A 72,089-nucleotide genomic window follows, 5' to 3' on the forward strand; every position below is an offset into this window, starting at 1 on the left:
ATTCTCATAAGTTTATTTCATCTGTGGCCTTATATCACATTGCAGCTCTTTGTACCTTGATAAATACAAACTATTAGATTCATAAAATTCATGTGTTTTGACATAATTAAAAAATTGTTAGTTTACTAACATGACATACATGAGGATAAGAAACAGTAAAACCAAAGGAATTATCTAGGTAAGAAATGTTGAATAACATGATGAAAACATAATGCAATCTCTTTTCTATGATTAAACAATACATTTACTATAATTTTGAGGCTCCAGTGCCATAAACTGTCTGTGATATCTGATATATGTATTAAATAAGGAAGAAATTTGATCTAAAGAAATCATTTTTATATTTTGCATGGTCTGCAAACCTCAAAATAAAAGCTGAGAAAGGATTTAAGCAATAAGCTCAGATATTGAAGTATTTGGTTTTTTTGTTTTCTGTTTTTGGGATTTAAAAATATCTATGTATAAAAAAGGCAAGAAACCTTTAGCCATAATAGTCTTTCTTTCTCATAAACAATTAAATACCTAGGGAGCATTTTATTATTGGACATTGTCTTCTTTTGAAACCTTCCAAACACTTCAAGAACAAAAATGCCGATATGTTTCTAACTTAAATATTTTGATAATATATAGACTTTGAAACCTATCTACATAGCTACAAGCTTTTCCTAAAATTTTTTTTCTGAGTAAAATATTTAATTGAATCCTTTTATTTTCTAGATATAACTCAATATAGCTTAATATAGCCTGCCTTCCAGTTAATGTGTTTACACAGAGATCGTTTCTCTTACTCATGCCTGGCTAAGTGTTTGTTTCTGTTTTTGTTTTTACAAGAATCAGTCCTAGATACTAGCTGGTTACTATTATATGTGGAATCCTAGAAAAGAATGAGAAAAAAAAATAATGATTTCATTTTCTGTATAAAGGAAGCAAATTACTACATTGTACTGAAATTATTTGTCTTACACGTTTCTTCCTCCTACTATTGTTTTTTCAGCTTTATCTCCAGTGCTTAGTACAGAGCATGGCATACAATAGCTGCATATTAAATGCCACTTGAACAAGCCTAGCAACCACAAATGATAGAAAAATTGTTTAAATGTAGTGAAAAAGTTTAATATAAAGGAGAAAACTTTAAGTGTTTCATAATGTTCTGTAAGTGTTTAACATTAGTTATTAAAATCCTTAATATTATCCTCATCATTAACCCTACGGAACTGATAATTTTGGATTTGTGTTACACAAACAAGAAAACAGATTTAAAGTGGTTATGTAATTCTGTCAATCTTATAAACCTAGTAAGTAGGTGCTAATGAACCTGGGATATGTACTGAGAACTATCTCCAATTGCAGTTCTTCACTACTAGCATATTACATCCATTGCTACATGGAAGAGTAACTACAGAAGGATTGATCTTGGTTCAAGGTACTGAATGAGAAAACACACAGTGTCTTTGTATATGCTAGCATAAAATCAACATTTTTCTGCCAGGTTGCTAGGCAAGTTTCTTTCTTTAGTTAGTTTTAGTCTATTTTCCATACAATGTTAACTCTTCAAAGGTAAGAAATGTGTCTGTCTTTTTCACTATCATATCTTGTACTTAGAAGTGAACTAAACTTTATTGTACCAGAAATTTGCCTAGTAAAAGCTAAATACAACTTTATTCAATAAATGAATGTGTGATAATATAAGAAATAACACTGTGAGTAATAATCTAAATTCATTGCTGATTTGTAATGAAACTATTATTACAATATTGCTTCTCAGTTATTGGCCTAAGATCAAATGTAATATCACCATATGGGTAGAACAGAAGACAAATACTGAAAAAAAAAAAAAAAAAAAAAAAAGCTTTTATACTCTTAACACCTTTAATATTGAAAAGGCCAAAAAAATGCTAGTAGCTTAGGATAGGGTAGTTTTGAACTACTTCTCCTAGTTTTGAATAACCTAGGTTCAAAACAGAGCTCATGCACAGTGACAAACATGAAAAACAAATACAACTCAAACATGCAATTATTATGTGACTTTTTATAAATCACTCAATCCCAACTGTATATGGCAATAATAACAGTATCTGGCTTTTAGCTTTGTTGTGAGACTAATACATCTTTAGAAAATAAATCCCTTATCTGAGTGTCTAGCATAAAATAAGCACTTTTACAAATTTATTATTGTTGGAGTATAAGCTCTACCTTTCAATTACATCCAATTACTTTATAAATTCTGAGTCCAAAACAAAAGGTAATTCACATATTCAGTAAAATGCTTTGAACATTCTTTATAACTTAAAGAAGATCTTATTTTGTTTTAGTATTTCTAAAAGAGTGATTTGCAAGTTTTGGGTTCATTCTTATTGGGCAATGCTAAATGACTAAACGTTAACTGCTCATTTATAGCTTCTAATTTTAGTAGTAGTAATATGTATGAATAATTGCAACAAACTGCTAATCCAAGCAATAGAAGGTGGTGTTATCAGTCGGTTTTTAAGTGTGCTTATTTTATCTTATTTTGCTAAGCCTTTCCTTCAAACTTCAGTTTACCTGGGGAGAATACAGCTATGCAAAGTTATCCAGCATGCCAAGGGAAACTTCGAAAAGGGAAAACAAGCAAAGGTTTTCTTCTTTAAACCACTTGTTTAATATATTAACACGCTTATGAAAGCTATCTGACCAAGAGTAATTCTAACTAAAGTACCTCAAGGTGTTAACATTTGTTTCAACGGATCTAGAAATGAGTGAACTGCATTAGTGGGTTAAGTGTATTTATTCACTGATTATTTTTATTGGTTATTGTAAAAGAAGGATTGTCATTGACTTAACTTTCTGTGTCAATATTGACTTTCTAATTGAATCATATTAAAATTTCAATTTCAAAATAGTTATTTTTTCATAGAAAGTTTCTTTTTGCAATCTTATTTCTTGAATTATATTCTTATCAATGTGTTCAAACTAGTAACTAGAAAGAAAAAGTTAGATTATGATAATTCCACACCACTGCTGATCACTGACTAATATTCACGTGGAACTTGCCAATAGTCGAATGACTGCTTTAAATAATTCATCAATTGTTGAAGTTTAAACTGTCATATACCATTGGAAAGGTTTCTGTTATCAAATAGGTAATTTTGTTTTTGTCACTATCAGTTCACTCGTAGATGTAGAGGTCTTAATCTTCCTTATCACATTCTTGTCAATAAGGAAAAAGAGAAAGCTTCAGAAACCTTTGCTCTTATGTATTTCTGCCAATCAAGGTAATCCAGGAGATAAATGCAACAATACGAAAAGACCCTATTCCTTTGTTCGCCCCTAATTCATCACACTTTTCACAGCTGGATCTTAACTGAAGCAACACAGATTTGACCTTTAAATCTTAGCTAGGCTGCATTTGATCCTATCTCCCACAGGTATAACTTCATTGAATTCAGTACTTCCACTGCCCTTTTTCCATAATTTGACTTTGATTTATCTTTTAACTATCAGCAGTCAACATTAACACTCTAAGCCGTAGGTGTGAAAATCAAGTGCTGTGCATTATCAGGCCAGTAATCATATATATCTATTCAATACCATTCTATTAACTGTGAAGCAAAAATTACAATTTGATTTTATTGATTTAACAACAGAACAAATTTGCACAATTAGTTATCTCTTGTTGTAACTACTTTATCTGCCATGGGATTTTGAGGCTGAGGTGCATTTACAGGCAGAAAAAAAATAAAGTCATTAATAAGGTCAAAATATGGCAGTGGTTCAGGTACAATATTTGGTTGTTTCTAGGATTTCACATAAAACACTCTTATCAATATATTTCTTTATTTTTTCCCTTTCAACAGACATGTGATGCATTCTAAAACTGCACTGAAAGTTAATTCAAGGAGGTTTACTGAACAATAAAAACTTAAATCCTTAAGGACAATTCCTTCTTAATAATTGTTTCTCTTAAACTGGTATAAACCTACCTGACCCTCCAGTAATTTTTTACTTCTAGCCAACTGAAAGTTAATGAACCACAAATTACACTGGGGAAGAGAACTGGCTTTTTACAAGGAGCTGGAATGTGTTGAATGTGGTGAGAGAACATTAACAAATGTGTCAATTATTCTAGAAGCTGTTTTGATTTTTATGTGTTCTGTTTGCTTGCTCAGTATAGCAAATATAATTCCCTTCATTTTGTTTAGTATTATTTCTAGTACTAATATCCAAACAGGCTTTTTCTCAATCTATAATTTCGCTTTCAAGGCAGGTTTCTCAGAAGTTTCAACTCAAAAATTGTACTTAAGTGAAAACTTTTCAGGTAGCAGGGTAGTTTTTATAGTTGTGATCTTGCTTCATAACACATAATCCAGTAATCTTTGGGGAGTAGATAAAGTTACATTTTCATAAATTTCTTAGCTGTTTGTGCTAGTAAGTGGTCTTAATTTGAATCAGGGTCCTAACCATATTATTTTTAAAATCTCAAATGTAGAGCAGTATATTATAACATTTCCTCAAATTTTCAGACATTTTAATAATAATTTTATTCTAATATCTAGAATAGACCATTCATTGATAACTTGGGACATTATTAATATTCATAGTCTTTTATATTCTTATTAACAATTTCTACAAGTGCAAAGGAAAGTTTATTTACTAACACTGTCCACTACATTTTAAGCTCAAAGTTTCCAAATCCTGATAAAACTGAAAGCCTAAATTTAAAACAAATCTGAAAATTTTAAATTCAAAATACATGAAATAATTTCAAAAAAGAAGCAAGAAAGAAACAACACTCTTCTATAGTGGGAGAGGATCTTTATTTCCATTTATTTAACTTTCTGGGGCTCAAGAATTTTTTTAAAAATTATTGTCTAAAATATGAGCTAACATATAAAAATTATCCCATCTTTGGGAAAGTAATCAAAATTTGAAGTATAAGGATTCTTCTTCTTTTTGCCATAGGTATATAAAATTTTAAGGGAAATAGGATTATTAATTTTAGTCTAGATTTTTGTTAATTGATTTTCACCAGGGTTTTTAGGTCTAGGAATAAGATTACATTATAAAAGAAGATAATACTGAAGGTTAGAGTTTACCTATGTTAATTGTGAAGGAATTATGTTACATTTGATATTTCACAATGCTCTCAATTCCCAATTTATACTTCAGCATTGTAACAGCCAAAGAATGACACTTTAATACTTTGTGAATTCAGTTGTGGAAATTATGCACAAAACAATTTATTGACCAAGTTGTGACCTACAATGGTTATTAAATTACAAAGATGTGTATGGTATATGTAGTCATACAAATAGATTAGAAAAGAAGACAGTTTTTTTCTCTGAATTATTCCACTGGTAAATAGAACTCCCCCCAAAACTAAAATAAAACATAGCTACCAAATATTTCTGTTTCATAAATAATTCTTTAGATGCTATGATTCTTATGCTATTATTTTGATAACTCCATTTATTTATAATATAGTAATTAAAAATGCATTCCATAAAAAATTCTATCTTTATTGATGATTTTAAATATAATTGCCTGAGAGAGCCATACTACTGCAGAGGTTAACATTTAGGAATTTATTTATTTATTTTTTTACTTTGTATAGACAACCTTCCTTGGTTTGGTGGAGTATTCTGTTTGACTATGATTTTAGCTACACAATTATTCCAATTAATAAAAAATAAATTATTTTCCGAAATAAAACAGTTACATTTCCTTGATTTTTTTTTTTACAAGTGGCAGTATATAATCAAACAAAATTATTCTCAAAAAAAAGTATGCTTATATGATGATAGATCTCTCATTTAAACTAAGTGAACAAAATTCTGGCTTCAAATTCATTAATCCAACTTTGATATTTACATTCTAGAGATAACGGACAGTATATTTCCTTGCATGTTAGAAAATATTTACAGATAAACTAATAAAGAAATTGAAGTAATCAACATTTAGCAAATGTGAAAACCTCTCATTTATCTTTGACTCCTCCCTCTCTTTCACTCTAATGTATCTGTTGTTTATTAATAAATTAATACTGTAAACAAATACACACACACACACAATTCTCACTTGCATGAAATATCCTTTCATCATTTTCAGGAAGCCAGTGGGTCATCAGAATCATTCTATTGCCTTGGATCAGACTTGACTGATGTGCTGTGGGCTCACGCATGGGGCGACAAGTAGGCTACAGTTGTGCTAGGGACCGACTGGTATTAGGGCCTCAAATGGGACCACTCAGCTTTGCTCCTTACCATGTTTTATCCTAGAGTAAGCTGGCTTGAGCTCATTTTCATGTTGGTTGCAGTGTTTCAAGAAAGAAAATGAAAATGAAAAAGCACCTTTCAAATTTTTACTTGTGTCAAGTTTGTTATTGTCATATGGGGCAAAATAAATCATATGGCTAATGGTAGAGTTAATTTGGAAAAGGGGACACCACTTCTTCATGGAAATCACTGCAAATTCAAATGGCAAGGATCTTAGGCATTTGTATAGGTAGAATGTTGGTAGAACTTTGGCCAACAATGCATTACCCCTATATCTAATTGGCACTAGTTTTCTCTGGATGTGAAAGCGTGTGTTCTCTGCCTGTTTCTAACATTACCACTCTTATGCAAAATCTTCTAACTCCCACTTGAATTGATTAATCTTGTAACCAGATTTTATGTCTTCTAAGAAGACTCCTCTTCAGTATCTCCTATACACATTTTATGGGTTTGCTTCTATATTATTTAATGGCAATAACTGGAGAATAGGATTGCATTCTTCTTTATATCTTCAATAGTGTTGTACATATTGGACACCAAATATACATTTTTACTTTTCATTAGAGAAATATATTAATGAATAAAAGAAAAACCACACAATAAGCAAAGCTAAAAATTCAACATTAAGCATATTCATATGTAATCATTTCACTTGGAATCCCTATGAATTCAGGTCACTTTTCCAAAAATTCTTAGAAGTATGGCAGCTGGGCTGGGTGCGGTGGCTCACGCCTGTAATCCCAGCACTTTGGGAGGCCGAGGTGGGTGTCTCACGAGGTCAAGAGATCGAGACCATCCTGGTCAACATGGTGAAACCCCGTCTCTACTAAAAATACAAAAAATCAGCTGGGCATGGTGGCGCGTGCCTGTAATCCCAGCTACTCAGGAGGCTGAGGCAGGAGAATTGCCTGAACCCAGGAGGTGGAGGTTGCGGTGAGCCGAGATCGAGCCATTGCACTCCAGCCTGGGTAACAAGAGTGAAACTCTATCTCCAAAAAAAAAAAAAAAAAAAGTATTCAAGTGTTAATTATATGCTTTGTTTACTGTTAGATATGAGATATCAATTTTGTGGTATTTAAAACCTTCCAAATTCGGTTATGCTCATTCCTTTTTTTCATTATGATGATCTTTTACATCTATGAAATACAGTGGGATATTTTAAGAAGAAGTGGTGGTGTGTTTCATGTTACATTTGAGTTTGAAAAGGTATAGTCTTGAGATAGCTTTTACATCAGCAAAGGAGTAATATTAGAACAAATACTCAATTCTCCTTTAGATTGATTGTCATCATAATTGTTCCATACCCTCTTAGTATGTATACCACAACTGAGGGGTAAATTAGTCCTTTAGGAAGTTTTATCAACCTTTTAAAATACATACTTCATAACTGTCGTTTTAAGAAACTAATTGATAACAATGTGGCTTAAAAATTTTTCTAATGTTTTCCGAAGGCTTAACTATATCAGCTAATAATATATTCACAATATTTTGTGGCTCATTGCAGGTTCTAAGTGCATAGTTTATATCAGATGGCTGATAGGAGATAATTTTTTCAAAATATCTGCAACATTATAAATCAGATCTCAGCAGAATAGGCATGTAATTTATCCAAACCAGCCACTGTTCAGAGTGAAAGGAATGCCATTAATATCTATCAAAAGAAATAAAGGATTTTTTGAAGCAAAATGAGACACATGATTACCAAAGATACTAGCAACTCTTTATAATAAGAGTACCAGATCAAACTGGGTGTGCAAATGTGTGTATTTCTTAGGGCAGATATTTGGAGAGCGATACTAAGATCTTGTGGAGAAATTTTGTTATATAATGGAGTTTACTGATAGTGATAAGAATATGGGTGTAGAATGGAGCAATTGTATACTCAGTGTTGTAGGATAAGTAGCTAATTGGCCTATAGCTATAGCTGCCTTTCAGTTTTCTTTCTTTCTTCCACAATTGTTTATTATGTAGGTGTAAAGGAAAGTTTAAAAATCTCAGGACCTCTAAATTTCTTATGCAAAAGAGAAGGTCAAGCCTGGAAGCTGAGACATGCAATGCCCTCCTCCAAATGAATAACTGTTACTAGGATTATACATCAGCCAGATTCCCACAAGGTAAAAGGCCTCAGGCATCTACAGAGAACTGCCCCCACAGATAATTCCTGAATAATTTCTTTGCAGGCCTCTCATAGACAAGGGCCTGACAATGGTAACTTTAGGTCGACTCTGTAAATCTAGCTCCTAAAACTAGAGTCTGTTTTATTCTATACTGATGATGTCCATTACAAGCTTATCTTCCCAGAAGCAGAACAAAGACAAGATGGACCAATCATTCCTCCACCTACCTGGAGACATCTACATAACTGAATTTTCCTTTGCTCCTTTTTTCTCTTCAAACATTCACTTTAGGTTATGTAAAATGTAGACTTGCTGGGGGGCACTAACTAAAGTCCCACTTAAAGAAATGTATTGATTCACCTTACTGCCTAGCTGCTGTCTTCCTACATGGCTTCCCCCACCTTTAAGGAAATGAATAAATGCTAAGCCTCCTGAAAACCTCTTCAGAAAAATAGCCCTAAATGTATCTATCTGTGGCTTGTGTTTTTTCCAGACCCACCCTAAAGCTGAGTTAATAAACCTTAATTGAGACTTTTTGTCTCAGTCAATAATTTGGTTTGTCACAGACTCTGGGGAATATAATAATAATAAATATATAATTATCCTTTGTCTTTATATAATTCACATTTTAGTGGATGAGGCATATGTTTAATTAAAAATTACGCTATTAAAATTTACTTATTTTTAAGACTACTTTTGCAGACTACAGCATAACAAAAGGTCTGATAGAAATCTAATATTTTGGAATGCAGATGGATTGATCAGAAAACTATTTTCTGAGGAAGTAAGGTTTACACTGTAACCTATTCAATAGCTGGAATTCTGATAACTGAATGCAGAGGGAAAAATAGTCTTTCAGCCTAAGGACCAACGCCGGCTATTGGGGTGAAAATAAGATAAAACAACAACAACAAAAATAAATGAACAAAAAATATGCTTAGAATGGCTAGGATTAATAGCCAGGGAGTTACTAAGCCTGAGGGAAGAGGCTAGATTACGGAGAAAATTATAGCCAATTTAAGAATTATAATTTAGTACAAAGATCATGGTAAGTTAAGGTGAGTAAGTGTCTTATTCCATTTTGTTGCTAGTTTGATTAATTTAAAAAGAGGAGATGTTTATTTAGCTTACAGTTCTGCAAGCTGAAACGTTTAAAGGCAAGGCTCTGGCTTCTGGTGAGGACTTTCATGTTACCCCAAAACATGGTGGAAAGATCAAAGCAGAAGTGAACACATGTGAAGAGGGGAAAACCTGAGGATTGTTCTGGGTTTATAACAATCTACTCTCTCAAGAGAATCAATCCATTCTCATGAGGACTCATTCAGTGTCTTGAGAGTGAGAAATTGCTTATACTCTGAACACAGCACCTTATGAGGGTTTCTCTCTCATAATCCAAACACTTTCCCTTAGGCCCCAGCTTGCAACACCGTCATGTTGAGGATCAATTTTCAACATGAGTTTTGGTGGGACCCACAAACCATATTCAAACAACAGTTAATCAGATAAATCTCCCCAATTTAGCAACTTAATGCAATTAAATGATATTTTTTATATCAGAATACGATATGTGATTGACACATGTTGTGGCATTGTTGGGGAAGACAGTGGGGCAGAGATAGGAGCTCTGAGCTATATACATTCACTCAAGGATTCAAGCTTCTTCAGTTTCAGGGCTCTGCCACATTGTACTCATATGTCTGAATGTTGCAGTAGGCCTTAGTTTTCAGCCTCTAGATGAGGAACAACAGACATTTTATAGACCAGTGTACATTTATTTCTCATTACATTGGCCAGATCTTAACTACTGAGCCTTACCTTACTAGAGAGAATTGGAGTTTGTCTTGCTAGTGAACAAAGGAAAAACAAAATGAGTTTGGTAGGCACACAGCATTTTTGTGAGAACTAAAATCATGTACTCCCCCATTTATTCTGAACTCTGCAAATGAAAACAGTACCTATTGTCTACCTTAATACAACTCTGCCCTTCCCCTGTCTTTTTTAACATTACTTTGCTTTTCCATGAATTTCCTGCCTAGGCAATGGTTTGGTTTTTCATTATAGGAATTTTATGAAAAATCCATCAGCTCTTCAATGGAAAGCATTAAGAGAGAGTTGTGTTATAGGATTATTTGATTATTTCACTTCAAAATACGCACTCTGCTGTTCCCACTAACCCTTACCAATTGGTAGGAAATTCTTACCAATTCTTAATCAATCCCTGCATTGAAATACTCATCTTAAATTCTTTCTTAATAAATTCTGATCTTACCACCCCTCATCTAGAACATGGCCATAGCTTAAAAGAAGTGGGCTTCTTATTTTTGGTGTAATAACAAATGAATTAAGGCTTGTGTCATTCATTAACACTTTATGTTGGTGGTGCTTGAAAAGCCATCATTCAACAATTTTTTAAATTAAACCTTTATTTATTTGGGATATGTAATGATGTTAGATTTGTTTTTGCTAAAAAAGCGCTTATGATATACTTTAGAATTTCCCTGAGACTTGCACATGATTGTGCAGCCAGTAGTAGCTAGAAATAAATAAATGACCAAATCTCAGGAGATTAGAACTAAATCAAAAGGGTATATCTTATATTCAGTTGAGATGATTTATATTGTTAAACAAGAGATGTTATAAAACCAAAATATATCTAAGTCGGGGGAGAGAGAGAAAACATTTACAGATTATGGTAATTCTGACAAATGCTCCTGTTTCATAAAAATTCAGTGTGGATAAGTAAAGCCATTTTATAACTCAAGTGAATTTTATAACTGAGATAGAACCAACAAAACAAAACAGACATACAAAAACCCAGAGTAATAGCATAAATAGAGAGAATTCATTCCCTAAGCTATTTTTCTAAAACATTACCACTTGAAGGAGGAATTATGTAGGGAATCTAATGAAAAAAACAATAATAAGCTATTTTATACACCCGCATAGATTTCTGTGGTAGCTATAAAGTAGTGATACCTAAAATTACAGAAACAGCACTGTTAATGAATCTTCACCAAATTTTTGACACTGAACAAAGATAGATGTTGAAGCAAAGATTGCTTTGCAATTATTTCTGCAAAAAACTGATTGTTCTAGTGGAATTATTGAAAACAAGCTTATTGAACATAGTTATATTCAATTACATTACAAGTGACGTACTTCAGATCCTAGGGCATATATAAGACCAAAGTGAGAGATGAGAAATTGTGTCCAAGGAGAGCATCAGTGACTATAACAACATAAGATAAAATAGACTTTCAGACAAAAACTATTACAGAAGACAGAGAAAGACAATTTATAATGATAAAAGTCAATTCACCAAAAAATATAACAATTATAAATACATATGTACCAAATATCAGAGTTCTAAAATATAAAATACAAACATTGACAGAATTGAAAGTAGAAACAGACAGATATAAAATATTAGGAGACTTCAATATGCCATTTTCCATAAGGAATAGCACAACTAGATATACTATCAATAGGTAAATAAAGAGTTTGAACAATGCTTTAGATCCAATAGACGTAGCCAAAATATACAGCACACTTCACCCAACAACAGTGGAATGTATATTCTTTTCAAGTGCTCATGGAAAACTCTTTAGAATAAGCCATAAGGTAGGTCACAAAACAAATATTAATGAATTTTATAAGACCGGAGTTAAAGTATCTTATCTAATCATAATGGAATGAAATTGGAAATCATTAATAGAAAACTGAAAGGATCACGTATGTACAAACTAAAGAAGACAATATGAAACCAATAAGTGAGAAAATAAATTACAGGAAATTAGAAAATACCTTGAGACAAATGAAAGTGAAAATACAGCATACCAAAACTTACTAGATGTAGGAAAAGCAGTGCTGAGAGGGAAAATTATAGCGGCAACTGTTTATGGTATAAAAAGCAAAAGCTCAAATAACCTAACTACATCTAAAGGAACTAGAAAAAGAACAAACCCAAAGCTAGCAGAAGGAATAAAATAGTAAAGATTAGAACATAGATGAATGAAATACAAAATAGAATAAGAGGAAATTAATGAAACAAACAGCTTGTTCTTTGAAAATATAAACAAAACTGATAAACCTTTTAGTTAAACTATAATTTATACACTGCTATTTAGAATATAGAATCTGGAAGTGTCTCATTTCTCCAAAAGTGTTCATTGGCAGTTGGCTTTATAAGTCCATCAATAGAATTATTTATAATATTTTTATTCACAATTAATATTTTTACTCAATTATTGGCATAGACAAATGTATTTGTTTTTCTAATATAAGTCGAGTACATTTTTCTCTTTCTCCACTCACCAATTAAAGTTCAAAGGCATTAAAATATTTGAGTGAAATAAAAGTTTGATTTTCAATTGAAACAGACCCCATCCCAAAATAAAAACCTGGTGGCCTGGATTTTATTGAGAAGGTGATTGATCCCAAGGAACAGAAGGGAGGCATTGAGGAAAGTGAAACAGAGAAAGAAGAAAAACCAGGAAAGAGTATTTTAATGAACTGTTTACTGCTGGGTATAATTGGGGCTCGATCCTGCTGGGGACCTTCTAAGGAAATGTGTAGAATATACTTTGAATTTTCTCATTAGTCTATGTAAAGGCTGAGGTTTTTATTCACAATTCCCGTGTCCCATAGGTTGATTACCCTGAGAGATATTAACTTCCCCACACTTTGTTGCCTACTGCTGCTTTGAGGAAACTGAACTAAGATATGCTAAGGTGTATTTTTAATTGCTTGGTCTAGGACATTGGCAATGATGTACTGGAATTGTTCCTTATAAAACTGCAGCAAATGGATGAGTGTGCCAGATACAGTACTGTGCAACAGAAGTGTCTAAGTTCATCCTTTGTATCACTCATATGCTCCGTGCTGTACATAATTCCCCTCTATCACTGTCTCTTCAAAGTGGTGGATGATCATAATGTCAGAAAATTTAAAGAAAGACTTAATTATCTTTAACAAGAGAGTTTAGTTTCATAATTCAAATTATAACCCATTTTAATATAAAAATGTTAACATATCAGAAAAATGTATAAAAAGTCCTCAAAAATTAAAGTAAAAGTTTTACCATTTCATTACAGTGTTAAAGTGATATAGTTCTCTAGTAATGAAGCCCAGAAAGTGGCAATATATATTTGGTAACATTTTAATTGAGACTTCTAAGATGATTTAGAAAATTCGCAGATTAAAGGGAGACAATTTAATCAATGAATGTGTTTCTTGTGTGAATAGAATGAATTTTGATAACTTTATCAAAATATGTATTTCACTTCTTAATTCCTCACATACAAAACAATGGGTAATATAAACCTAATATAAAATTGCAAATTTTTTTTTTTTTTTGGTGAACAGTGATTTCATGGCACAGAAGTACACATATTAAGAGATTAGTTTTAGTATGCATGAAATTGTATAAATTATTTAATATCAATTTGACAATTTATTTCTTTATAATTTATGGCTCTCCTACATCACAAACTAATTTGAAGCTACTACTGAATGAGAGAGATTAAAAAATTTTATGTAATTTTTTTATTGGTGCTTCAATTTCAAGCATTAGGCACCAATTGAAAAAATGCCATCTCAGTAACAGGTAAAATCATTTTGTCAAATGTCTTTCTTTTCTTTCCACTGTATGTTGTAATTTTTAAATTCACAAATAAAATTTGGGATAAAAGACATAGTGGTTCAGCATTAACTTTCAATTTTATAATAAACTAAGAGTTGGGAGAAGAACTTCCCTTTCCTTGCTAAATGAATATATATCTTTACAAGAGAAAAATAGGCATAGCAAATATTTTTGAAACCAAATTTTAAATGAATGACAAAGAAGAAAATATCCATCAAAAGAGAAAATTAAAAATGAAACCACTTGGAAAATAAAAAGTACTTTTCTAGTTATTCTTGAGCCAAAGACAAATAAAAACATATTGCTCTACTCAGATAACAAGTATATCTATCAAAACATTCATATCAAAGATACATTAGAACAAACTTATAGCATAAGGTGTTTAGGGAAAGTTAAATCAAGGCAAATGAATAATTAAACATGTTTTGCTAAAAAAAAAAAAAAAGTCCTAAAAGGAAATAATAAAGATAAAATACAAAATAATAAATTATAAAAATTCCATTCAATGAAAATGCAAAATTTATTTATTTGAGGAAACAAATACAAAATACAAGCTGATGTCAAAAGACAAAATTAATACAGACTATAACAGACACTAAAGATGATAGTACAGACATTGTTAAAGATATAATAGTTAAAATATATTATTTTATGGTAATAAATTTAAAAAATTTAAAATAATTATCTTATTGGTCAATGTTATTTTTAAGACATAAAATAATTGAAAAACTGTCCAAAAATTGACAAATAGATGGTTTCAGGCAATTTTGTGAGCCAGCATTTCAAGGAAAATATTACAAATCAGTGGACATCATTGCTCTCGGTTTTGAAATACTAGACTGCTAATATAAATAACTAAATAATATAAATAACTAAAATAAATCAATGATACTCAATATTACTAATGTATTTGACATTCTTTATTATGTATAAAACTCATATGAAATATAAAGCATAAAATATTTTTATGCAGGATTTTACTGGAAAAACACAAAAATTTAAAATGTTCATAATCAATACAAATCTTCAACAAAGCATTTAGTTACAAAAAAAAGATTGAAGACACATACTATCAGAGAGTAAATTTATGCATTATATATAAACAAAATTTCTTAATATGTATCAAAAGACTGAAATTGCATATCTTTTGAGTTAGCAAATGGTCTCCCATGAATTTATAATAATGAAATATTGACACAAATGTGCTAGAATTGATGCACACATAGGCTTATTACAGGTTAGTTTATAATAGCGAAATATGAAAAATACATTAAATGTCTAATTATGATACATTAATAATATGCAGTGTGATATCACTTATATTAGTAATTTTAATTCAGGTTTTTAATCCCTGAGTTATTCCTGCCCCATTCATGAACTCATCCAATGAGAAGGGTTCTTTCAAACTTCCTCTGGATTGATTGATCTTTGACTCCTTTACCGGATTGGCTACTGTTTTATAAGCCTGAGTCACAGAGCCCCCACCTCCAAGAGCCAGAGGCAGGGAAATCAGAGACAAAGGCCCTACCTGGCTTGCCAGAGGCAGGGAGGTGAAACAAAGGTCCCTAGCTGGACACAGGCGGGAAGACTGAAACGAAGGGCCCTACTCAGCCAGAGGTGGGGAAAACCAGAGAATTCCTGCACTAGAAACAACGTCCCCAGCCCACCCTGGGAAGTCCGTTTAACACAGTCCCTCACTCCATTAATACTTCCATTAACAAGTGATCTTTAAAAATGTCTAGACAGAAATATTAGATATTCTCTGCAATTAGTACCGAACAACTATATATGCAGACATTTTTATTATGTTACAATCATGAGACATCGAGAAGGTCAACAAGAAATCTTAAGAACAAGATGGAGACATTTCTCATAGTTATATCTGGGTAAGATATCCACCCATCAGTGAGAAGGATTTGGAAAATAATGTTAAAACAACACTCCAGCTTTTTAAAAAACTGCGTATTTATTCCTTATTTAACCATTTAGTTTTAAAGAGTTTTCCTTCCATATTAGGATTTCTGCTTTCTTAATATTTTTGTTTTCATTATCAAGTACTAAAAAAGGATCTTTGACCACAGCCAAAATTATTACATCAAGGCCTAGATCCAGGGTGCTACAAGCAATTGCCTTTTTGGTATTCATTCAATAGTAGCTCTTAATAAATATTTTGAACACCTATTACCTGCCATTTGTAAGTCTCCATAAAATCATGTCCAAAAAATGAACTCAAATCTTTTCCCACAAACTCAGTTGTGAAGTCAAGACACATTTCCAGGAACTTTGTATCATTTCCCAAATACCATTTGTAATCCATCACTAAGTCTTGTCCCTTTTGCCACCTAAATTGTTCTTGGATTCATTTACCTTTCCACTATTCTAGTGTCACTGTAATGTAGCAGTTCAAGTCTCCATCATTTATCTTCGGGATTACTGCAATGTTTTCCCTCTTGGCTTTCTTCCTTTCACTGTTACCATTCTTGCCTGCATTTCTTACACCATCCTTCTACTCTTATGGATATGATCATAGTACTCCATCTCTTCTATCTGCTTAAAATTCTAGAATGGCTTTCTTTCCCTTTACTCAACAGATAAATATGAAAATTTTAAGGTTTATGAAGATTTTATGAAAATCTTCAAGGCCTTTCTGATTCTAGAGATTCATCTCCCTTCCTTCAATGTGTCATTTTGTGTGTTCAAATTTATTTTCTTATGTTTCTTGAAACAGTTATGCCCCTTGTAGTCATCCCTAGCATCAGTTTCCACAGTCGCTTGTACTTTGCTTCATAATATCAGCATTTTTGTTGATATATTTTAATACAATTCTCTCTCATATGTCTTTTATGTTACACTATAAACTGAAACTTAAAAAATGTGTATCTGTATCCATCATATATCTCATTACTGGCACTTATTAAATATTTAATATTTTTATTATAATGAAGCCACAAAAAATATTAGCACATCTTATAGAAGTGTGGGTGTGTTTTTTAAATATTTAATTTTGAAATAATTCTGCAGCCATCATCACTATTTAATTTCTGGAATTAGATACCTGTCAAAGAAACTCTCACTAGCAGTCACTCCTCATTGCATTCTCCCTCTAGCCCTTTCAAACTAATAACCTACTTTCTGTCTGTATACACTCATCTATTCTGTGCATTTTATATAATATAAATAATAAATGGCTTTTCTGTTTGGCTTCTTTCACATAGATTACATAATGTTTCAGTGTTCATGTGTAGCATGTATCTGTACTTTATTCTTTTTTATAGCTAAGTGATAGTTTATGGTATACACATACCACATTTTGTTATTCTTTCACCAATTAAATAATTTGTGTTGTTTTCAGATTTTGGCAACTGTGAATAATGTTGTTACAAACAATGACATACAACTTTTGTGTGTATATATGTTTTTATTTCTGTTCGATATGTATCTAGCAGTGGAGTTTCTGGGTAACACAACTTTTTTACTTTGTGAGAAATTGACAAACTATTTTCCAAAGCAGCTACACCATTTTATGTTCCCAGAAACATTGTGTGAGTGTTCCAACTTTCTACATCCTTGGCAAATCCTCATCTTTTTCATTGTAGCAACATTAATGGGTATGAAGGGTTATCGCATTGTGATTTTAATTGGCATTTCCATAGAGATTATTTATAGTGAACGTCTTTCTGGGATCTTTGGCTATTTGTACATCTTATTTGGAAAAATGTCTGTTTCTTGCCCATTTTTAAATAGGGTTACCTGTCTTTTTGCTGTTGATTTATAGCAGTTCTGTATATGTAGTCTCAATACTAGAACCTTATCAGAATATTTACAAATATTTTATTCCATTCTGTGAGCTGTCTTTCCATATTTTTTCTTGATAATATTCTCTACAACAGTTTTAATTTTGACCACATTCAATTTATCCTTTTTTTAATTTTTGTTGTATGTGATTTTGATGTCACATCTGAGAAACCATTGTCTACTCTAAAGTCATTGAGATTTATGATTATGTTTTCTATTAAGAGTTTCATAGCTTTTGCCTCTTACGTTTAGGCAGTTGGTATATTTTGAGCTAATTTTTATATGTAGTATGAGGTAAGGTTCCTATTTCATTCTTTTGTATGTGAATATTCAGTTGTCTCCAAATAATTTATTGGAAAGACTATTTTTATCCTTTCTGAATTGTCATGGCACTCTTACTGAAAATTATTTCACCATAAGTGTAAAGATTTGTTTCTGAATGTTCAGTTCTACTCCATTGTTATATAAGCCTATTCTTATCCCACTACCACAATGTCTTCATTACTGTAGATTCATAATAAATTTTGAAATGTGAATTCAAGAGTTATTACAAATTTATTTCAAAAAGTGTGACTTCTGCAACTTTGTTTTTTGTTTGTTTTCTCCAAGACAATTTTGGCTATTCTGGATCTCTTGCCTTTTCATATGAATGTTGGAATCAGCTTGTCAATTTCTATAAAATGGCAGTTGGGATGTTTATAGAGATTGCATTGAATTTGTAGATAAATTTGGGGAATATTGTCATAATAATAAGTCTTCTAATTCATGAGCTCAAAAATGTCTTTTCATTAACTTAGAGGTTTTATAAAATTTCTTTCAATAATGTTTTGTCATTTGCATTGTATAATATTTGCTCTCATTTTGTTCAGTTTATTTCTAAGTATTTTATTTTTTAATTCAGTTGTAATTGAAGTTGTTTTCTTATTTTAGTTTTTGGATTATTCACTGCTAATTATTGAAAATATAATTTATTTTTGTATATTTCTCTTCTACCCTACATTATTGCTGAACTTGTTCATTAGCTGTAATAAATATTATTTTTGTGGATTTCTTAGCATTTTCCAATTTATAAGATCATGCCCTCTGCAAATAGAGATAGCTGTACTTTTTCCTTTTCAATCTGATACTTTTAATTTATTTTTGTTGCCCAATTGCCCTGGTTAGCAACCTCAGCAAAACATTGAATAGAAGTGGCAGGAGTGTATATCCTTGGCTTGTTCCTTCCCTTAGAACGAAAGCCTGTGTTTCACCACTAAGTAGGATGTTAGTTGTTAATTTTTCATAGATGACCTTACTAGGTTGAGGAAGTTTTCATCTATTTTTAGTTTGTTAAATATTTTTTTATATAGCCAAATTCCCTCTCCTCTACTCTATGGAATTAATTTTACAAATTACAACTTTATACATAATATGTCCATTAACTCAGAGTTATAACTATTATTCTAAAAGTTGTATTTTAAATCAAATATAAAAGTTACAAATAAAAACACATTAATGCTATTTTGTTTTGTTTTGTTTTTCGAGATTGAGTCTCATTCTCTTGCCCAGGCTGGAGTGCAATGATGCAATCTTGGCTCATTGCAACCTCTGCCTCCTGAGTTAAGTGATTCTCCTGCCTCAGCCTCTGAGTAGCTGGGATTACAGACACGTGCCACCATTCACAGCTAATTTTTTATTTTTAGTAGAGACAAGGTTTCTCCATGATGGTCAGGCTGGTCTCGAACTCTTGACCTCGTGATCCACCTGCGTCGGCCTCCTAAAGTGCTGGGATTATAGGAGTGAGCCACTGTGTGCAGCCTAATACTGTCTTGATATTTGTCCATGTAGTTAATTTTGTTTGTGTTGTTTGGTTTCTTCACGTAAATTAGAGTTACCATCTAGTAGACTTTCATTTCCGCCTGAGGGATTCTCTTTAATATTTTTTCCAGGACATATCTACTACTGACAAATGTTCTGAGTTTTTGTTTATTTAGAATGCCTAAATTTCTCCCTCATTTTTCATAAATAACATTGCTGGATACAGATTTCTTTGCTGATGTCTTCATTTGATGCTGCAAGTGTGTCATCCCACTGCCTCCTGGATTTTTTTTTTCTTCTAATTGGCAATCACCTGCCATTTTACTAATAATTTCTTATACATGATGAATTTCATCTCTCTTACTGCTTTTAAAACTCAACCTTTGTGTTTTGCTTTTGACAGGTTGATTATGACATGTCTAGATATGGATCTCTTTAAGTTTATTCTAGTTCATTGAGCTTTTTGGATTTGTAGATTAATATGTTTCATCAAGTGTAGTTTTGGAGTCATTATTTCTTCAATTATATTTTCTGCTTTTTGCTCTCTCTCCTCAACTTCTGAAACTCCTATTGTGTGTGTGTTGGTGTACTTAATGTTATATGTCGTAGGTCTCTGAGGCTCTGCTCATTTCTCTTCACTATTTTTCTTTCTTTTCCCATAATTGGATAATTGTTATTAACCTATCTTAAAGTCTATGACTGTTTCTTCTACCAGCTCAAATGCTCTTCTGAGCCCCTTTAGTAATTTTTTATTTCAATTATACTTCTCAGCACCAGAATTTGTGCTTGATTCTTGTTAAAGAAATCATTGCATTATAACAGTTTTTCTATATGGTATGTGGTGAGGTATTGTTTTATAATTTCCTTTACTTCTCTTAACATGAGACTTTTTTTTTCCTGTACAGGCCATACTTGTTTATTTCTGTCTTGTATTTTTAAAGACTGGACATCTTAAATAATATTGTGTGGCATCTCTGGAAATTACGTTCTCTCTTTGATCCAGGACTTGCTGTTGTAGCTATTTGTTTCACGACTTTCCTGAGCTATGGTTTCTTTATGGTTTATATTGTTTGTAATATGTGGCCATTGAAGTTTCTGTTTAATTAGCTTAGTGATTGGCTAATAATTAGACAGAGATTTTCTTAAATGCCTGAAAGCCAACAAGAGTCCTAGCCTTTGGCAGGGGCCTCCAATGTATTAGGATATGCCTTCAGTGCTCAGACAGGCTGTTTAAACTCTTCTTTAACCTGCACCGTTCACTTTCACAAAGCCCCAAGGTTACCCAGAGGTGAAATCTTAAAAACTTTTCAGGTGTTTCTTTGGTATGTGAACAGCCATATGAATGGATGTATCTTTCAAGATTCCCAGGAATTTGTCATAACTTTTCAAATCTCCCTATGGAAATCTCATTCTCTGCTTTTCCTTTTAAGTTTTTGTTCAGCTTCTTGTTAGCCTCAACTGCTATCACTGCCTCAGGCACGTGTGATGTTAAACAATTTCTACTGATCTTTTTCTTTTTTGACAATTTTCCCTTGGGAAAAAACTGATTGTATTAGGACATCTATAAGACCAGCCAAATAAAGGCAAATCCTGAGATTTGGGTTTTCCAGGGAATTTAAGAGAGCTGCAAATCTATTAGTCACCTCCAGTGGCTGCTAGGCTGCTCATCAATCAGGTACATTTGAGAAATACGTTGGTTGGGTCCAGAAAGGTGAAATAATTCGAAGTGGAGCAGGTGGGCTTCCAGGCTATAGGTAAATTTAAATATTTTCTGGTTCGCAATTGGTTGACTTTGTCTAAAGACCTGGGATTAATAGAAAGGAAATGTTCAGGTTCAGATAAAAGATTGTGGAGACAAATGTGGCTGCCCTTAGAGATGATAGATGACAAATATTTCCTATTCAGACCTATAAAAGGTGCTAGACTCTCAGTTAATCTCCTCTGGATTGAGAGGGCCTGGAAGAAAAAGATCTAGCTATGTTAATAGAGATTTGTTTACAGATGCGAATTTTCTCCCACAAAGGACAGCTTTGCAGGGCATTTAAAAATATGGCAAATAAACATATTTTGACATAAAATATTTGAATTTTCTTCTTTGTCATATAATGTTATGCCAGAGTCAGATTGGAAGTAAGTCATGATACGTAGAGTTAAATAAAACACATCTGATGAGAATTTGTAGTCTATAGGGCATGACTCCCCAGACCCCTTAGGAAGAAATTTGGGCAAGATTAAAAAAAAAAATCAGGGCTTAATCCTTAGTTGATTCATCAACATTTTATGACAATCTAATATGTATTATACTCCTGACATGCTATGCATTAAATTTTCTTATACCTGTAAATTAATTATCATTAAAAATATAAGGATATGGTAATGATGATAGACATTTGTTGTGCCTTTGTTACAGGAAAGGGGTTGAGATACAGACCCCAAGAGAGGGTTCTTCAATCTTGAGCAACAAAGAATTCAGCGAATTCAGCATGAGTCCGCAAAGTAAAGTAAAAGCAAGTTTATTAAGAAAGTAAAGGAATCAGAGCAGCCCCAAGAGCTGCTGGTTACTCATTTTTTACTATTATTTCTTGATGATATACTAAACAAGGGAGTGGATTATTCATGCCTTCTCTTTTTAGATGATATAGGGTAACTTCCTGACATTGCCATGGCATTTGTAAACTGTCATGGTGCTATGAGAGTGTAGCAGTGCGGACGACCAGAGGACGCTCTCATTGCCATCTCAGTTTTGGTGGATTTTAGCTGGCTTCTTTATTGCAACCTCTTTTATCAGCAAGATCTGTATGTTCTGTATCTTGTGCTGACCTTCTATCTCATTCTGTGATATAAGATGCCTTGATTGTTTGGGAATGCAGGCCGGTAGGTTTCAGCCTCATTTTACCCAGCTCCGATTCAACATGAAGTTGTTTTGGTTCACATGCCTCTGACACCTTTATTATATGCCAGTCATTGTTTAAGTACTTTACATATATTACATCGTTTAATTTCTCATTAATTCTATAATTTTCAAGTTTATGTAACTGAAGCAAAAAAAGTTCAACAAGTTAATGGAAAAGGTTTGAAGCAGGATATCTCAATAAACAATGAAGTCATAAAATTCTGGAAAATTTACACAGAATGTACAAATTTACATAGCGTGTAAATTTTATATAACACTGTTAGAGATTCCCTGAAGCCTCTTAAGGGGTCAAATGTTAAGTACAGAGTTACAGAAGACTATTTCCCAAAGATTTCTCTCATTTGTGCTTCATATCAAACATTAGTAGAGCCGATGCATGATTTAAAGGATAAAACTCTATGTTATTGCATGCCAGGAATAAGTTTTCAGTGAGGACCTAGCCTGTGTCAGACACTAAGCTGTTATAGGCATTATCGGCTGTGAATAAAACAGACATGCTAATAAATAATATATTGCGTATTATAGAACTTTCAAGACCGCTCCACATGTTAATGATAGAGTGAGAATTTGAACTAAGATACGTTTGATTCAACATGTCTTGTTCTACTCTGCTGCACTTAAGATCACAACCATTTCTTGAATTAATAATTACATTAAAATGCCCATTACAGTATAAGTGGCCCCATATCAACACCTATCTCTAAGTGTAGATATAAAGTTGTGTCTATTCTGATAGGAGTAACTTAGATGCTTTTGATAGGTAAAATGTTGAGAAAATTTTTAAGGACATTCTTTATTCCTTCTAAAAGAGAGAAATTCTGTACCAGTAATAAGGTTTAATACATCTAATTATAACTATAGGCAAGAGTCCAGCAAAACCTGGCCTGATTCCTTCAGCACCCTCACCACTTCCCACACAATCCTTCACCCTTTTCAACTGCTTCAAACATAATTCTAAAATGTAGCTCCTAACCTATACCACTGTTTTTTACACTAATTTATAGTGGTTAATAATGCTTCTAATAGTTCTTAATTAAACATGGGAAAAGAAAGAAAGAGTTGAATACTACTTTGTCAAACTTTAAATTGTTTTGAATTTAAAAACTGTTTTGCATTTATTTTCTCATTTTGTTTTGTTGAATTAGTTTTACTTTTAAAGTATCCATTAATTAGGAAATACCCTTAAATTTTACATTAAATCTCTTGACTCTGTAATTCTTGGATTCATTATATAATATGAGCTATTCATAGCATATTGAACTTAATTATACTGCATTGTACTATCCTTAAAAATTCTCAAATTTAGACTGTATGACATTGACTTACAGAAAACACAGATCCTATTGTAGTTTAGAAACTCTAAAATAGCCAATCACCTTCTCAGGTTTCACAGTACACTGAGATCACATTTTATATATTACAACCAGGAGCAATGTAATGTGTTTGATATTTATTTTTCAAATATTAGTGCATATTTCTTTGTCTTCCAGAAAAGTCATTTATTTTTATTTTCTTTTATTTTCACAGTAGTATTTACTTTGGATTTGATATTTTTAAAAATAATGTTTGCTCAAGGAATTCCAATTAGCTTTTTCAGGGGATGAACTGGGCCAATATGAGTTTCTTGCATGTTGTGCTATTTCATTTAAAATCCATTAGAGCTCCATTAATATATTTGCAATTATTTTTCATGGAAATAAATAAGTATTTTCAATTGCTTTGTAGTGTAGTAATGATTGTTAATAAGTGACACAATGTATACTTTGTGAGCAGTCCTTTATTTTGATAAATAATAAAACCTACAATTATAGTAGTTAACATGTATTTTTCAATTACTGCTTTCATGACTTAGGATAGGCATTACCAAGAAAACAACTGCCTGAAATAGAAAAAATAATATTTGGTTTCATCATAAAGAGTGTAGTATTGAGCTCAGAAGTGCCTTTGTTTTATATTGTCTTCTCAATACAAGCCAAATTATGACATTACAAAATAAATTCGATTGGATACTGTTTATCCTCATGTGTGGGTAGCAGAGAGGTTTTATTAAGAAAACATCACCATTTTCCTAGACTTTTGCGGATTTAATAACCAAATGAAACTGCTACATCAGACCCAGCACAGCGGCTCACACTTGTAATCTCAGCATTTTGGGAGACCAAGGTGGGCAGATCACCTTAGGTCAGGAATTCAAGACCAGCATGGCCAGCGTGGCGAAACCCCATCTCTACTAAAAATACAAAAATTAGTCAGGCATAGTGGTGGGTCACTGTAATCCCAGCTACTAGGGAGGCTGAGGCATGAAAATTGCTCAAACCAGGGAGGTGGAGGTTGCAGTGAGTCAAAATTGTGCCACTGCACTCCAGTCTGGGTGACAGAGTGAGACTCTATCTCAAAAAAAAAAAAAAAAAGAAAAATGAAACTGCTATATTACAATAATTATACAACACATAAAATGCTTTGCCACTATAATTTTGATGTCTCAATGAATTAGTCTGCCATCCATATCTCATATAGTAACATTATATTTCACTAATATTCTAGTTACATATTGGTAGAGTATATTTTACTGTAAGTAAATGTGATCATAAAAATTTATTATGTTAGGTGATTGAGACATCCAAGGGTTTTTTCCATGGTTAGTCCTCTAATAGGGATTAATTGACTGGCACTTTTGACTTTATATAGGGTTAATGATGACCAATGACTAAAACATTAATAAATCATAATAAGTTTTTACAGATATGATGCAGTAATATGAATACTGTCTGTGACTTCATCTTTTATAATTTGAGAACTGACAAATTCAACACTTGGCAATATAACCCTCTGTGCTTCAAATGTTGTTGGGATGGTAAATTTTTGCCATCAGTGCTCTTTCCATTTGCACATAATTAATTAGTAATAAGTGTGGAGATTGTATTATGACCTAGTTATATATCTCTGTGGATATCTGTGTATTGAGATAAAATGATACTAGATAGAATGCATAAAACTAATTTCCAATGCCATTTAAATTGTGCTTTTCCATTTATAACTGTACTTGGTGGTGAGATGTATCTCATTAGAATTTTTTTAAACTGTTGTTACTGAATATGCTTGAAATATTATGCATCATATTGATATTTTGAACATGTAGCTCAATATCTTAATATGTGTAATGTCACCTCTGGTGAGATTATTATTCATCTAAACAGTTATCAAAAGCTATTTGGATCTTTAGGAAAAGCTTTTTTTTTTTTGCTTACTCTTGTCAGCTTTAATGCATATTAAGTTTATTACAAGTCTCTAAATCACATACCTTAAATAAAATTATATATTTGTGATATATGTTCCTTTCACCTAGACAAACTGACTAAATTTATGAACGCAGGTGGAATCCTTCCTCATTATTTGTGGAACATTCCTGTTAAATTTGTGTGATGACTTGTGGACATATAAGAAGAAAATCAAGGCATTTGTCATTGGAAAGATTAATGTTATTAAAAAATTTTCAAGTAGCATTTTGTAAAAAGGTTGTTAGAGATGGGACTGCTTATATGTATATATTTTATAATTTATGTATGTAAATTAATAAAGCGCTGTGATTTCATTTAAAGATGATTTCACTGAAGTTCATCCTATGGAGAGGTAGGCTATGCCAAAGTCTTAAGTAAGAGTGACTACACTAATGAAAATAAACATAATTAATTATTTATCAGCTAATGCCTCTACTTTCAGGTGTGGAAGACCCGATGTGATGTATAAACTATATTTATTTTACTAAATACCTATTCCTGTGTCAGGAGCATGCTCTGTTTCTTTTCTTTATACTCATCTAAAAATGTTTCAAAAATTCCATCCTGTGATTGCTGCATAATTCCATCACTTGCAGTACTTAATATTCTACAAGATATCCCAATTTCTTGAGTCACCTTATAAAAGGTGTGCTGAGGGAAATATTTTTGTTATTGTTTTGAAAATAGGATCTTACTAAATTTCAACCATAACAGCTACTAAGAAAAAAATAAGAAATGATGCTGCAATGAAAGTTAACAGTTAACAATAATTACTAACCAACAGATCATCAGCATATTTATTTTTTTAATGGTTCACTCAATTTTAGCACTCATTCATTTGTTCATTTGCTTCAAAAATAGTTAAGTGTCTACAGGTGTAAGTTGTTCTGTTTGTTGCTGGGGATATAGAGGAAAGAAGTCTCTGCTCTCCTAGAAATTAGTGTTTTAGGACTCTGGATATTAAAACAAATATAACTCAGTAAAATATTTAGTTACAATTATCATTTGTGTCACAAATTGGAAATTTAGAGTGCTGTGAAACATATAAAAGGGAAACTTACTAGATCTATAAGACAAGCTTAGAAAGTCTTCTCTGAAGAGGTAACGTTTAAGATTTGATGAATAATAGTTATTCAGGCAAAAAGAACAAGGGGATGGATGATTCAGGGAGATGAAACATAAATAGAAGGCTCGGACTTTCTACTTCCACATAGCAAAATAAGCATAGCATCTTTTTTTTTGAGATGTACTTTTTTTTTTTTTAAGTTATTCTCAAAGTTTCACCTACATATAAGCAACCCATAAAACAGGGTGTGATAAAATCAGTGGTGGAAGAGCCGAAGGTTCGTATGAGCGAGGATGATTCCCAGCTCATCGCAGGCCTCAATCACAACTTTACCAGCAGCAGAGCCAGAGGGAGCCGCGATGTACACCACACCACTCCTTTTAGCTCTGCTTACATTATCTCTGAAAGGGAAGAAGGCATCAGAGCTGACAGAAACTTCACTCAGTTTGTCAACCCATTCCTTCTTCTCTGCCTCAGTGAGTAATTCTGGGACTTCCTCAAACAGGGCCTTCCACTTTATCAAGTCTTCATCCTCACCAATGGTTCCGGTCAGGTATTGATCAATGGCATTGGAGATTTCTGCTCTCTTCACTCCCATTTTAAACTTCATCGAGAGCACTTGTGGATGGTGTCTAAGCCACCGGTAGTTTGCCTTATCTCCTGCAAGGCGGGTGCAGTGTATACGAGACTGCTGCCCAGCTCCAATGCCCATAACCTGCCAGTTCTTGGCGTAGCACACGGAGTTGGACTGAGTGTACTTAACAGCAATGATGGCTACGCTGAGGTCTCAGAGGGCAGACTCTGGCAGATCTTTATTCTTGGTTACTACATTGCTAAATAATGACTTGTCGATGACACCATTATTTCTCTTCTGGCTTAAATGAAGGCCGAAGAGAGTTCGAACTTCATTTTCATCTGGTTTGTAAGACTGGTCCATCTGAAGAACACAGTAGTTTCCATTTTTCTTTTTGGAAAGTATTGTCAAGCCTACTTCTTCATATCCTGGGGCAATTATACCATCAGAGACTTCTCTGGAAATAATTTTTGCAGTTGGTACATCACAAACGTCAGACAATGCCACAAAATCGCCAAATGACGACATGCTATCAGCCTCTCTTGCTCTTGCGTATGCCGTTGAAATGGGTGTAAGGTTTTATAGAGATCAAAGACCAGGCAGACTCTGGCCTCATCTTTGCTGAGTGGAGTTCCAACAACGGCGCCTGCTGGGCTGACATGTTTGAAAGATGCAGCGGCTGGAATACCTAACACCTCCTTGAGTTCCTTCACCAGCTGCCAGGCGTTCAAAACATCGCACAGGCTTATAAATCCAGGGGCTCCATTTAGAACTGTGATGGGAATCTTGGGCTTCAGTGTGTACAGCTGGGCAGGGGTCTGATGAGGGTTCACTCCATACCGCAAGGGCATCTGAGATATGCCTTTGCTGTACTGTTTCCTGAAATCTGAAATTGCTTCATCGTATCGTGCCGTATGACTGAATGCCTTCAAGGCTAACTGGCGTCTAGTCTCCAAGGAGGTGTCCTTGCTCTCGGAGCTCTGCATCTCTGTGGACACTGCCACATAGTCCTCAGGTTCACACACCACTGTCGCTCGAGCGTGGTTTTTTGGCTGCAGCTCTCAGTAAGGTTACTCCGCCAATGTCAATTTGCTCCACAGCCTCCTCAACAGTCACACCTGGAGAAGCCACTGTCGTCACAAAGGGATAGAGATTGCAGGCAACAACTCTTATAAAATTGAAATCAAGCCTGGCCATGCCAGCATTATCTTCTGGGATATTGCGAGCCAGGATTCCAGCATGGACTGCAGGATGCAAAATTTTCACACGTCCCCCCAACATTTCAGGAAATCCTGTCAACTCAGAGACATCTCTGACTGCCAGACCAGCTTCCCTGAGAGCTTTTGCAGTCCCTCCGGAAGTGACCAGATTCAAACCAAGAGAGGTCAGGTTTCTTGCAAATTCCACAAGGTCGGTTTTATCAGAGACACTGAACAAGGCGAACTGGCCGGGAGCCATGACGGCAGGCGCTCGGTCCGGGGCTAGCGGGAAGCAGCACGGGTGACACCACGTGTGCAGGGAGGAGGCCATAGCATCTTAAAAGTTCAACAATAACTACTACTATATGAATTGCTTTAACTTCAACCCAAGAAGATTTTGTAATAGCTGTACATACAACACGAAAAAAGCCATAATGCCATATAATTTATTCATCTTTGAAATCACTGGAGTCAAAGAATGTCTTCAAAGAAACATATTTCCCATGCAAACATATATTCAATTCTGGGACAATACATATGTATTACTCAATGCTCAAAATTTAGAACTCCTTTGCAAGTTCCAAGATGTATGACTCATATATACATCTACTATGAAAAAAAATTACATTCTGCTCCATGGAATGTCATTTAAGATAGAGTAGAATGAATAAACACGTGTAAGCAAGTTGGAAAATGCAGGTTCTAGTTTCAGTTTCACCAGCCAAAGGTTTTGTTTCTTTTTGCAGTATAGGCAACCTTATTTCCTGTTAGGGGCATTATGAGATTAAAATGTGTAATGTTTGTTTTGAAGTTTGAAAATTGGTATAAACTATACACATGGAATATTTTATCATTTTTCCCTTGAAAATTCTATACATATTTGGGTTTTTCCTATCTTTGATCAAATGCCTTCCCTTTATTGGAAAGTTCAACATGTACTCTTCTTTTTTCCCCCTAAAGTTTCAATTAAAATCCCATTACTTTTTTGAGGCTTTTTTCCACCATAGAAGTTACTTTTTTCTCCCATCTCTAACCTCTCTCAGCACTTACAAATTATTTGGTGACTGGCATTTATTGACTTGCATGCTTATTTTAATGTGCGTTTCAAAAGCATAGTATTTTGATGTTGAAAGGGAAATTAAAGTTCACTTGGTCCACCAGATTTCAGAGGTCAGGCTTTCCTTTGAGTCATTTCAACCCTCTTGTCAAATAAATTTTGCTTGAACAGCTCCTCTGACAGATAGCTTGGTATCCTTTGATTAAGTATATATTGCTTCTTGACATCTCTATGAGAAAGTTATTTTTTTTTTTTTAAATTAAGACTAAATATGTCAAATGGCTTTTATACCTGCCGACTATTTCCTGATCATTTCTATCCTGATCACCTTTCTTTTTCAGGGCAAAGCAAGCTTTCAGGTATTTTAGTTATACTGGTTATTCTTGCCTAAAAATATTCCAGGAGAATCTCCCGCCCTCTCTCTCTCTTTCTCACTCTGTGTATATGTGTGTGTTTGTGTGTGTATTATACAGTATTCATAACTAAATGTATTATTTAACTATAATTCTCTTTTGTTTTAAATATTGTAATTCTAGCATTGCAGACTCAAACTTCATTATATTTTTGATGATCATACCAAGTTTATCTTACTTTATATTGAATCCACATGTCTTAGTCTCAGGTGATTCTGCTAAATCATATATACCCATCATAGATTACTGCAATGTCTGTTTTGGATATAATTTCCCAGATGCTAAATTATGTTCTGTTACTTCTGATGGTAGATAGTAAATTGTAAGCTAGTAAACCATAAAAAATATATATTTTCTTTTCTTAAACATACTTCAAGCTGCTTACAATGAGAAGCCATTTGCTTTTTCATCTAAATTCCATTGCATAATGAACTTCAAAGCAAATCGATGCCCATTAAACACCTAGGAAAGATATGATGATGATTGGTTTATATGTATTTTTTGTTCATATATATGTGTGTATAACTGAATTTGCATATCCCTTGTGAAAATAAATAGAATCGTTGTCCAAATGATGACCTGCTCAAGATTTTATTTACATATATGTGAAGGTACATTTGACATACTCATAATATTGAGAAATAATAATAAATGCCCTTTATTCTATAAGAATTATATAAACATGAAATTCCTTAATTTTTCTTTCTATAAATGGCAAGGAACACATGCTTTTGAGTCACTAGCAGGGACTAAAAGATTTTATCATATTGTGAAATACTTGATGTTTTGTGTTTCCAGTACAATAGTACATCTTTATCTTAATGTAGTATAGTTAACTGAGTATGTTTGACACATTTTCCTCTTTCTAATGTTGTGCTTAGTTTTCTCATGATATACAACCATGGGACCTACATTATTTATCATGTGTTTCTGTCAGTGCTTTATTTTTGACCTTTCCTTCTTCAAAAGCTTCAAAGAGGTTCTAAAAGGTACTACTCCTTTATGCTATATGAACTTGAACCAATCTAGTGCATTTCTTCTCTACTAGTACATGACTTTCTCTTTTTATCTTATCTTAGAGGTTTAGTTTAAATGCCATAATTAAACAAAAATGTTTTCGTATGCTGGCATGTTCCTAAAGTTCTGTAACATGTTCAGAACACAAAGATTAAGTCATATTTTAATAAACAATACAATCTTCTGCAACTTTAAGAAAAATCTTCAAAAAGCACACCAACTATTGTAGTCAGCAGTGTCACAGAGAACAAAATCTGTTCTATTTTAAAGACAAAGAGACTTATCACAGGCAATTAGTCACAAAGCCACACCCTAGAATTTCACCATCAAGGAAACTGCTGCCTCAGCCAACCATGATTAGGCAAGATATGGAATCAGAAGACTAACTATAGAATCAGGAAATTTCAACTATATTTGTTAGTCCAGAATTACACACCAATATTACAGTCTCCAGTAGCAGAATGAACCCTTTCCTGCTTTTATTCCATCAAGTCCCAAATTGAAGTCTTGCTTCCAAAACCATCATTATAAGGGAAATTATATATTGTGTTAAAAATAATCTTGGATGGGCACAGTGGCTCATGCCTGTAATCCAGCACTTTGGGAGGCCAAGGAGGGCTGATCACTTGAGGTCAGGAGTTCAAGCCCAGCTTGGCCAATATGGTAAAACCCTATCTCTATTACAAAATACAAAAATTAGTGGTCAGGCACAGTGGCTCAGTCCTGTATTCCCAGCAGTTTGGGAGGCCGAGGGGGTTGGATCACTTGAGGCCAGAGGCTCAAGACCAGACCAGCCAACATGGTGAAACCCCATATCTACCAAAAACTACAAAAATAGCTGTGTCTATAATCCTAGCTACTCAGGAGGCTGAGGCAGGAGAATCGCTTGAACCCAGGAGGCTGAGGTTGCAGTGAGCTGAGATCGCCCTACTGCACTCCAACCTGGGCAACAGAGTGAGACTCTGTCTAAAAAAAAAAGAAAATATAAAACTTAGCCAGGCATGGTGGCATGCATCTGTAATCCCAACTACTCTGGAGGCTGAGACAGGAGACTCTCTTGAACCCAAAAGGCGGAGGTTGCAGTGAGCTGAGATTGCGCCACTGCACTCCAGCCTGGGCAACAGAGCGATACTCTCTCAAAAAAAAGCAAGATGGTTTACATCATACACCACATCAAGCATTTATCTTCAAATTTTCATGTTGACTGATATTGAAAAAATCGTGTATATTAAGAAACATTTGTCATAATTTGAGCCTAGATTATTAAAAATTATATGTTCACAACTTCTAAATCTAACTTACTTCCAAGTTTTTCTCTCTTTTAGTGGGAGAGGAAGTGACCTCCCTGAGGGGAGCAACATTCTAGACAGAAAGAAAAACAAGGGAAATAATTTTGTCTATATTTGTAGGGAAAAAAAGATGAAGAAGAGAAGAAAAGGAGAAAAAAAATAGCACATGTAAGCCAATGGCACAGGAGAAGAGTAAATAAGTAGGAAATTAGAAGAAGGTGAAGTCAAAGAAGTTACAGAAGCATAGATTAAAATGATCTCGTTATCAAAAGGAATTTGTCTTTAATTCAGATAGGAAGCCCTTAGGGTTTTGAGCAAAGAAGGGATGAACTCACTTGACTTCTATGTTGAGAATAGACTGCAGGGAATAAATCATGGGTATAATAAGGCAACTAGTTATACTAGTAATATGGGAAAGCAATGATAGTGAAATGGATCAGGTTGCTATAAATGGAGGTAGGTTTTAGAGGTAGTGATGAGTGTTCAGTGTACATTTTTATGGCATTTTACATTTTTAGAATTAGAAGTAGTAGACATTTCAAATTGTTTTGAAAATTAGAAATAGATTTAACATGTTGGGCATTTAGTTAACACAATTTAGCATTCTTTACTGATCAGAAGATACGTTTTCAGTTCATGTGTATGAAACAAAATTTCACTCAAAATTACAAATATATTGTTGGTCAGGTATAGAGGAAATATAATTTCCCACTTTTGAAATATCTTGGCTGAATTAAGCAATCTATACCGTTTTAAAGAACAAGATAAATCTTCAATGTCTCAAATGAAAGACTTTGCTGTCAAAAAGACAATCTGCATCAATATCAGGAATGTGTATATGGATCTCCAAAATTTTGGTGATACTAGAGAAAGCTTTCCAAGGATTGTTTACTTCCAAATGACGCTGTACAACTGAGTGACCCCAACCAATAGAGCCTATTTTATTGATGGCTGACAGCTAAGATTTTGCATTTAATTATCTTATTTTGCAAGTCACTTTCATAAAATGTTGAGAGTGATTTACAAAGCCTTTATGATTTGGAGGAGAAAAAATCAGTTAAAACACATATACATCTCCCTAAATAACAGGATTATTTAAATCTTCTACCATGCAGAAACTATAGGTTTCTAAGGGGTGTGAAATGCATCTTGATCTAATTACTAAAGTGTAAAACTAATTAAAAATAGAAAAAATAAATATCCTTGCCACATAAACCACATTTTATTTAAACTTGGCACAGTTAAAAATGGGATCAAGCACAAAGAATTTCCAGTATGCTAGATGCTAAGAGAGCCAGTTATTGATAATCAGCGGTAATGTGAGGTAGAAATTCTATTAGTGAAGAAGGCAGGTATAGCCTAGGATAATCCTGCTAACTAAAGCGTAACATACTGCATGTCTCCTAAAAAAGAGGGATGCAAAGATCACATAGCTTTGTGAAGAGCTGCTCACTAACTGGAGGTAACTGCAAGTCAGTGGTAGAAATGAAGAAGTGTGGAAGGAACCAATTAACAAGAGGCAGTTGAAGTTTGCAAGGGCAAATCTGAAGGTTTCTAAAATAATCATGGGTTAATCTTATCAGGAAGAAATCAAGAAAGTAATATGTATAATAATATGGTGCTTTAACCAATTCATTGGAAGAAAAGAAGATAAAAGAGTTTTCTAACAAATAAGGAGGGGCATACATAATAACTTGAAAGTGATTAAGATAGTTCATCTGTATACAGTTCACTTCTCTGACAGAAAATTAGAGAAATGTAGAATATTAAGGCATAATAAAGATCTTGTTGAAATAGTTACTGCATGATAGGTAGTAAAAGGAAAGCAAGGGAGGTTTAGTAATTTAGATGTGTTAAGCAGTTCCTTTCAAAATAAAATGTCAGAGGCTTAAAAGCGTTAACACAGTGTCAGGTAGTATCACCTCTATCCCTTATAAGGTGTTTGATTGAAGACTATGTCCTCAAACTTGCTGTGATCAGTTTTCTCCTCTAAAAGTACAGATTAAAATAGCATTTACCTCTTGGACTTGTGGTACTTAATCTATATAAAATGTTTAGAAAAGTCCGAGGCACTTAGGGAAGATTTGATAAATGTTAACTATCGTCATCATTATTATTGTTATTTTAAATTATTACTTTATAATTAAACAGAATCTATTACATTGAGGATTGATTCTGCTTTCTACATTATGTACAGCCTGAATTAATATAACAAGCATTTGTTGTTTGCCTGCATTATTTGAGACTCTGTGTTAAGTGCCGGGGTAAAAACCAAGATAGATGCAGTCATTCCTTTTAGGCAGTCTGACTAAGGACATATGCAATTAAGTGAGTTGAAGCAGAAAAAATAAATGCCTCAAGAGAGTCAAATGTGGATAAAAGTGCTTTAAGAATCAGGTCTTTTCAAGCAGTAACTTCAGAGATCTGGCCTGGTATTCGTAAAGCTAAGGAAGCTTTCATTAAGAAGCAGAAGCCCTAGTTACTGCTCTTTTCTTAATCTAAGTAAGTCTAAGGAAATATACTTTAAAAAAGTGACTGTGTGATAACATATTATCATGGGAATTATGATAGGGAAAACAACAAGGGTCCTTTGTAAGAATCTAATGGAGCCTGTGAGTATTCTGGGAAGAGGGAGCGGGGTATGGATAATCACAGAAAAGTAATAAGAAAATTATATTCTCTTAATTAAATTGTAGACCTATAATGGGAATATTATATTAAAATGCACCATTTAAAACTTGTGATCTACTAAAGAAATGGAAAGATTGATTAATAATATTGAAGGCCTTAAGAATGTAAACAGTGAAATATGGTAACTGTTATTGAGGCTGCCTTAGACAAAAAGAAGAAAAAAACAATTTTAAAATATAAAAGTAATTGGGGGAATGAAAATTGTAATTTGGTATAAGAAATATCACAATAATGCTTTATCTCTATTTTTTTTTTCATAAACTCCAGTCTAATCAGGATCATTATATGATATTACAGTAAATCTGTCTCCTCCTTCCCCACTTTCTCCACCCCATACAAGAAAGCGCCACGTGTGGTCATAATCTGAATATATAATAGAGAAAGGAGAATCAAATCATAAAACTCAAAAAATAGAAGTCTTAGAAATAAGCATAATGTAAATTGAAACTAGATGTTCCATTTTAAAGACAACACATTACCTTGACAAATACTGTCAGTAAACACCACATTTATTTCAGAGCAGAATATGTTTTCTCTATTCCTTCCCCTCCATCCTACCTCATGAGGAGAATATTATACCAATAAATCTCAAAATCATCTGGAATATAATTTCAATATATGAAAAAAATCTGTAATTTGTCAATAGTCTATTCAAAACTAACATTCAGAAAAATGGCAGCAAACTAAACATTATGTGTCAAGTTAGGAGCACTTAAGACATCATTTTTGAAGTCCTTTCTGTTAACCTTTAACCTTCTGGTGTTTAGATAATAATTTATTCATTAAACTGCTAACTCTCTTTCCAGAAGGATTTGCCTATGAATTTTTAACTGGGGCCAAACCTCCAGATGTCTTTCTCCTCCAACTAAATTCTCTTCTACCATTTCTTTTCCATGCTGCTCACTTTTTGCTTCCCAGAATCAGTTAGCTTCAAAGAGATCCCAGTCTGTATGTGTGGCTCCCCAACTAAAAATGATATCATTCTGAAATTATGCTCTCCACATAAGTTCAGTACACATTAGAGCTATAAAAATATTTCAAGTTTTGTATAAGATGTATTCTAGGCTCATATTTACTTATTTTTTTTCTCCATGTTAATTACTCTGTTTTTCACATGATTGAAGTAGAGTAAAATAGTCTCTTAATACCCATCTGCAATTCTATTTTCTTTTATGTTCAGATTCCCTAAATAGCCTCACAGATGATCATTCCTTTCCATAACCTCTAAGAGAAGATCTGAGGAAGAACTATGAAATCAAAGACTAACTAACTCCTCTGTGAGTCACTCTGCCCTCTAGAGTGACTGTTTATTACTTAATTTTACAGCCTGGTGTTGGGGTCTGCCTTCAAGTGTTCTGTGTCATGTCTGACACACTTTGTCATTTTCTTTCTGATTTTTGTGATTATTGCTGCTGTTATTGTTAGCTTCCTGTGTAAACCTAGTTCTCAGCTTGATGATATAAAAGCTATTTTAGCTGTCACTTTTATCTCTTTCATTTATATAAAAAGAAAATGAATATTTTAAACATTTGTGACTATTAATAAAGCCAGGGGTGTGTGTGTGTGTGTGTGTGTGTGTGTGTGTATCGAGAGAGAGAGAGAGAGAGAGACAGAGGAAAAGAGAGTGAGAGTTTAATCTAGGTGTTAACCCTGGGGTCTTGGAAAAGTTCCCATTTGAGTAATTGAATTTTTATTAACTCACTTCCTCTTGCAGGTATTTTTCATTTAATGCAGCACGGTGTTCTGTATTATTTCTGGATGCTAAGTTGTTGCTACATTTCTCCCGGTGGTGACTACATTTCATCAACGAATAAAGCTGTAACTGATACGTGAAATTATTTTATTTTGACATATGTGCTTTGGAATCCTCCCCTATCTTAAAACAGATACTGGAAAAGAAAAGAAAGATGATAGCAATATAGATAGAGGAAATTGAGATATCTAGAGGATTCCTGTTATTTAAAAAATAGTCTTATTTCGTTTTGGTATTACCCTCTAAATTCTGTAGACTTTTGTTTCAGAAAATAAAGAAAATAAATGGATTCACTCATTTATAGGTGATCCATTTATGGAGTCCTTGGGAAACAATAGCATAGACTGAAACAAAATGTTGTAGGAGATAGATCTGGCATTTTATTTTATTTTATTTTATGTCCTCTGAATAATGGCTGGTGACAACACAGATGTTAAACACAAAATATTACAGGGATTAATTCATAGCGCTCTAGTTTTCATCCAAGGTCATGTGCAGTGCAAACAATAAGTTACAGCCAGGCAGTCTGTAGTGGCAATTAAGGACCACCTAGGGTGGGGGTGAAGCTGAAGGTGGCTCTGACCCTAGGAGTCTACAGTCACTTCAGCATACCTCCTTGGAATGCCTTCTTGTTCATATAAATTAAACAAAAGTGAATTTTCTCCCCTTTAGGGAACAAACAATCCATGCCTCAGATCCTGCAGCCATTTCCTCCTTTAAAATTGCAACTGAATCTCCTCTAAACAGCAATTAGCATTTTAATAGTATTAATAACATACACGATTTTAACAATCTGAAGTGTTCTGCTTTTTATTGATGTCTTTTGTTGCAATTTTGTCTAATAGAGTGCCCAGGGTAGCAAAACATAACCAATTAAAACATTTGCCAAACAGCAAGGAATCTGGATAGCTTCAATGCTGCTCAACTAAAAATGAAAGTGGTTGTATGAAAATAACATTTCCAGCCAACAAGACCAGGGAACATACTGGCAATCCAAGTTGGGTAGTCCTTTATGTTGCGATTCTGCTTCAGAACTAGGGTGAACTGATCAGTGTTACCTTGCTATTGTCAGATTAGAAAAACCAAAGCTGGCAGTCTCATGCAGAGTCCCTGGAAGCCTCAACTCTCTGTGGTTTACAGAAAGCACAAGTATTCAGAAAACTGGGTAGCTTTAGTTTCGTATCAGATTGCACTATTTGTATGGAATCTTAATTAGATTCCTTGGTTATGTATTCTCATAACACATTGCGTTTTTCTTTCAATTAACACAGTATATCTACTTATAAAATATTAACATTGAGTACTTACTATGTGCTAAGCAATGAGTCAACAATTTACCAAGAACCATATAGTGATTCATGATATATGAATCCAATAGTGGGGTCTATTATTATCTTTTTTGTTACAGACACTGAAGCTTAGAGATGTGATTTGTCTGAGGTTAAAGAGCTAGTCAATGACAGAGCCGAAATACAAATGCTTGTCCCCCTGCCATCAGAGTCTATAATCTAGTGTGTATCTTCCCCGTGCAGGGAGGAGGGATGTTGCCTTTATTTTGCTTTGTTACAATGTCTGCCTCAGTGACAAGGCTCTAAAATTGAAGAGAGAATTGTTCCTATTTGCTTCACTGCTTTCTCTTTCTAAATTAACATGGTGTTGGGTGTATAGTAAGAGATTCCTAGATCTTTCCTAAATAAATGAAGAGTATGTCTAGATTTGCCTTGTCAAACTAGATTATCATTGGGCTTTTTTTTTTTTTTCCTTACTTGGTGTGATTTAAGTCTTCTGTGTTCCTGAAGGAAGCATACAGAAGTTTGAGCATTTATTGGTGCTTTATCTTCTTGGTAATGTTCATTTGCCTCTAAGGGTTTGTGTTTACATATATGAATAATGTTATATCTTCTATTGGTTCCAAAAAAGTGTTTAGGGTAGGTATATGGTCCTAAAAATTTATTCTGCCATTTTTAAAAGTTCTTGCTTTCCACAGTTAATCATCCATTTCTCTATTTCCTCAATTTCTTTTTACTTTTTACTTTTTTGGGGACAAATTATTCCAATTCGATTACTCATCTGGCTATCCCACCATATCAAAAGACTATCTCCCCACCCCTGTATATAGTTTGCTATATTTGAAATAAAATATCCTTATTTTTAATAGGCTTTATATAGTAATATCCTCAGCTGAATTGGGTCAGATTTGGGTAGGAGAAACACTAAAGTGCTCTGTTACATGTAAATTTGTGGTGCCGCAAAAGAAGTAGCTCTCAAATATAAATTTCCTCAGCAAGGCAATTTACTTCTATAGAAGGGTGCAGCTTACAGATGGAACAATGGCAAGCACATACTTGGATAATGGAAGGGAACAGGTGCTTATTCCTGATGCAGGTAGCCCCTACTGCTGTGTCATTGCCCTATTGGCTAGGGTTAGACTGCACAGCCTAAGCTAATTCCGACTGGCTATTTTAAAGAGAGCAGGGTTATGAGCCAAAGTGGTGGGGTGAGTAGTTTGGCGGGAAGGATGGTTATGGGACAGGTCAGAGCAGGTGACTGGGATGACTCAGGTCAAAGCAGGTGACCGGAGCAGGTGACCAGGATGAGTCAGAATGGAGCAGGCGCCTGGGGGAGCAGATCTGAACTATTGATTAGAACTGGTGGAAAAGGTTGTTTACTGAAACTACAAGGAAGTTAAACTTTAAAATGAAGAATTAACTAATAAGAGAGCTGAACATACTGACATTCGGGTTTTTTGAAGACAAACTTGGAGTTCACTATATCTAACATGCTCCCAAAGCAATTCTTATGGTAACCTTTTTCTCTCAGGTGAGTGTATGCATAACACATATACTTATTTGAAGGAATAGGAGCTACAAGAAATGGTTTTGGAGCACTTTAGTGTTATTCTTACCCAAATCTGACCCAACAAAGCTGAGGATATTACTATATAAAGCCTATTAAAATAGTGATACTTAAATATAGGAAACTATATATATACACACGCACACACACACACACGTACACACATATATATGCACACACATATGTATGTGTGTGTGTGTGTGTGTGTGTGTGTATATATATATATATATATATATATATATATATATATACACAGAGAGAGAGAGAGAGAGAGAAAAGTAGAGAGAGAGAGTCTTTTAACATGGTGGGATAGCCAGATGAGTAATAGAACTGGAATAATTTGTCTAAAAAAAGGTAAAATATAAAAAGAAATTTAAGAAATAGAGAACTGGATGATTAATTGTGGAAAGCAAGAACTTTCACAAATGGCAGAATAAATTTTTAGGTCCATATACCCTTTGATAGTCATGCTTCTCATATTTAAGGATCAAAATCACCTTGAGGGCTTGTTAAAACACAAGTTCCAGGGCCTATATAGTAAACATTCTGATTAAGTCTGGGGTGAGACTTGATTATTTGTATTTCTAACATGATCTCTCGTGAGGTTGCAAGATTATACTTTAAGTAGCACGGAGCTATACAGAACTACATTGGAAGTATATAAAGTATATTAGAGCAGTGGCAAGTTCAGAAATCAGATATTAAGAGAAGAGTCATAGTAATGCTTCTGATGCTCTGCCACCTGATGCCTCAGCCTCAGTAGACCAATCATCTAGTCTTAGAGGATGCCAGTCAAGCAGTGTGATGCTCTTCAATGTACCTCCTACAGGAAATACACAAAAGTTAAAAAAAGAAAAAAGCAGCTAGCAACTCTGCATCCAACTCTTGTATTCTTTCCACCAAAACTGGATTTGAACACAGCATCTAATTCATGGACTTGTTATTAAACATATTAAGCATGAAACAAATATATTTTTATTATTATTTTAGCAGATGTTATTTCACGTTTTTATTCAGTTTCCTATTCATAGTGGTTGTTGTTGCCAAACCTTTGACTCAGCCAACCATGCTTCTTTGATTTATTAGGCTTTTTTTTTTTTTTTAAAAGTTGCCTTTGTAAATTATATTATTAGAAACTCCAGACAGAAATGACAGTTCAATCCATGGCTAAGTATATGCCCTGTACTTGAGTAGTGAAAAGTTAGTTCTCACTAGACCGTAACTCCCAGCTAAAGGCCCACATTAAAACAAAAGCACATGAGAGTGATATCACTCATGCTGATCCAGTCTGTGTGGAGGAAAAGAAGTGGGCCTGACTTCCATAATTTCTTTAGTACAACCACAACACAGCATTTACTTCTTGGCACTGACTCTACTGAATTACTGAATCTTTCACTTGACAGAAAGCTCTTTGACGGGACAGGAAAAAACCCACAAAACAAAACCACAATTTCTTCATAGTTGAATCCATAGTGGATAACACAGAATTTAATTCATTGTGGGTGCTAAATTTCTGTTTACTAAATTAAAGCCAACTCCTTCCTTGAATGACTATTTGTATTCTAATAATATTTTAACATGGGATTTGAGTACCTTCAAATTCCAAGTGAATTTTGGTAGAGAAGAAATAATAAATTTCCACTTAAAAAGTTCAAAATTGTCCATGTTTTGTGTAAAAACTTTAATGGCATTAAAAATTTTGCTATTTATGATAATTATCATGAATACAAAACGCCAAAATTGTTATTCAGCTTTTGAAACAAGCTTTCCTTATTTTTTTTTTTGATCCATTAAGATCTCCTGAATAAACTCAACACATAACTTCCGTTGTTGCTATATGAAGTACTAGGCATTCTGAAGTTTTATGTACTTTGCATCTAGCTTTTGCTAGCTAGGGAGCTCATTAACAGTTACTTCTTGTTGTGAATAAACTGCCCCATGAGAGTAAAAGAACTCCTTAATTCACAAGTTCACATTCTTCTGAGAGGTCACTTCACCTTCTAAGTCAGTTATAGCACATTAACAATGCTCTGCTTCCAACAATTATTTTTCTAGGTTATGTAAATGTAGCTGTTTAAGGCCTGACCAGATATATTCAGACTCTATCACTCAGGTCTGTCTGCAAAGGGAGGGTTAAATCACTTTCTAATGAGATTCAAGATATCAGGGGAAACATTTCACAGTTATTTTGACTGCTGTAATATCAATATTCAAAATGATATATGGAAATAATGAAAAAAATAGTAATAAAATTATTCTTTTTTATTAAGCTAATGCAGTGATTGTGATAAGTGTAAGATTGACAGTCCAGGCATCTGGAGTATTCTTTTAAAAGAACAGAAAACATTAATAGCAGACAGGTAGTTTCCTCTTTCTTTACCATGTCAGTCCTTTCACGGGTGAAGTGATGAGAAAGGTGCCCATCTTGGGATAGTGTTGTTGCATATTAATAGGAGCAGTCATAAAATGACTAATAATTAATGTGGTATCATAGAAATACAGACATAGGTATGGTCCAAACATATTAACACCTGCTTACTGAATTAATCCTTTTTCTGTCCAGAGGATTATAAATATGAGCCATTTCAAGTGTAGACTTTTGAATGATGTAAAGGAAGCTTCAGCAACTTCAGTCTCTCTTAGACAGAAAATAGATGAATGAGAATCTTGATTACATTTATCTGACAATGCAAGGAGATGAAAGTAACCAATACCTTAAGCCACCTAGTTGCATATTTTGACTAGTATAACTGTAAAACTTCAAGAAATGCTTGTAATTAATATTTTAAAACATTCTTATGCATCAAGAAATGTGATTCATCTACTAAGGTTTAATTTCCTGTATAATTAAAATATTAATCTTTAAATAAAGAACAAACGATTTAGGGCATGGTTACCATTTTTAAATATTTTTGTTAGAACTTTGAATAATGCTTCAGCAAAGCCACTTAAAACATTACAAAAGCACACCATACCTGATACTGTGTTGTCAGTCCCACGTTCTACAATTAGTTGGTGTTTTACCTGATATCTTATCAGCTTTCAGAATTGCCATTTAATTCTTTGTTTTGAATTTACAACATTCACAGAGTACTGCTGAGGGATTTGGAGAGCACTTGAGATATATGAATTATTAATTGACACCCATATCAAATTTTGTCATTTTTACTCGAAACTACAACTCTAAATTGCTCATTTAAGTAGTTTTAGCTTATGTTCTAAACAAATGATGCCTTTAAAGGAATAGAGAATGAGAATCCTGCTACTTTAAAAATGTACCCTAAGAGGTAGAGACTCCACATATGGTTGTAGTAACCAAGTCAAAGAACCTGGCCCAAGTGGCAAACCTATTACTTTGCAAAGAAAAAAAAAAAAAGATGGTATTTCATGATACCGGTGATGGCTATGAAAATCTACATACACACTGTGCTATCTTTATGGATTGCATGTTTGTAAAGTCAGTCAGGAGATAAGGCAATAATTTGGGATTGTTTCCTTCTGGAAAATATATAACTTGTTGCTTTCTATGATTTTTTTATATTAAAACTTTATTTTGGACTTTTGATTTTGACAGATAATTGAGAGATTCATGTTTCCTTTACACATTTTCTCACCTAAAGTTCCCAGTTTCTTGCCTAAGGAGCAACCTGAGTCACTATGATATCCTAATATTCTCCAGGTAAAGCATCTGTATCATGTGGTGAAAAGCCTGATATCTGTTCCAATTTGTTGGTATCAGTGCTGTAAGTTTTTAAATATTTTGAAAATCATTCTTGTAATATGACCAGGGTAATACCTGGGCAGAACAGGGAGGCCACAGTGCTGCTCTTACTTAGTAGTACTAGGTTATAAAACAATAAAATAAAATTTTATAAAGTTAAAATACCCATAGGTCTCTATGCATTGCATAGCTCTAGAATTGACCTGAAACAGCATGATGGTTACCACTGCAGTAAGGCTTGGGCTTTCTCATACGTTCATCTACATCATATTTGCATGATTAGTAGCATGTCTCCAGTGCAAACCAGCTGGCAAGAAACCTAAGGAATAAGAACATAAAGAACAAAAATGTCTTCTAATTTGTCTTTATGGTCAAGACCATTGCACTGTTGACAATGTAGCTATCTTGTTGATTGAGCCTTCACATAATTTCACCACTAATTTCCCTTTTTTGTCATCAAAATGAGTTCACCAGGATTCATATGAGTCAGTTGCCTCATTTCAATTTACTGAATACTTCTTGAATGTGTTAAAGAGTCATACATTTGAAATGTGCTTTATTAAAGACCAAGACTTAAATAATAAAGTAGTTAGATTATGTTTGTCCAAAGTTCTATTATAGCCTCTTTAAATTTCAAAAAATGTACATGTTATGAACTATTTACCTTTTTGTAAAATATTTGTATCTGTTTATGCTCATTATGAATGTTTTCATTTCAGTGAATAAATGGAAACTTTGTAAGGCACAACGGTGTTCAAATATCAGTGTATTAAGCAATGTATTATGTAAATTCATGAGTAATACATTTTCCTTTCATTATGAATATATTTGTTTTATACAATGATATTAATATTGTGTTTATATTTTTTAAGAAAATGGTCATAAACTGTGGTCAGAGGCATATCAAACAAGTTTCTACTGGGTCCAAGTAAATACAACTCAGGCATTATCAATTGAGAATGAAGACATTATTTTCTTTCACCGATTCTTTAAAAGAGTTCTAATCATCATTCTGCTACTCAATATGTTAGTTTCTTTGTTGTTCTAGTGGGAATTAAAAAAAAATACCATGCACATAGTGATAAAAAGTAAATTATTTATTGTTTTAAAAAGTTTTGAATTTTTATGAACCTTTTAGATATTAGGACTTACTGCTTAAATAGCATTCACTAAATAAATAAAAATGATAAATGTTGAGTCACAATAGGCTCAATACTAAACTATTTTTCCAACATGAAAGAATGTTTCTGTATTAGTTCCATCAAAGCATTGTTTAAATAATGGTCTCTTTTATTTATCCTTGTCCCATTTAAGCTTTGAAATAAAGGAATCTATTTAAAAATCCTTCAATTCTTCAGTTAAAGTTAAATTATTTCTCAAGTGAGAAAAAATGATGATAGTATTCACATATATAGACATAATCATTAACAGGCAATCTTGGTACTTGTTTTACCAATATGACTGCTAAAAGCCAAAGTTCCTTAAATCTAAATGAGTCTTTCCAACCCATGTTTTCTTATGGTGATTAAAGCACAGAATTTTTAGAAGCAGACAGATCACAGAAAGCAATATCAAAAGCTAAGGTTGATGTCAAATCAATGCCCAGGTTTAGTTGATTTTTGTTATATTTGGTTTCAGTATTGATCTAATCTAGAAAATGCTGGGCTCACTATGAACTCTAAACAATGTACTCTTTGAAGTGTAATGCTATATTTGATAATAAAACATATGAAACTGCAAAATAAAATACTATCAAAATATATATAAACAAAAAGATATCTTCCTGAGTATTTAATAAGAAGGTAAAAAATTACTGTTTTTTTTTTTTTCTTTCTGTTATCTGTCTATAGCGCTTATCACTAAGGAGTATAGCAATCTGCTCCTTTTAAAAAAAATCATCTTTCTGGTCCTCCTTAGGACCCAAATCTATATTTCATTATAATTTCTATCATATTTTGGATACTCGGCATATTTTGTACTTTTTAGCAGCAAAGCTTTATAAACAAGAAAAATGTTGATTTGACGTAGATTTCATTGCCAACTATATTTGTTTTGGGGGAAAGTGTTTTAGCCAGTCCCAGTCCCTCTCTCTCCTCCATGAACAGATATTTATAGTGATTGAATTTTGATCTTTGGTATTAATCACAACAAGGTTATCAGAGCTAGCTCTTAGCTCATGAACAGATACAAAAAGTCTACTATATAATGGTCAGGGTAGTAAGATCATGGATAGATTATCTATTTTGTTATTTCTTTCTTTTTATATATATATTTTGTTATCTGTTTCTAAAGAAAAAAAATCATCTGTTAGGCCTTCTGCTTCCTAATTGAGGTGAAGCTTTTTTCGTGATCTATTTGCTTTTGTTTTGTACATCTGAATTACTTGAATGTAATGTATTTTATAATTACCCAAAGCAAAATGATCAATTAATATGCACAGGGTTGTGAAATCAGAGTTTGCTTTAGTAGCAATACTTGTGAAAACAATAATATGAAGTGTAAACTATTTAGTAAATAATTTTATCTCCTTCCCCTCCAATTCAATAGCCTAAAGGTTGATTTTGAATGTAAAAATGATTTTTTTGCTAAGTCCATTAGTTACAAATTTTTGCATTCTGTAGCAAATTTAATAAGCCTGATATTGATACAGTTTATATTTTCTTAAAATCATTATTTATATGAGTGAATTTTATATGTTGGACAATTAGAACTAAACTTTATCATAATGGGCCTTATTTTCATAAACTAGTGTGAATATTCTTTTTGGGTAAGTGCATGAAGATTGAAGATATATAAATAAGTAGATCTATAAGTCTAATGATCTGTCTATATATATGAATATCACTATTCCAGTTATATTTAATATTAAAATCTGTTCTATCTACAAAGGTCAGAATATACAGCATTCTACAGCTGTGGCAGAAAAGTTTCCTAATTTGAAAGATAATTCCATCTTTACTAAAAGGTTGCATTTATTGCAAAACAAACAGTTCTCTGATTCAGCGGTAATAATGAGTACTAAACGAAGCTCACTCTTATTTTAGTGCAGTTTGCATGACTCAAGCTTCTTGTAGTAATGCTAGGTGACAGCTTCTCAGGTGTAGTAAATTCACCAAAGTTCACAGAGAAGCAACCTATTAAGTAGTTAAATGCCATCACGACATCTTCAGAAAGGTAATGGAAAACTCATTCTGCATTAAAGCAAAGCATGAATATGGGCCTCAGTGTAGTAAATCTGCAGTTTAGAAGCCTGGGAGCCCTGGGAACCCTGGGAAGCTTAATGATATCTCTGGATGCCAAGTCATATGCCTGGTAGTTGTCTTGCTTCTGTGTAGTATGGTTTTGACAAATGAAATTTCACATTCCCATCAAACAACAGATCCTTTCAAGGATTATAATGATTAGTGCAATTATAGAAATGGAAAATCATATTCACAAAGAGAATGGTAATGAATCAACATCAGAGAATGATATTTGGAGAGTAGATTATGAAATTTAGATAATTGTTGATTCAGGTAAATGGTAAAAGAGTAATTGACAAAGGAAAATAGAGCAGCCTTGTACAAAGTGTTTGTACATAATAAACTTTTAGAGGCACAATGAATGTATGAGTCATAGAATTTAGTAAAAAAGATTTGGTAACAGACTCAACTTTGATAATGAAATTAAAGCTCTGAATTCAATAAACTGTCAAATTTCAAAATTTTTTATACTATTGGTCAGGTATTCAGGAATGTGTGAAAAAGTGACAATGATAGTCTTCATTAATTATTAATATAAAAATGAAATATGGAAAATTAAATTGATAATAAAAATATTTAAGTTTTTGCTGCTGAATTGGTAGTACTATCAAGTTGTTGTTGGGTTTCTCCATAAATATATATATATAAACATAAAAATATATATATATATATGAATATAAATATATATATAAGAACCCAACCGGTTCTTATGCATGTAAAATATAATAAAGAAAAGACTTTCAATTATAGAGGTAATTGACTAGTTGAATTATTGATTATTTTCTATCATCATTTCATATGTGCATTTTCCAAAGACATGTATGAAAATGGAGAGCATTATCTATTTTTTGCTTTATCACTGGTCAACATTTATTTTCTTCATTTCATACTGACAACAAGATACAAAAAAATGAAGATCATGTTTTTCTAAAGCACAGCACTGATCTACTCCTTAGACAAACATTGTTGCTGCCCATTTACGACTTATTATTGCCCTGAGCTATGTACTGCTGCCTTCCAGTGCTATATTTCTTGAAAATTTGACATAGAAATCTATGACACAATCTGTCAGCTTGGTGTGGAAAAATTCAGGTTCTTTCATTAATATTAAACTTCTTGGGGAAAATATGTTGCTGAAACAAGCATTTCTTTTAAGGATGAAGGAATTTATATTTTACTATTGACATGATAATTGAAATCATATTTAACAAAATGAATGATAAAGAAATTATACCATGTGTTCTAAAAGAAGAGACAAAGATGGATCAGAAGAAGGAAAAGTGTGTTATCACAAAATATGCAAGCACTCAGGCATTCTTACTAAAGTAATGAAATAATGAAAAGGAAAATTATTGTGACCATCTATTATTATTTCTAACGAGCATCAAAGGGATTATGATAAAAAAAAATATTGTCAGTCATTGCAATAGAATATAGCTGAATTGCTACATCTTTTTATGGCAATGCAGCCAAGTATAATTTAGATGTAAATCATGTCTCTTATTCCCCACTTTATAATGGACTTTCATTACCCTGTACACAAAATTCGGAACAGGAAGTGGCAAAAAGTCAGATACTTGTCTCTGCCTTCTCCTCTAAGGACTCCTTATGCAGAACTCCTGGTGACTTCAGCAGACACAAAAAACTGTGCACAGTGCAAGATCTGCTCTTGGGAGCTTGGGAGCACTAACATTTTGGCCTTTTTGTTTCATGTGGCATAAAAACTAGAGGCAATTTTCATTTTTCTCTATATCGCAACTGAAATACATTCCTTTGATGTCAAACACTGGCATAAGTCCCCCTACCCCATTTTAATGTGCCAATTTTTTCTCCCTTTTTCTTTGGATATATTCTGTCCATTTGAAGTAAGACAGTTTTATTTTAGAGAGAAATTAAGAAAAGAAAACCTTAGTCTCGTTAGACAACTGACTAAAGGAATTGGACCCTACTATGTTGATGTGCAATTGTTGCCATAAATAATGATATTATATGCCTGTCAAGGTAAATGTATTTTCCAAATTCCTTTAATAATAACACATATTTAAACAACGTTTTAAAGTTAGCAGACATATGAACCGACATTGTTGCTTATGATACTGATCATAAAAATGTGTTACTTTATTGTCACTTCAAATATAAGGAAAATTAGTTTCAGACATACATTAACTTTCCTGATGTCATGAATCTAGCAGGAAGCATAGCTGTATGTCTTAAACACAATATTTCTAACAATTTTGGGGTATTTTCTGCTATATCACATAACCTCAATCTTTTCCCCCCTGACATGGATTCTCCTTCTGTTGCCCAGGCTGGAGTACAGTGGCGTGATCTTGGCTCACTGCAACTTCCAGCTACTGGGTTCAAATGATTCTCCTGCCTCAGCCTCCCGAATAGCTGGGATTACAGGCATGCATCACCACGCCAAGTTGATTTCTGTATTTTTAGTAGAGACAGGGTTTCAATATGTTGGCCAGGCTGGTCTCAGACTCCTGATCTTGGCCTCCCAAAGTGCTAGGATTACAGCCATGATGCATCACACCTGGCCAATTTTTAAAATATATAATTTATTCTCGTGGGCACGTAATAAGTTTATATATTTATGGGGAACATGAGATGGTTTGATACAGGCAGGCAATGCTTAATAATCACATCATGAAAAATGGGGTATCCATCTCCTCAGGGATTTATCTTTTGTATTACAAATAATGCAATTATAGTATTTTAGTTATTTTAAAAATCTACAATTAAATTATTACCAATAATAATCACCCAGTTGTGCTACTAAATACTAGACCTTATTCATTCTTCTAAAGAATTTTTTACCCATTAACCATCCCCACCTACCCCTCACCCTCCCACTACCCTGCCCAGCCTCTGGTAACCATCCTTCTACTCTCTGCCTTCATGGGTTAAATTGTTTTGATTTATAGATCCCACAAATAAGTGAGAACATACAATGTTTATCTTTCTGTGCCTGGCTTATTTCACTTAACATAATGACCTTCAATTCCATCCATGTTGTTGCCAATGACTAAATCTTATTCTTTTTTATGGCGGAATAGTATTCCATTGTGTATATGTACCACATTTTTAAAACCTATATCTATTAATCTATTGATGGACACTTAACATTTCTTCCAAATCTTGGCTATTATGAACAGAGCTGCAACAAACATAGGAATGCAGCTATCTCTTCAATACACTGATTTCCTTTTTTCTGGGTATACACCCAGCAGTGAGATTGCTGCATCATAAGGTAACTTTATTTTCAGTTTTTATAGGAACCTCCAAACTGTTCTTCATAGTGGTTGTGCTAATTTAAATGTCCCACAAATAGTGTAGGAGGATTCCCTTTCCTCCACGTCCTCACCAGCATTTGTTATTGCCTGTGTGTTGCATACAAACAATTTTCACTGCTGTGAGATGATATCTCATTCTAGTTTTGATCTGCATTTCTCTGGTAATCAATGATGTTGAACATCTTTTCATATGTCTGTTTGCCATTTGTATATCTTCTTTTGAGAAATACCAATTCAAATCTTTTATTTCTTTTTTAATTCTGTTATTGACTTTTTTCCTATAGAGTTGTTTGAGCTCCTTATGTATTCTTGTTATTAATCTCTTGTCAGGTGGTTAGTTTGCAAATATTGTCTCCCATTCTGCGAGTTGTCTCTTCACTTTGTCGATTGTTTCCTTTGCTGTGCAGAAGCTTTTTAACTTGATGTGACACCATTTGTCCATTTTTCTTTGGTTGCCTGTGCTTGTGGGGTATTACTCAAGAAATTTTTGCCCAGACTCATGTCTTGGAGAGTTTCGCCAACGTTTGCTTGGAGCAATTTCATAGTTTGAAGTCTTAGGTTTCATTATTTTATACATTTTGATTTTATTTTTGTACGTGGTGAGATAGGGGACTAGTTTCATTCATGGCATATGGATATCTGGTTTTTCTAGCATCCTCAACAGATTTTTATCACAAAATTTAAAAAATTACCAAGTGAGGCATGACTTAAAATTTTGGTGATTGCCAATTTTTTAAGGGCCTAGGATTACATAAAAGGTAAGGCTTTTTTTCATAATAAATAAATAATTTGTTTTGGAAAATTAAAGGAAACCTGAATTCAAGATGTAGGGAATTAGCTGGGGTGCTTTTTTCAAATGTACAGTCCTGATTTTAACACTCAAAGATTCTGATTTAATACATCTCAGTGAGACTTTATATTCTCAGGTGTTTTTTTAAACCCACATTTGGAAAACCTCTGGTGTAGAATTTTGTTTGATAATTCAGTGTCATAGGTCAATATACTATATTTTCATCCACAGGCAACACATTTTTCCTTTTCTCTTCTCTTCCATACTTTTCCTCCCCTCCCCTCCCCTCGTCTTTCCTTCCCTTCCCTGTCTTTTCCTTTCCCTTTTTCCCTCTCTTTGTTTTTTGTAGATTTATTTATCAACTTCATGTTCCCCAATTGTATTGTTTCTCTTTATTCATTTTCAATTTACCTGTTAAGGAAACATTTTAGACTGTTTACATGTACATTAAAAAGTGTGTGATACAGCCAGGATTCCTGTAGAAGTTAGCTATCTTGTGGATTCGTTATTTCTTGATTGAAAATAACTACATATGTCTTGGAACTAGGTGAGGAGGTGGCAAGGTTCTAGGGTCAGATAACCTGGGTTCAGATATTCTCTGCCTTTGCTACTCTGAAAAAAAATTTAATCTTTCTATTTCTAAATTCGCACATCGGTAAAATGAGAATCATAGCATTTTATGTCATAGAGATTTTCTGAAGATTAAATAAGATCATTGTTGCCATTTACTCAATGCCTAGCACTGTCTCCAGAACATGGAGACCGCCCAATGAAAGACCTACTATTGCAGTTGTCATGTTTTTACTAAAGTTGTTAGTTACTGTTATTAATTAGCCAACTTTCTAATTAGGAAAAAAATAATGTTACTACTGACCATCTGTCTTTGATTTTTGGAATGTCTCTCAGGAACATTTAAATGAATTAATTTTCACAGCAGAGTTTCTTGATACAACTATTGGGCTTTAGAGAATGATGGCCAAAGGCAAAGATTAGCCTTTTGTACAGTTACTGCAAAACAATTCTGCTAGTTAGCTATCATGATCAGCCATATATTGAGCCATTTTGCCCACCATGTATTTTTATATTATTTGATTTATTAAAAAAATTTGTGGCTGTTGGTTTTGTTTTTAGTAAATTGTATAAACTCTCTGGGTTATATACACTTGTACAATTTCAAAATTTGGAGTGTCGTTAGTACTTAGTGATGGGGAAGAAAATCTACCTGAAATACTATATGTGAAATTCTCAGATATATTTTCTCAAAGTGCAGTTGGTACATGGTAGCCTCAGTCAGTGAGTGTGCAAGTATCTAACGATTGCATAAAAATGTTATTCATTAAAATACAAATGGCCAGGTGTGGTGGCCCATGTCTGTAATCCCAGCGCTTTGGGAAGACGGGGTGGGTGGATCATGAGGTCAGGAGTTGAAGACCAGCTTGGCCAGCATGGTGAAACTCCATCTCTACTAAAGATACAAAAAAAAAAAAAAAAAAAAAAAAGCTAGCCAGACGAGAAAAAGCTAGCCAGGCGAGGTGGTAGGCACCTATAATCTCAGCTACTCAGGAGACTGAGGCAGGAGAATCGCTTGAACCCGTGAGGCACAGGTTATGGTGAGCTGAGATCGTGCCATTGCACTCCAGTCTGAGCAACAAGAGCAAAACTCCATCTCAAAAAATATATATACACATATATATATATATGTTAGCATTTATGATGATAGGCAGGTGGATAATAATTTTAGGAATTCTATGTCTATCTAAGAAATTTTCTTAATTTACTTTAAATTAACTCATATTACACATGTGCTACCTATATTGATCTGAGTGCCTACAATAAGAACTGTAACCTCCTCTGCACATTTATTTACTTACTCAATGTTGCTTAGGCATACATCTGCTTATTTCATGGTGTAAAAGTTTTAAGTACAAAATTGACTGAACCAAGTTTAAAAACTATGAGAACCCTTAAAGGAAATAATAATGAAGTATTAAAAAACAGTTAAATGAAAGAAGGGAGAGAACACTGAAAAAAATTATAAATAAAATACAATGACATGCCATACCAAAAATAAAAGAAAAATAAATATAATGAATTTAAAAAATAAACTTATTTCAGCCTCAAAGTATTTTCATTTGCTGTTGCATTTACCTCAGTTGGATTTTTTGGCTGGATAAATTTATAATTTGCTTTTTTGTTACATTATCTTATCTCAGATACTGTCCATTAAATGAGGCCATGACACTAGTGGTAACACAAATCTCAGTGGCTATCTACTTCATTATTTTTCTCTTATATTCTGAAAATATCTTCCCTCTATTTCCCCATTAAATGTAAGGAATATGAAAACTGATCCCTTTTACCCCAAACAACCTGGACACGCACACTTACTGCTTGATCACTGACTGCAACGCAGGATATTGATCAGAAGTATAAAACATCAAATAAATACATTATTGATTGTCACAATATAATGACGGAACAGTTCACTTGATTCATTCTCTGAAACACCTCCTCTATTATGAGTACTGCTCTTTACAGGATACATTGTTGAAAACACACACAGAGATATGTTTGATTCTATGTTTGATTCTTGGACCATTAAATGTTTTGAAGAGAAACAAGATTGTTTACTGTAATTTAAATTTTATAAACATGTAACATCTAATAATGTTTAATAGTAACATATAATAATTTGACAAGACTCTAGCCTTGCACTTTTCATACATTATCTCATTTAATTCTCAATTCATCCTGTAATAGGTTAAAGGGAAGATGTCTGACAGTTAAGGGGTGGGAAGGGCAATAAGATAAACAGGTTCTAAACCCTATACTATTCTGAGAATCAGTAATTTAGATTTAGATATGACATAAAATATTTGGTAAATGGAATTTAAAAGTAAATTTATGCCATTAAAATAATGTATTACAACATATTAAAATTACTTTTAGTAGAAATATAACTCTTAAATGGCAAGCAGGATTAATGCCTTGTTTGCTTTAAGAAGAAAATCATTTTTCACTCATAGATTAATTATATCAATGTACATTGATATAATTTTGTATGTATACAAAATTTTTATAAAATATGTAAAATAATAAAACAATATGTAAAATAATATCACATGTATTTTATTAATATGTCACTGATATTACTTTTTCTCGTGTTTTGTTATTTTTTAAATTAATTGCCTAGGTTATTTTGGAGGCCTACTCTCAAATATCTTCCCAGCATTCCTTATCATTGATTGTTTTTTCTAGATTATAAAGTATTGATATTAAAAATATATCATATCCTTTGTACTTAGGGCAGGCTGAAAAGAGAGGCCTTTAAAAACTTGTGTATTTCTAAGAAAATTTGATATATGTGTGATTAACATTACTATTTTGAATTTATGTTTTTATACACAAAGTATTTCAGAGATTATAATAGGACATACTGTTATTTTAAGTATATGATATCCTTCAAAATAATAGGAACTTGGAAAAATTACTTGTCTCATGAATATCAAGCCCTGTCTAACTAAATTAATTTTTACTGAGTGAAAGACTCATCAGATTGAATAAATAAAAGAGAAAGAATAGACACAATCTATCTGATTCTGACTTTTTTCTTTTATAAATTAATTTTCTTAACACTAAATAGGGAAATGCAAGTTTGACAGTATAAATATTAAGGTGTGATCACGATAAGTCGTGTACCATGCCCATTATAGCAACTACCATATTATGGTTAAAGGGGCATAATTAACACATTAATTCCTTTTACAAATACATATTGAATATCTATGTATGGAAATGGACTTCCTTATTAAAAAGAGAGTCCCTCCAAGATATGAGTGGAAAAATCTTTTGGAAAGACAATATCATGCTTAGAAGGGGAAGAAAATTAATTTAACCCTGAACCATTCATTGTCCTTGATATTCTCTTATAATGATATCTACCACTGCAGAGAGTAAACCCTTCTCTTTAACAACTGGTGAAGAATTGGGAAAAATAAAATCAGTCTTTCCCTCTCTTTCAACATGGTCACAGAAACAGGATGGGAACAAACGTTAAGCATAAAACATGTGCCCACTCTCAATGAGTGTATGTTCTAGTCCTGAACTTATACACACACAGACAAATGATATATAAAAGAGGAATTGGCAGTGCCATAACAAAGAAGCATGTAGAACCTCACTGAAGTGCTAAAGAGACTGAGTTAGTTCTGTTTTAGGACTCTAGAATGCTGAGGAAGTGGATAAAGAAAATAGGCTGTGGAATAAGGTATTTTCGAATGGTGTATAAATTACCAATGGGGTCTTACAGGAATAGCTACAGAATCCTGATTATTTCAGGCAATGGAAATATCTCAAACAAATACTCATATATGAGAAGATATAGGGCACTTATGGAGAACTACGGTAAGTTCAATTTGAATAGTGGGTAGAGTGTATGAAGAAATATAGTGGGAGATAGGGCTGCAAAACTAATCTGTAAATCCTGAATATCATCTAAAGTAATGAGTATTATTTTGTAAAGACAGGGAGTAAGCTTGGTATATTTTCACATTACTAAGAATTGTGGAAATTAAATCTTTCTTCCTTTCAGAGGAAGAAAGACCTGTCAGGCTTTCAATACAAAAAGAGAAAAATGTATATTTATTTATTGAGTGTATCATTCTGGACCCAAAATTAAATATATAGTATCTTATTTAATGCTCACAACATTTTATGAGGCAGGAGATAAAATGTTCATTCAATATATGAAAACAGTGGCTCTATGAACAGGCAACCTACAGAATGGTAGAAAATTTTTGCAATCTACCCGTCTGACTATGGTCTCATCCAGAATTTATAAGAAACTTAAACAAATTTTCAAGAAAAAGAAAACCCCATCAAAATGTGGGCAAAGGATATGAACAGACACTTATCAAAAGAAGACATTTACAAGGCCAACAAACATATGAAAAAAATCTCAACATCACTGATCCTCATAGAAATGCAAATCAAAATGACAATGAGATACAATCTCATGCCAGTCAAGAATGGTGATTATTAAAAAGTCAGGAAACAATAGATGTGGCAAGGCTGGGAGAAATAGGAACCCTTTTACTCTGTTGGTGAAAATGTAAATTAGTTCAACCATTATGGAAGACAGTATGGGGATTCCTCAAGAATCTAGAAGCAGAAATACCATTTGACACAGCAATCCCATTACTGGGTATATACCCAAAGGAATATAAATTATTCTATAAAGACATATGCACACGTATGTTTATTGCAACACGATTTAGAATAGCAAAGCCTTGGAATCAACCCAAATGCCCATTAATGACAGACTGGATAAAGAAAATATGGTACATACATACCAGAGAATACTACGCAGCCATAAAAAAGGAATGAGGTCATGTCCTTTGTAGGGACATGGGTGAAGCTGGAAGCCATCATTCTCCGCAAACTAACAGAGGAACAAAGAACCAAACACAGCATCTTCTCACTCATAATTGGGAGTTAAACATTGAGATCACATGGACACAAAGAAAAAGCACACACCAGGGCTTGTTTGGGGGTGAGGATGGAGGGGAGGGAACTTAGAGGATGGGTCAATAGGTGCAGCAAAATACCATGGCACACGTATACGTATGTAACAAACCTGCATGTTCTGCATATGTATCATTTTTTTAGAAGAAGAAATGCAGGAAAAAAAATTTTTTTTTTTAAAGTGACTATAAAAAAGTTATTCTACAACTTTCCTTAGGTAACACAATGCCAGTGTTGGTATTTAAACCTAGTTTCTAATCCTAGCTACTTGTTAGAATCATCTAAAGGGCTTCTTAATCAGTATTTAAATATTCTGATATCTAGACCCACTCTAAGAAATTGTAATTTAATTTTACCAATTATCTTGACCATGGTTTCTCACAAAGATAAGGTTAAAATTCACTGATTTGTTTTAAATTGAAGGATTGGTCATGAATAAAAATTGAGTTATTCAATAAAGTTGGATAAAGTGTAAAATAGAGCTTGGAATTAAGAAAAAATAGAACTGTGACAAAATAATTAATTAAAAGTTTAATATTCACGTTTTCTTCCAAATGTAGATTATGCATAGAAGTAAAACAAATTTCTAGTTAAAAACATTTTTTTTGGAATATATGTACACATATGCACACACATACACACAATTGCTTATTATTCACAAGTTCCATATTTGAAAATTTACTTTCCAAAATTTATTTTTATTCATACAATTAATGCTTATGATGCTTTTGCAATTATTTATGGACATTCACAGAGTAGGAACGAAAATCTGAATCATCCAACACATACGTTCTGAGATTACATCTAGTCCCAGTTTAGATCAAACAAGGTGATATTCTGCATTCTGTTTTCAGCTCCCATGTTGCAAATAAATGTCCTTTTACCGTCTATGTAGTGTCATGTTTTCCCTATTTTTGTCAGGTTTTTTACACTATTTAAAATGGCCCAAAATGTATTGCTAAAGTGTTGTCTAAAGTCTCCTAGCATAAGAAGGCTGTGATGATGTGTCTTATGAAGAAAATATGTATTAGATGAGCTTCATTCAGGCATGAGTTATAGTACTGTTGGCCATGAAATCAGTATTAATGAGTCCAGAGTATTTATTAAATAAGGGGTCTTTAAACAGGAATACACAAAAAGAAGGCTATATATGATTGGTTGATAAAAATGTTGTGATAAGCGCTCCACAGGACCTAATCCTGTATTTCATCTGGGAGCAATGATTCAGCATTATTTAATTCACTGTTCACAGTGTCTTTATAGAATATAATGATCATGAATAACAAGAACTGACTGCATATATAGTGATATGATTTGGCTGTGTCCCCATCCAACCTCATCTTGAATTGTAGTTCCCGTAATACCTACGTGTAGTGGAAGGTACTCGGTGGGAGGTAATTGAACCATAGGGCTGGTTCCCTGGTGCTATTCTCATGATAGTAAGTTCTCATGTGATCTGCTGGTTTTATAAGGGGCTTCCCTCTTTGCTCAGCTTTCATTCTTCTTGCTGCTGCCATGTGAAGGATGTATTTGCTTCCCTGTCTGCCATGACTGTTTAAATTTCCTGAGTCCTCCCCAGTCATGCTGAACTGTGAGTCAATTAAGCCTCTTTCCTTTATAAATTACTAAAGTCTTAGGTGTGAATTTATTAGCAACATGAGAACAGACTAACATATATAGTTTAAATGTGATAATAAATGTACAATGCTTGACATAGTGATGACATGTGCTCAATAAATAAGTACAATTTATAGTATTTATTTCATTTGTTGTTGTTATTATTATCATTACTAAAATTTTCTAGGTATGTTAATTGATCAGCAGATGGGTTGGCCAATAGCAAGCTAGGATAATTTGCTTTGAAATACAAAGCTGAGATCTAGCTTGGAAAGATACCTATGCAAGCAATAATAGAGGGAAACAAGAAACACTTTTTAGAAAATAAAAGAATGCAGGCTACTATTTCTAAAAATTCCCTAATTATTATATAGAGACAAGTGACTATGTAAAGACTGCAAGTCTCTCTTTTCATTGATTCCATAAAAATACAGTCAAGAAGTTTTAAACAAAAGCATTTTAATTCACTCTTCATAAAAGACAGAAACGTTGTTAAGCTTTTAACAAACTTTAATTTGAATATTCATCTTAGTATGTCTTTTAAATATTTATCTTTGAATGTAATTTTAAAATGATGGCTTGTCCTTGGTTGAAAATGTTTTAAATAAGTGTACTACTTGAGGATAGAACAATGGAATATTTCCCAGGGTTTCCCTCCCAAGCATTTAACTTAGAGACTCTGAAGTTTGTTTGTTGTGTATTTGTCATGTATAGACATTAAATACAAGATGAAGAAACTGAGTAATTTTAGGATAATCAAATTATGTTATAACTTGTGTACCTGAGAACCAGATTCTCAATGAGGAAGAAAAGAACACATGTAATATAGAAGAGACAAAGGAAAATCCCATAGTCCAGAATTTTAATTGGATGTCAAGTATGAATTCAGAAGGCATTTTATCCTCATATATCTAATTTAAAGGGCCTAAAAACAATAACCAACTCAGTAGCAATGACTATTACAGAGTGTTTACTCCATGTACTCAGGGCATTGGTTCCAGGACCCCCATGTATATCAACTACATGCATACTCAAGTCCTGCAGTTGGATCTGCAGAACCTTCCTGTAGAAAAGTATGCCCTTCCTATGTGGGTTTCACATCCGGTGAATACCGAACTTTCTGTGGGTGGATGCAGATGCAGAACCCTGGATACAGAGGACCAACTCTATTTATTGAAAAAAAAATCTGCATGTAAGTAGACATATACAATTCAAACCCATGTTGTTCTAGGGTCAATTGTACTTATAACATTGACTGTGATTGTAAAATGCCATTTTTCCATTGAATGAAAGAAATTGAGGCTTCTTAGAGAATGGTTGAATCCAGTCTGGATCAGGAGACATACAACATTACCATAGAAAAAGTTTTGTCAATGTGATTAGCAGGACTATCAAAAATTAACAAAGTCATGAACAAAGATCCCCATTTTCCCCAAATGAGGCACTGTGAGCTTCAATAAAGTAAAGCGTTTAGTAAATTTAAACCACCAACCAGTTTAAATCCATGAGTTCTGTTTTGGATATTATATTCTTAATGTATTACAAAGTAACAAATACCCCGACCACACACAAGTTTGGTAGTTATTTATCTCACAAATTCCAGGCTCTACTGGGACAGAATCTGCTCTGAATTCCACTCATGTGGCTATTGAGAAGCCTTGGGTTGTCACTAGTTGCTGACTGAAGACATCAATTCTTTGCCACATGGGTTTCTCCATAGGGCAATTCATAGCATGGTAGCTGACTTACTTTGCCATATTCTTTTTACTAAAAGTGAATCATTTAGGCCAGCCCACATTCAATGGGAGAGGATTAAAAGAGGGCAGAATTATTGGGGGCCATCTTAGAAGTTGATTTCCATAAACTGAAAATCAATTCATTATCTAAAACCTGGGTAAATATATCAAACCTTTGGGGGAGAGAACCAAGTCTTTTTTTCTCTTTTTTTTTTTTGAGATGGAGTCTCACTTTGTCCTTCCCAGGCTGGAGTGCAATGATGTGATCTCTGCTCACTGCAACCTCTGCCTCCTGGGTTCAAGCCTTTTTCCTGCCTTGGCCTCCCTAGTAGCTGGGATTTCAGGCATGCACCACCATGCCCGGCTAATTTTTATATTTTTAGTAGAGACAGGTTTCACCATGTTGGTCAGGCTGTTCTTGAACTACTGACAACAGTTGATCTACACGCCTTGGCCTCCCAAAGTGCTGGGATTACAGGCGTGAGCCACCTCGCCTGGCCAAACCAAGTCTTTTTTATATAAACTGTATTACTAAATAAAATAGTAGATGAAATAAAGCCACTGCACCTGGCTGAACCAAATCTTTTTTGTATAAACTGTATTACGAAATAAAACAATAGATGTGATAGTCTTTTTATATAATCTTTTCAGTGAATATATAAAACATGAATTATAGAATTAAAATATCAATATATGAAATTCATATTGAATTAATGAACACAGGTATGGAGTATAAACATTTCTTAATTTAAAAAAAAGATTAGGCAATAAGCAAACAACCTAGCTTCTTCAACAGGTTAAGAAAGGCTGGTCGCGGTGGCTCATACCTGTGTTTGGTATCTATTGCTGCATAACCGCACCAAAATTAGTGATTTTTAACAGCTATTTATAAAAATATAATTTGTAATACTTATATTACACATATTTTGACTGAAGTCAATGTTATAATCTTGTTGTGACATGGATAAACCTATATGTTCCTTTCTGTGAATGGTCTAATTCATAATACTAATAAGTCTACTCCTTTTTTTTCTTTCTCACTTTTTTGAAGAAATTCCTCAAGCACTCCATAAATATTTAAACCTCTCAAATAATTTCTGGCTTGGAATAGATAGGTAGATGACAGATAGATAGATAAATGATAGGTGGATAGATAGGTAAATAGATAATAGCAGTATTGGCATTAGATTATTTATTTCCTGAACCATCTCCTTTTGTGGTTTTTTTTTTTTTAGCTTCAGAATTTCACTAACATTGTCTTAGTGCTCTGTAGCTACTAAATTCACAGGTTATGTTTGTATTCTTTTACCTCAACAAAGTATAGGATTTGTACCAAAATTTAACTAGTTACTAATTCAATTTATACTTAAGGTTTTTCATTGTTTTGATTAAATAGCAAATCAAACTGAAACACCTTCAAATGTCACAAAATGTAAAGAATTGATGAATTTGCAACTAAAAGTTTGCATAAAATAGCTTTTGTATGTTTTTCGTTTTTACTTTTTGTCTACTTCTATCTTAAACTTTATTATTTTAAGTACATACCAAGCTAAATATCTGTATCTAAATTGATTTTGTTTATGACCAGTATAAACAAATTGTAGCCAGTAGTATCTGGGGAAGGCTTCAAATGTTAACTTTCACATTTTATCAAAACATATTTCATTATGTTTTATTGTTGCAGTCTTTACTCCAGAGATGGACTGAGGTTATGCCCTTTCCTTTTCTTATAAATTTTTACCCAAGGAAGATGAAGGATAATTATTGCTGGTTATAGTCAGAGAAATGCTATCAGTTTTTAATAGACTTATTAAAGTATGCTTGGTTTTTAAAAACATACTGTGTGTTTTAACTGGCTATTGAAACTCTCATGGGTTCATGAGGTCATTTAAACATAAGAGGATGTAAATACTCAGTGAGAATCAAAGTGAAGAAAACGAAGATCAAAGTGATTTAGTTTACAGCTTTCATGAAATGTGAGGCCAGATGTTGACTTTTCTCTCTAATGACACTAACCATATACTTTGCTATGTATATGTGGTAGTATCCTGCTGAATATACTGTTGAACATATTGAAATATAGGCCTACTCCATTTTTTCTAAAATAATATTAAAACATGAAACTTAAAACTGGAAGAAAATGGTAATATTGGAGTAAATTGGAGACTTCAAATGGAGTCTACAAGTCTTGGTTAGGGAGGATAGAAAAATAAACAGGTAAATGCTCAGTTCTTTATATTGAGCACAGACATATATTTTTTACAAAAGTAATAAAATGTAATTATTGATTTAAAATTGATTATGGAACTTTAAGTGGACAAGATATTCAAAAGGTTATAAAATTGATATAAGATATATATATATCTGTATATATAGAGATAGATATAGATAGATATCCATATATATATGTGTGTATATATTTGTTGTTGTTGTTTGTTTGTTTGGTTTGTAAGACAGAATATCATTCTGTTGCCCAGGCAGGAGTGCACTGGGTGCAATCTTGGCTGACTGCAACTTCTGCCTCCCAGGTTCAAGAAATTCTCCTGCTTCAGCCTCCTGACTAGCTGAGATTATTGGTGTGAGCCACCATGCCTGGCTAATTTTTGCATTTTTAGTAGAGGCAGGGTTTCACCATGTAGGCCAGGCTGATCTCAGACTTCTGAGCTCAAGGGATCTGCTGGCCTTGTTCTCCGAAAGTGCTGGTATTATAGGCATGCACCATGACACCTGGCCTAAGACTTAAAATATATTTCTAAAATGAATTCAAACACTTTCAAAGTCAAGATAGTTCTTTAAAAGAAAAAAATTTTTGTCTACAAACTGGAACTCTTCCCATGCACTACAGTGAATATGAGGCAAATGTGATTGGCTGAAATGCCCATTTACTGCGCTGTCATCATATCTTTCTCCTCTCCTCCAGCTCCACGCTTTATCTGGTGTTCGGGGGATTTCAGAGTGTTAAGATTTTTAAATCTTGTTTAAAATTCCTATTTGTGAACTCTGCTAGCATGCCACCTATGTTGTTTTCTTATAGTCTTCTCTCAGTTGAGAAAAGAAATAAAGAATACTTTGTAGGAAAAAACATCTTTCAAGAATGCATTTTACTTCAATTAGATGGAAACACGTTGGTGACTCTCTAAGAACTCTAATCCACCAAAACCTGTTCCTCCTCCTTCCATTATAATTGTACTTTTAAAAATCATTGGCAGTTGGCAGCTAGATATGGTGAAGTGACTCATGACTTAAATGGGGTGTTTTAAATGAGGATGCTCTGGGGACACTTCCAGAAAGCTCTCTTTACAGTAAGCTGACCTATACCCCTTGGTCTCTTGAGAAAAAAAATTATCTCTGTTTTCATATGCAGCCTGTATGGATACCGGCTTGGAGTATGAGCAGGTACAACACACCCAAAAGATGATGAATGCATGAATTTGAAGGAATCCTAAGTTCCTGATGACTTGAATAGAGCCACCATACTGGTCTTAGACTACTAAGCTCCAGACCTTTATGAAAGAGATAAATACATTTCTGTGTCATTCAGATCAATGCCTTCTTAATTTTTTAAAATAGAGACATTTATTTCACTTAGCCAAATATAATTCCAGTAAACTTAGTCATAATTAGATTTTTCTACTGGTCTGGATTTTTTACAATATTTAGTCCTTGGTTTGGAATTTGTATTCCCGACCATATGTATCAAGAAATTACTGAGCATTTATCAAATGCAAAGTTATTTGGTGCACAGGATGGTGAGTTGATCTTTATGAAAATAAAGAAGACTCTGTAGGGAGCTATCCACAGCCTGCATGCTGAGACTGAAGCTATCCATAGCTTGCACACCTGAAGAAAGTGACTTCGGACTTTATAATGAAAACATTTAAATCTAAACCTGTGCCTCCTCATTCTTTCCCACCCCCATCCTTGCTCTCAACTAGACATGCGAGAAAACCGTATTGTCTGGCTAATAAACATGCCATTTACTGAATGTTTTTGCTTTCCATTTCTACCTATGCAATCCTTGTCTAAGGAGGACTGCAAACATTAAAATTAACATTCAGGCTTTTCACCTGGCACAAACTTTACTTGCCTTAGACATGTGGGTAAAGTTACCTTTGGAAAAAATGTAGAGTGTTTGTTATTGTTTAGGCTAAACCCATCTGTTAAAGTTAATGACCTTTAGTCATTCTCTTCCTACACTAATGTCAAAGCCCATGCAATATTTTCTAGAAAGCAACAGTAGAAGTGTAGCCTAAGGATAAAGTATCTGCTTGGGCATGGTGGCTGACACCTGTAATACTAGCACTTTGGGAAGCCAAGGCAGGCGGATTGCCTGAGCTCAGGAGTTCAAGACCAGCCTGGGCAGCATGGCAAAACCCTGTCTCTACTAAATACAAAAAATTAACCAGGTGTAGTGGCTCATGCCTATAGTCCTAGCTACTTGGGAGACTGAGGCAGGATAATTGCTTGAACCTGGGAGGCGGAGGTTCCAGTGAGCCAAGATGGTGTCACCACACTCAAACTTGGGTGACAGAGAGAGACTCCATCTAAAAAAAAAAAAAAAAAACGTGGGGAAGAATTACCACTATTGTGAGATGATCAAACTGTAGCTTGAAATAATTCTAAAAACTGAAGGAAATTCTTGGTTATGAATTTAATAATAAGGGGTGTTCTTGATACTATTATATCAATAACCCCATTGTTAATTAACAATATTAATAACTGATAATTCAGCTTCATTACCTAATTTTCAAGCTTTCTTTAAGCAGGAAATCCTAAAATCTCCTCTGGTAGAGGTGTCAAAATATTCTAAAGACAGGAAAGATGTGGAGTACAAATGAATGATTCACAGTAGAGATTTTCGATGTCTGAAAATTAAGGAGCCAAGTGAATATAGCAGCAAAGCAGATTTCTTGGTTTACTCAAGAAATAACAGGTTTGCTTACAAGAAATCAAAACAATTCTCTCAACTCTAGTCCATGCCAATGTTATGTATCAAGTGGGGGTACTGCGGGGTCAAGATTAAGGCTTTTCTCCATACCCCTCCTTCTGCATCTGTGAATCTACAACCTGCACAGCTGACCATGGCTGCCCTGATCCACCATCCACCCATTCGCCTAAGCTAGAAACATGAGATTCATCCTTGATTTCCTCTCAGATTTCCCTTGTCCACTCTTCTCCCTCCTGACTGACACTCCCTAGTTCCCAAGTTGCTCTTGGGAGTGTTCGTCTCCTAGCAAAGAGCTCAGTAAACACGTGTAGAATAAAGCACTCGATTTGATGTAAACTATGATTAACCTCTTTCCTAAGGTGTGCTCTGCCACGAATGAGAAGATGAACACATAAACTCCTTATTCTTTAGGCTATTCAGGTGTCACCTCCTCCAGGGGGTCTTGGGTCCTTTCCCACCAATCAGACTGGGGTATGTGACCCTCCTCTGATTTTCCAAAGTACCCCCCTCCCCACAAAAATGAAAAGATCAAATATCAAATGTGAGCTAACTTGTATGTTACCATTTATTTATGGGTCAATGTAAGTCTCACTTCCTCAGAAAGCAGTTTGCCTAGGAAAACTTTTTCAACTTCAAGATGGCTGCCAGGTAGGACATTTTATAGAGAGCTGGTGTCAGTTTCTCTATAGAGCTTGATTTTTGAATCAGACCAACCTAGTCCCTTCTAGGCTCACAAACACCCCACCGTTTCCCCTTAGGCATATCTGGCTGAGAAGCAGCTGCTGCTGACAGTGTGTGCTGGGGTCTGGTCCCACAGCTTCTGGGATGAAACAAGTAGATGAAATCGATGTGAAAGAGCAACCATCAGGTGGAAGCACAGGGCGAGGTTGTCTTTTTCATATTTTATATGAAACATTTCTGTGAACTAAGAAAAAAAAACATAGATTGAGTAGGATTTTACAGCAGGGAGTATTGATGATGTTCAAGTTGATTTTCCCTTTCATCTTTTATTTCAAATTTGACAGTGTCTGCTTATGTATGTGTAAAATGACTCTCCCTGAGCAAACTTGAGTAGATGCCCTGAAAGGTTAAAGGAAATATGGATGAAATAATTTCCCAGTTTTTATTACTATGTTTAAGTAGTTTTCTACAAGGAAATGAATCTATCATTAAAATACATCTTTCTCTATCCTGTTTCCTTTTCTGTGTAAAACATGTAATTTATAGAATGTTTTTAATGACTGTATTTTAAGTGATCTATTTCTCAAAAAGATTATGGCTCAGGTAAAGGGAACGGGTCTTATTCCCTTTCTCAAATGTATCCTGTGTTCTCAGGGGCTGTATTTACAAGATCTGAAATAAAATTTCATTCATTTTCATGACAGACTAAAGAACTATCCCTCCTCAGCAAAATGTTCTATCATATGTGAGAAAGTGTTTAGAGATTGGAAATTATTGTTCAATTTATCTGAAGAACCATGTTTCTTTGAAGAAAAATTAGTTTGTGGAAAAATTAATAGAATAGCTGAAGGAAAGTTAAGGAAGGATGATTATGCATTGCGAATAATCTAAAAATGAAAATAATGCACAATTATCTTTTTCTTTCCTAACTTCCCAAGTTCTCTACTTTTCCTTCAAATGCCTTACCTTTGGGTTCTGAACAGATGTGCATTTGGACACACGCATTCATGTGCAGACACACACACACACACACACACACACACACACACACACAGGTTCTTTCAGACAAGTGTTCAATTCCCTTACCTGTTTTGACAAGAAATGCAAAGTACAGCCACATGCCAGAGGCTATGGTTATACAAAAGTCACAGACCAATAAAGATCACTTACATTTCCTCTTAGCATTTTCATCTCCCTTTTGAGGCAGGGCCACTAGAAAAGGAAAAAGATAAATGTTAGGGATCCTGACTATCAAATTCTTAGTGAAACTCCCATTCCTTCCAAATGATTTGACAGCCATTAAACTTGTTATCTTGCCTTAGGAAAAATGACCTTTTCCCTTCTGCTCCTCATCACAAGATGTTTTTTCTTTCAAAATGAAGTTAAAGCTTTGACCCTTTTCCTGGATATCATATTATAAAGTAAGAAAAACTAGTAATTTTTAAAAAATTGTCCTTTAAAAGGAAACAAGAGGAATGATCAATATTATACATTAATTTAACATATTTGACATATGTTCTGTGAGCTCAAATGTGTTTCATGGAGGTCATAAACATAGGCTTTGCACAATTAAATTGACTTTACATTGGGCAATTTTGGTTATTTTTTTCTAATATATGTGTACATTACTAGTATTTTCTTCCGTAAGTGACAATCTTCATGATTAGAGATGATTGACTAGAAGTAATATTATCACAATTAAATCTATGCTATCCAAATTATACGGAAGATAAAATAAAGGAAACCTTTAATAGTCTAAGCTTTTCATTTTTCATTGTTTGGGAAATTTAAAAATATAAATATTAAATTTTTCTATCTCAATATTCCGCTTAGACAATGTACTAAATGAAACACATTAACAAAAAAAATCATGCTCAAAAAGGACCTGCTCAGGGACCTTACTCATTCCCGGGAATATCCTACAGTTGATTCCAGGAATCATCTAATAGAGCCTCATTATCATAAAAAGTTAATAGCATATAATAAGGTTAAAACTGTGATTCGAAATAGAACCCACATCCTGATTCCTATTTGAATATTTAGGGTCAGATCACGTTAAGTGTGTACTTAGTTTGTGTGAATATTTGTGGTTTGGTCTTTAAATTGCATATGAGAGAAAAATAGCTGGTTTTCAATGTTTGGTGGTCAATAAAATTTTTAGGGTAACATCCACGCTGTAATAAAAGCACTTGAAAGATTTGGCTACACAACTCTTGGCTCTTTCTGTCTTTTCATTGAACGAAGAGAGCTTCGCTCAAATTAGATGAAGGATAAAAGTCACTACCTAATTATAATGACAAAGGGAAACATTACTAAACATGATATTCTTTTCGAGGACAATTAAGACATATTGAGTGAGATAACAATGTTAATCACCATTAATAAATTAAATGCTTTAGAAGATGCAGGTTTGATTTTTCACTTGTGAGATAAATATGCATGTGTATAATAGTAAATATATAAGAAACTCATTTTGAGCAAAGATTTTGACTTATGGACCTGGAAGTAAAATTTATCTTACCAAATTGAATGGATAAAAAATTGAAAGAGGTTAAGATCACGATCTGTGGTCCTTTAATTTTAAGCTACAAGAAGTAGGATAAAGATTAGAATTTTGTTCTCCTGATGGCCTACATTTATTCATTCAGTCTTAATTGGAGAGCTACTATAAATTTAGGTTGCCTGTTGGTTTAAAAATCCAATATATAGAATCTGAATAAAATAAAAGAATAAAATAATCTTCAGCTAAGCTACGTTGTTTGCACACATGGACTTTTTCAAACTTCAATCATTACTTGTGGTATTTGCTTAATTTTATGAGGATTATACTTCAGCAATTCATTCTGCTTCAATAATAGTCTTTTTTTAAAAAAGAACATTTATATTGTACCAGTTACTTATTTGTATTAATTATCTTAGCTTGTCAATGTGAACTTCCCTAATCAAATGCACTACATTGCATCAGAAAGAGGGAAAAATCTGAGCTGGAAAAAGCCTCATTTTCTTAAAGATACCTATTTCATATTATATCGTGGGAGTTTTATCACAAAATGTTTACATTTAATTCTCTGGGAAAGCTCCTTAAGAGTAGATTTAGTCATGATTTAATATGCCATAAAACATTGTATTTCCTCAGAGAAGAGTATTTTTAAATAGTAAAACAGTTTACCTCCAAGACTTAAAACCATTGACCCTTTAGTTAAAGGATAATAGGTAGTTTTTTGATTACCATGTTCATGGAAGTAATGAAATACATACTCACTAGCCAAGAAATCTGGCTTAGAAAATAAATTAGCAAACGGTTTTAAACCTTGTCACTTGGTTCATCTTCAGACTTCTCCTATAGTGGTACCTGAAAAATCATGAGAAAAGAAGCCAATTTAAGCCTTATTCCAAGGTGTTTTTTGAAGTTCGGGCATCTTGATTTAAAATTGATTTTTATAATTATAATTGTAATTGCCCTCACTTTGCAATACTTGCATTGACTGCTTCCTTTTGAATCAAGATAGATAAAAATAGACAAATTCTGTTTAAGAGTACAAAGGGTCACGCTCAATTTCAAACCACAGGCTGTCAAAGCCCTAGTACTTTCCTAGCCCAGTCATTTTATACTTGATAAGTAAACCCACTTGAGGAATGTTTATATGCCCTGATGCTTTTGGACACGTTCACTGACAGCACACATTCTTTGAAGAAATATATCACAACTGTTTATCTCCCTGAGTGTTACCTAAAACCTGTCAGTGCTAATGATATCAGGACATGGATTAAATAAATCCTTTTGAGAGTGACTGTCGGTATTTCTGCATTCAAATCACAAATATAGAAATTTTGGCTGCAAAAGTGGGCAACAGATATTTCAACATGCACAGCATTTTGCTTGTGTAAAAAGCTTTAATAGAGAACTGCCCCAGAGAAGCAGTGCTGTCACTCTTGGATTTCACATACAACTGCTGCCTTCCACAAGCAGGCAAAAGGTACATTAATGTACAAATTGCATATGTGAGGATCATTATATCACAGTGTAGCAAAAGTATAATAATAACACAGTTATTTTTAAAGTGACGACTAGGTAATGCTGGTTCTCTTAGTGACAATAATGAATGTATATTGTGTGTCCTTCCTGTCTTCTGTTTTCTCATACCATCAATGAATACAGACTGTCATTTACTCTACCCTATTAAAGTAATCAAGCCATTAATTTCTTTACAAATGATACTGTGAATTTGGAGACTAAATCTATTATCTTTATTACCAGCATAGCAATGTCCTCTACCTTTCTTTCAATAAAAATTGATTTTTCAAGAAGTTGATATTTTCAGCATGTTTTTCTTTATATCTGTAATCATTTATTTTAAAACAATACCAAATAAGTATTTTACAACAAAAAATAACATTTGAAACACAATTTACATACACTTTGTGTAAAATGCTTTTATTTCTAAATGATAGTGATTTTTTTGGTAAGAAAACATTTAGTTTTCACTTAGTTTACTTAATTCATTATGAAAATAATTAGTGTATGTTTATTGGTGGCAAATAACATCAAAACTTATATTTATGTGTATATTAAATTTTAGAAGTAATTAAAAGTAGATTATTTCTAAACAAATAAACTTGTTTTTCGTTTTTTTCTTTCTTTTTTGTTTTTGAGGTGGTGTCTCACTCTGTTGCCCAAGCTGGAGTGCAGTGGCGCGATTTCAGCTCACTGCCACCTCTGCCTCTGGGTTTAAGAGATTCTCCTGCCTCAGCCTCCAGAGTAGCTGGGATTACAGGTGTGTGCCACCATGCCCAGCTAATTTTTGTATTTTTAGTAGAGATGGGTTTTCACCATGTTGGCCAGGCTGGAACTCCTGACCTCAAGTGATCCGCCTGCCTCGGCCTCCCAAAGTGCTGGTATTGCAGGTGTGAGCCACAGCACCTGGCCGACTTGCTTTTATTTCTGATGACTTTTAGTATAAAGGTATTGTTTAACCTTTATTTCATATTGTTTTTAATTAAATATGACACATAAAACAAATTCTTACAGCTGTTATTTATACTCTGGAATTAGTGGCTTAATTTTTTAGATACCCTTTTAAAAAAATCCATAGAAAATATGCATTGCACCTAAGCATTTTCCAGGCCATCACACACGTATTCATGCATTACTAAAATGAAGAGTCTATTTTTCTGACTAGGATGTCAGGTATTTTACTGTTTATTTATTATTAACATTGCAGATAACAGTATTTTAAATAATATTTTTTATTGCCTGTCTGAATTTTGTAAACACATCTGTTTCTTAAAGATCAGGAGAAATATAACATTCTGTTATTTGGAGAGCTTGTGTCACAATTGAGTGATATCGTGAAACTTGAAATTATTCTGTCACTGACATAAATTTGTTAGCAGTTTGTGAAGCTTTAATGAGAAAATCGAATAAAGAAATTATTCAAATAATGGAAATAGTGGATTCTTCACTTTAAACTTCTCTTTTATAACTTATTTTCTTAAACTTAATGTTAACAAACTCTTCCCTTTAAACAATTTCACAATTCCCACTAAGTGAAATAACCAGATAATTTTTGGAATCGGTTGATTTTGTTATGCCTTCTATAATGAATTATATTTAAGGATGAAATGATCCTGCAGAAAAGTTGAAGAGTGGTTGTCTACATGCATATAGTCAAAAATGCCTATCAAGTGTTTTGAAAAATATACCTTAGATGTATAAGTAAAGCAGGTACGTGACATTCAAATTGCAACTTTTTTTTGGAGATTAAGTTATTTATTTAAGCTGTCTCCTGCCACAAGCAAAGGGATAGAAGATCAGCATACCAGTCATAATTTGATACAAGTAAAGAAGGTGAGCTTAAGGTCTCGTATACTTTTTCTGGTCCGTGTACAAAGTACTGGTCCAAACCAGTGCCGTGTGGTCCCCGGTGGCTATTGCTATAACTGATGTTTTGAAACTGATGTGGCACAAATTGTAGCGAACTACAGTGAAAAAGTGAAGTTCAAAAATAAAAACAGTATTTTTTATTTATTTATTGTTATTCATGCTTTTCAGAATTAAGTTCTGAAGAGGGAAAAAAAGAAAGCTTTAACAAAAAGCAGATTATTTTTACTTTTATTTTTTATCACCAGCTTTGGCCCACAACATGTTAGTTTTAAAAACATGGTAGGGTTGATAAACTACTATTTATAAGGATGGTGTGGAGTCACTTACTACAGGCTGGGTTTTCTTATCCTATAGACGATCTAAATGCCACTTGAGTTTAAATATTTTATTTTAAATATAAAGCAGAAATACTCTGTGTTGTTTAATTGAAAATAAATTCTGGAAGAAAAAAATAAATATTTTAGTATACATTTCTCTTATTAGGAGTTAATGTGTATGTGTTCACTTAACAGATATCTGTAATGTTCATTCTTTTCTGAAGTCCACTATGCTTAGTTCTCATGTACAATTTTTTATTTCTATTTATAGTATATATGAATGTGTAATTATGTATTATTTGTTACATATAAATGGCCAGTATACAAAAATATAAATATATATCATTATTGTATGCATATATCTTTGTATATGTGATTTGGTTCTAACTGAAATTATTAGGCATCACCATAAATTTTAAAATATTCTATTCGTTTTATACTCAGTGTATTTGATACCATTCATAGAAAAAAACCTTAAAGACTACTAGAATGCTACTTTATCTTAAATATTTCATTTCTTGGAATGTAGCGTCATGAATGTCAAATTTTTAAAGTAACTCTTTTACTAAATTTTTAAAAAGAATTTGGCTTTCAGATAGGATGTCCAGAGTTGAATATATAAG

At 33.4% G+C, this 72,089-nt stretch overlaps 1 long non-coding RNA gene and 1 pseudogene across 2 annotated transcripts; one reads left to right on the plus strand and one right to left on the minus strand.

Moving 5' to 3' along the window:
• Positions 1–27,049: 27,049 nt before the first annotated feature.
• Positions 27,050–28,929, minus strand: LOC116563787 (annotated as a pseudogene). The gene has a single exon (XR_004274567.1). The product of XR_004274567.1 is annotated as a bifunctional purine biosynthesis protein PURH pseudogene (transcript).
• A 7,353-nt stretch (positions 28,930–36,282) lies between these two features.
• Positions 36,283–36,927, plus strand: LOC116563692. The gene is made up of 2 exons (XR_004274523.1): positions 36,283–36,376; positions 36,814–36,927. It is a non-coding gene; the product is annotated as an uncharacterized LOC116563692 (long non-coding RNA).
• Positions 36,928–72,089: the final 35,162 nt, after the last annotated feature.

This window comes from Sapajus apella, unplaced genomic scaffold, assembly GCF_009761245.1.
Source record: "Sapajus apella isolate SASKATOON/1434 unplaced genomic scaffold, GSC_monkey_1.0 scaffold36, whole genome shotgun sequence".
Taxonomy (NCBI): Eukaryota; Metazoa; Chordata; class Mammalia; order Primates; family Cebidae; genus Sapajus; species Sapajus apella.